Source organism: Erithacus rubecula (genome assembly GCF_903797595.1).
Source record: "Erithacus rubecula genome assembly, chromosome: 20".
NCBI classification, from domain to species: domain Eukaryota; kingdom Metazoa; phylum Chordata; class Aves; order Passeriformes; family Muscicapidae; genus Erithacus; species Erithacus rubecula.
This window is the reverse complement of record NC_136672.1, coordinates 4,790,262-4,849,260: the sequence shown is the minus strand read 5'-3', so window position 1 is coordinate 4,849,260 and position 58,999 is coordinate 4,790,262. Positions and strand designations below refer to the sequence as shown.

At 56.7% G+C, this 58,999-nt stretch overlaps 4 protein-coding genes and 1 long non-coding RNA gene across 9 annotated transcripts; 2 read left to right on the top strand and 3 right to left on the bottom strand.

Annotated features, from left to right (window-relative positions):
- Positions 1-12,297: 12,297 nt before the first annotated feature.
- Positions 12,298-17,382, bottom strand: FOXJ1 (forkhead box J1). The gene is made up of 3 exons (XM_079323443.1): positions 17,267-17,382; positions 16,039-16,580; positions 12,298-13,439 (listed from the first exon to the last, which is right to left on the bottom strand). Exons 2-3 carry the CDS (start codon positions 16,525-16,527, stop codon positions 12,639-12,641), a joined length of 1,290 nt encoding a protein of 429 aa, XP_079179569.1. The 5' UTR covers positions 16,528-16,580; positions 17,267-17,382; the 3' UTR covers positions 12,298-12,638.
- Positions 17,383-17,770: 388 nt separating this feature from the next.
- On the top strand, positions 17,771-19,138 carry LOC306810827. The gene is made up of 2 exons (XR_013776555.1): positions 17,771-17,842; positions 18,740-19,138. It is a non-coding gene; the product is annotated as an uncharacterized lncRNA (long non-coding RNA).
- RNF157 (ring finger protein 157) lies at positions 19,078-42,902 on the bottom strand. 4 transcript variants are annotated; one of them, XM_079323815.1, is made up of 20 exons: positions 42,665-42,902; positions 37,604-37,722; positions 33,707-33,795; positions 33,061-33,207; positions 32,427-32,544; positions 32,263-32,329; positions 32,123-32,166; positions 31,704-31,751; positions 31,382-31,453; positions 30,725-30,884; positions 30,035-30,147; positions 29,512-29,735; positions 29,319-29,427; positions 29,015-29,126; positions 28,405-28,607; positions 28,203-28,268; positions 27,925-27,973; positions 26,411-26,521; positions 21,924-21,964; positions 19,078-21,465 (listed from the first exon to the last, which is right to left on the bottom strand). In XM_079323815.1, exons 1-19 carry the CDS (start codon positions 42,750-42,752, stop codon positions 21,924-21,926), a joined length of 1,980 nt encoding a protein of 659 aa, XP_079179941.1. In that variant the 5' UTR covers positions 42,753-42,902; the 3' UTR covers positions 19,078-21,465. The 4 variants fall into 4 exon arrangements, with proteins under 4 accessions (XP_079179941.1, XP_079179940.1, XP_079179939.1 ...); XM_079323813.1 differs by lacking the exon at positions 21,924-21,964 and adding an exon at positions 25,709-25,804 and having other exon boundaries at positions 19,390-21,465; positions 33,707-33,768; XM_079323816.1 differs by lacking the exon at positions 21,924-21,964 and adding an exon at positions 25,709-25,804 and having other exon boundaries at positions 19,390-21,465; positions 42,665-42,824.
- A 3,339-nt stretch (positions 42,903-46,241) lies between these two features.
- Positions 46,242-51,285, top strand: UBALD2 (UBA like domain containing 2). Its single transcript, XM_079323742.1, has 3 exons — positions 46,242-46,488; positions 47,061-47,123; positions 50,139-51,285. The coding sequence occupies exons 1-3, from the start codon at positions 46,369-46,371 to the stop codon at positions 50,457-50,459; spliced, it is 504 nt and encodes a 167-aa protein (XP_079179868.1). The 5' UTR covers positions 46,242-46,368; the 3' UTR covers positions 50,460-51,285.
- Positions 51,286-52,658: 1,373 nt separating this feature from the next.
- LOC306810640 (uncharacterized protein) lies at positions 52,659-55,998 on the bottom strand. 2 transcript variants are annotated; one of them, XM_079323467.1, is made up of 6 exons: positions 55,911-55,920; positions 55,491-55,817; positions 55,155-55,324; positions 53,989-54,093; positions 53,425-53,536; positions 52,659-53,249 (listed from the first exon to the last, which is right to left on the bottom strand). In XM_079323467.1, exons 2-6 carry the CDS (start codon positions 55,794-55,796, stop codon positions 53,190-53,192), a joined length of 753 nt encoding a protein of 250 aa, XP_079179593.1. In that variant the 5' UTR covers positions 55,797-55,817; positions 55,911-55,920; the 3' UTR covers positions 52,659-53,189. The 2 variants fall into 2 exon arrangements, with proteins under 2 accessions (XP_079179593.1, XP_079179592.1); XM_079323466.1 differs by having other exon boundaries at positions 55,491-55,998.
- Between the last annotated feature and the right edge of the window lie 3,001 nt (positions 55,999-58,999).

Sequence of the window (58,999 nt, the reverse complement as noted above, 5' to 3'; positions counted from 1 at the left end):
GGGGGTATCACACAGTGGGGTATCACACACTGGGGTGTCACACACTGGGGTATCACACACTGGGGTGTCACACACTGGGGTATCACACACTGGGGGAATCACACACTGGGGGTATCACACACTGGGGTGTCACACACTGGGGTATCACACACTGGGGGTATCACACACTGGGGGTTTCACACACTGGGGTATCACACACTGGGGGAATCACACACTGGGGTATCACACACTGGGGTGTCACACACTGGGGTATCACACACTGGGGGTATCACACACTGGGGTATCACACACTGGGGTATCACACACTGGGGGAATCACACACTGGGGTATCACACACTGGGGTGTCACACACTGGGGTATCACACACTGGGGTAATCAATCACACACTGGGGTATCACACACTGGGGTATCACACACTGCGGTATCACACACTGGGGGAATCACACACTGGGGTATCACGCACTGGGGGTATCACACACTGGGGTATCACACACTGGGGGTGTCACACACTGGGGGTTTCACACACTGGGGTATCACACACTGGGGTATCACACACTGGGGTAATCAATCACACACTGGGGGTGTCACACACTGGGGGTATCACACACTGGGGGTTTCACACACTGGGGTTTCACACACTGGGGGTATCACACACTGGGGGTATCACACACTGGGGTATCACACACTGGGGTGTCACACACTGGGGTATCACACACTGGGGGTATCACACACTGGGGGTATCACACACTGGGGTATCGCACACTGGAGTTTCACACAGTGGGGGTATCACACACTGGGGTTTCACACACTGGGGGTTTCACACACTGGGGTATCGCACACTGGAGTTTCACACAGTGGGGGTATCACACACTGGGGTTTCACACACTGGGGGTTTCACACACTGGGGTATCACACAGTGGGGTATCACACACTGGGGTATCACACACTGGGGTGTCACACACTGGGGTATCACACACTGGGGGTATCACACACTGGGGGTATCACACACTGGGGTATCACACACTGGGGGTATCACACACTGGGGGTATCACACACTGGGGGTTTCACACACTGGGGTATCACACACTGGGGGAATCACACACTGGGGTATCACACACTGGGGGTATCACACACTGGGGTATCACACACTGGGGTATCACACACTGGGGGAATCACACACTGGGGTATCACACACTGGGGTGTCACACACTGGGGTATCACACACTGGAGTATCACACACTGGGGTTTCACACACTGGGGTGTCACACACTGGGGTGTCACACACTGGGGTATCACACACTGGGGGTATCACACACTGGGGGTTTCACACACTGGGGTATCACACACTGGAGTTTCACACACTGGGGTATCACACACTGGGGTATCACACACTGGGGTATCACACACTGGGGGTATCACACAGTGGGGTATCACACACTGGAGTTTCACACACTGGGGGTGTCACACACTGGGGGAATCACACACTGGGGTAATCAATCACACAATGGGGTATCACACACTGGGATGTCACACACTGGGGTTTCACACACTGGGGTTTCACACACTGGGGTATCACACACTGGGGGTATCACACACTGGGGGTATCACACACTGGAGTTTCACACAGTGGGGGTATCACATACTGGGGTATCACACACTGGGGGTGTCACACAGTGAGGGTTTCACATACTGGGGGTGTCACACACTGGGGTAATCAATCACACACTGGGGGTGTCACACACTGGGGGTATCACACACTGGGGTATCACACACTGGGGGTGTCACACACTGGGGGTTTCACACACTGGGGTTTCACACACTGGGGGTATCACACACTGGGGTATCGCACACTGGAGTTTCACACAGTGGGGGTATCACACACTGGGGTTTCACACACTGGGGGTTTCACACACTGGGGTTTCACACACTGGGGGTTTCACACACTGGGGTATCACACAGTGGGGTATCACACACTGGGGTATCACACACTGGGGTGTCACACACTGGGGTATCACACACTGGGGGAATCACACACTGGGGTATCACACACTGGGGTATCACACACTGGGGGTATCACACACTGGGGGTTTCACACACTGGGGTATCACACACTGGGGGAATCACACACTGGGGTATCACACACTGGGGGTATCACACACTGGGGTATCACACACTGGGGGTATCACACACTGGGGGTTTCACACACTGGGGTATCACACACTGGGGGAATCACACACTGGGGTATCACACACTGGGGTGTCACACACTGGGGTATCACACACTGGAGTATCACACACTGGGGTTTCACACACTGGGGTGTCACACACTGGGGTGTCACACACTGGGGTGTCACACACTGGGGGTATCACACACTGGGGGTTTCACACACTGGGGGTATCACACACTGGGGGTTTCACACACTGGGGTATCACACACTGGAGTTTCACACACTGGGGTATCACACACTGGGGTATCACACACTGGGGTATCACACACTGGGGGTATCACACAGTGGGGTATCACACACTGGAGTTTCACACACTGGGGGTGTCACACACTGGGGGAATCACACACTGGGGTAATCAATCACACAATGGGGGTATCACACACTGGGGATGTCACACACTGGGGTTTCACACACTGGGGTTTCACACACTGGGGTATCACACACTGGGGGTATCACACACTGGGGTATCGCACACTGGAGTTTCACACAGTGGGGGTATCACATACTGGGGTATCACACACTGGGGGTGTCACACAGTGCGGGTTTCACATACTGGGGGTGTCACACACTGGGGGAATCAATCACACACTGGGGTATCACACACTGGGGTATCACACACTGGGGGTATCACACACTGGGGGTATCACACAGCGGAGTTTCACACACTGGGGGTGTCACACACTGGGGTATCACACACTGGGGGTCTGCATCCCCCAGCCCACCCCAAGCCCAGAGCTGTTTCTCCAGCACCTGCAGGGTCTCCAGCCCCAGCTCCCACTCTCCTGTTCCACTCCAAGGGTCCTGCCACACGCAGGGACCTGTGTGTGCCCATCTGTCTTCCCCTTGTCAAACCACCCCAAGCTCCAGAAAGAAGCTCTTTTTTTTTATTCAACAATGGATTGCACAACCCACCCTGTCCTGCTGCCCATGGATGTGCCCAAGCTCTGGCTCTGTTTCCCTTGTGTGGCCACAACTGCCTGCCTGTGTTTTGTGGGGATGTCTGATAAAGGGAATCTCGAGGGTATAACAGAGAAAATCCCAGTCCAGGCTCAGCACCCAGCGCTTTTCGTGCTTCCACACACTGTACTGGTGTGAATGGGAAATATCTTTCTCCCTGAACAGCAGATCCCTTTCTTTACAGCATTCCTTGCTCTTCCTGCCAGCACCCACCCCTTCATTCAAAGGGCAGCCAGAACCAAAAGGAACCTTCCTTGGGGAGCAGTTGTGTGTGTTTCACCCAATAATACTGTTTATTTCCTGAAAACCTACCAGAAAGGCTCCCTCACCCTTTATGGAGACAGTCCCTTAGGGCAAAGTGGGATAGAAATACCCACCCCACATGCCAGCTGCGTGGGGTGATAAGGAGTGAACAAATGTCTAGAAATAAATGCACAATTGTGTAAAAACTGCTGGTGAGGTGCAGCACCGCATCCAAGAGGAAGCAGCAGGAAAAAAAAAAAAATGAATGCCGGTCAAACGTAAAGAGTCCAAAGCGGTTTTTTGGGTGAAAGGAAAAAGAAAGGGTGTAAATGCTGCAGTTTGAGGGTGTGTTAAAACAAAGCAAAGCACTCTCGGCTGGCGATCCCGCCAGGACACGGCGGGCAGTTTCCCCGCAGCGGGAGCAGCCGGCGGAGCGGCGGCTCCGGGACAATCCCGCTCCCTTCCCGCCGCCGCTCCCGCCCGCGGCACCGCGGGCACCGACACGCTGTCCGCGCCACGGAATCCGCGGGGACACGGCGGGGACAGCCGCGGGGACACAGTGGGGACAGCTGTGGTGACACGGGAGTGACAGCCGTGGGGACACGGCAGTGAGCAGCCGTGGGGACACAGCTGTGACAGCCGTGGTGGCACAGCGGTGACTGCTGTAGGGACACGGCGGTGGCTGCTGTGGGGACACAGCGATGATTGCCGTGGTCACACAGTGGTGACTGTCATGGGCACACAGCAGTGACAGCCGTGGGGACACTGCCGTGGGCACACAGCGGTGACAGCGGTGGGCACACAGCGGTGACAGCCGTGGTCACACAGCGGTGGCAGTCGCGGTGACACAGCCCTGGCCGTGCGGGAATGCTGAGTCACCTTCTGCTTCCCGCTCCGTGAGGCTCAAAGCCTCTTCACCCCAGCGCAGGAGGGTTTCACTGTCAGCACGGGCACAGAAGGTGGAAAAATCCAGCCAATGTGCTTAACCAAGGATCGCACCCTCAGCGCGGTGCTCACCTGGGGGCTGCTGTGGTAATGAGGGAGTTAACGAGTCCTTTTTAGTGCATTTGCTGAACAAAACTGGTTCCAGCGCTCGGAGCCCCGAGGCAGCGGCTCGGTTCGCAGCCGGCGCTTTGGGGTGTGGAGGCTGCGGGGTCCGAGCACGGCTCCGCTCCGTTGTTCAGCAACGGGAGTTTTCACCACCACAGGCATGAGGAAGTGGCACCTGCTGGTGGGGACGTGACAGTCACTTCTCTCCGAGGACAAAGTGTTCAGGGCGTTGGCCACCCAAAATGCCACAGGAAAGAGAACAGAGCCTGATTAGCAGGGGGGGAAACTGAGGCAGAGAAGGGTTTTGCTTTGCCTGTTCAGGGCTTGGCAGCAAATTGCTGGATAGACACAGATGTCCCCCAAATTCCTGTTTCTATTGATTGCCTTTATAGTGGCAAAGGTGATTGCACAAGAGTGTGATCTTAACAAGATTTGGAGAAATTAATAGTAGTTCTTAAAGCAGAGGGTTTCTGTTTGCTGTATTAGGGCTTGGTACTGCCAACCCCACAAACAGTTCCTACATTAAAATATAGTGCCATTTTATAAATAAATTAAAAAACATTTTATTGCTAAAAAAATGAATTATGACTGCTGTTGCTTCCTACTGGTAGGGTGAATCCTGCTCCTGCAACAAAGGATGGTGAGGAGGGGATGCTGGGCATGCAACAGGGCAGCAGCATTCCTGAACCACATGAAACTGCCTGAGGATCCAGTGAGGGCAAAACAAGATTAATGCAGCCAAGAGCCTCCAGAATGGCTTTGCATTTGATGTAGTAGAGGAGAGAGATCAGAGTGTGGAGGAGTCAGGATTAACATAAATTTACAAACCTTCCATTCTGAGCTGCAGGGCTGTCCTGGGCTGTGTTCCCCCATGGTGTGACCCACGAGTACCCCAGGCTGCAGGAACACTTGGGAACACTGTCACTGGTGGTCCCTCCTCCCCAGACAGAGTCTGTTCTGTCTCCCCTCAGGTCAGCTGAACAGAAAAACTCACAAATCTTCAGCCAAATTAATCTTCAGACAGAAAACCAATAGCTCTGAGCTGCCTGACGAGCCCCCAGTTTTCCCTTCCAGGAGGGGTTATAAGCAGGTAGCCCTGGGAAAGGGAGTGAGTGTGCACAGACAGGGTACGGGATGCACCCAGGCACATTCCCTTGGCTGTAACGTGTCCATGAACTTGGAGGGATGAGACAGGAACCAGATCCAGCACAGGGCTTTGCTTCCCTGGTAACGCCTGAGCCCTTCTGACTTCTCTTTGATGCTGACCTGGGTCCAGAGCCCTGCAAAGTGCCACAGGGATGTGCACTGCTCCCGGAAAACCAGCTCCGTGTGGGACAGGGCAGGGCTTGGGCTCCAGCAGCCTCCCAGCCACTTCTGAGCAGGCCATGCCAGCCTTGCTGCTGCAGGGAAAGACGTGGCACAGCTGGGATTGCCCTGAAGCAGCAGGGAAATCCCTCAACAGCCCTCCCTGCTCCTTGCAGGAAGGAGTTCAAGGCAATCAGCCCTTCAAGGCTGGCCCCAGAAGCCCCCCCAAGCCTTCAGCTATCACAGACCCAAGCTGTGCTCTCCCTCCCTCTGGCTTTATTTGCAGAGGGAATTAAGGTCCTGCTGGGAAAACCTCCCCTGTGCTCTGATAACTGCCTGCAGAGCCAGCTCTAAATGGCTTTTTGCAAATGAAAGCTCAGGATTAACAAGGTTCCCCTCATCACTGTTTGCTTAATACTCTGCCAGAGTGAGGGGAGCAGGATAGAGACCCCCTGCTCTGGGCAAGCCCCTCGGGCCACCAAGGAGCTGGCACATATTGGGGACCTGCAAGGTGCCACCCAGCACATGGCAGAGCATCCCTGGAGCAGGAGGTTCCCTGATGGGTTTGGGATGGGTGGATGTGTGTGCATGTAGCAGGGGACTTGGTCCAAGGGACAGGGCAGCTCCAGGGCACTGTGTTTGGTGAGTTGGGGGCTGGGCTGGGGGGTGATGCTCATTTTCTTCCTACAGCACGTTGCTGGGGAAGGAAGGGGGGTGTTTGCCATGTGGGTTGGTGCTGGGCACACATCCCCCACGTGACAGGCATGGGGAGGCCATGCAGGGCTGCCGGAATTCACTCAGGGATGGCAAGGAGCTGCCCAGGGGTCTGCTGAGGGGTACAGGTCCAATGAGCCCCATGCAGAGGGGACTCTCCTCAGTCATCCCTGTCTGCCTGCAGCAGGACAAGGGGCTCCTGCCTCTTTCTGCTTCACTCACAGGGACTGGAGCCACCAAAGCTGCCTGCACAGCTCTGACCTTTGGATGTTTGCACATTCCTGCCTGTTAATGTGTCTCGTAACCAAAAGCTGCCAGGATGCAGCATTACTCCCCCAGCACTTGCCAGGCTGCCCCCTCCCATTCCCCAGCTGAGAATTGGCACTGGCCCCATGCTGGCTGGGAACATGGGCTCCCCAAAAGAGCAAAACCTGCCTCTGGTAGGACTGATGAGCATCCCACCCCTCGACACCAGTGAGCCCCAAATGCTCCCAGAGCTCCTGGGGCAGGCAGCAGTCACCTCTCCCAGCCTGGCATGGGGAAAAGGAGCAGTGCTTGGGAGCAGAGCCGTGCTTCCAGCGGCTGCCAGGCTGGCACTCTGCCTGCCAGCACCGTGCCAGGCCAAATTCTTTGCGATTTCTAGGTCAACACCCGCCTCTCGTAATGCCCTGAGCCCTCCTGCTGCCTGTGCCAGCCTCCAGCCCAGTGAGCCCTGTGCACAGCATAGGAGCATCCCAAAGGATCCACACCTGCCACTGCTCATCCTGGCTGGCCCCATCTGTAACCCCCAAATATTTGGCCCCCATTGCTCCAAACTGGGCCATTCCCCAAATGCCTGGCTCTGCCCACAGCAGCACCCATAGGAGAGCTGTGTTCAGGGAGTGCACAGCCTGCCCTTGTTTCCACCCCTTTTTGTGGGGTTTAAAACCCATCCCAAGGAGTCAGACACCAAAGGAGTGTGTTTGCTTTGGATTTCTAAAGCCATTTTCTCACTGTCATGATGGCAGTGAACAAAACCCCACAATCTCAAGATATGGGATGTCCTAACGCTCCAAACCTGGAAATAAATCACCTGGAAAAACAGCCTTTGTAAAGAAATCCCCGTGGCCCTGCTGGTTGTTTGCAAACTGGCCAAGTTTCGACCTTGGCATGACGTGGTTTCCCAAAGAAGGAGGCGATGCTGGCACAGCTCCAGCAGCTCAGCCCCTGCACTGGGGAGCTGGACGTGCCCCCCATGCCCACAGGGACCCCTTTCCATGGCATGAACAGGGCTGGAGGAGCAGGAGCCCTGTGGGGCTGCAGCCCCCTAGCTGGGCATGCATGGAGGGGGCAGCGAGGCTGAGGATGAGGAGGAGGAGGAAGGGGCAGCCGAGCGTGTCCATGTGCCAGCTCTTACGCAGGGGCTGTTGCATTGTGGCAGCCACAGGACAAGCCTCAGCCTGCCTGGACATTGTGCCAGCTGGGAACAGCCACTGGCAACAGCCACTGACCCATCCCGGGGCTCCCTGGGGCACAGAGGGACCTGGGCACCCCAGGGGACTCTGGCTGGATGTGCTCCCCCACGGCAGAGGCTGCACATCCAAGAACAGGACTGAAATAGGTGCAGACGTGCTCCAAAAGTTTTGCCGAGATCACGGGGGTAAACCCATGTCAGCCCTTCCTCAGTTTCCCCATCTGGGCAGTGTGAGCTCTGCTGGCAGTGCCAGGTCACTGCTGGAGAAGCAGGGCAGGGGCTTTGTCCCCCTCTCTGCTCTCAGAGCCACTGCCCCCTGCACCCCTGCAGAGGTGTTTGCATCCAGCCTGATCCCAGCAAAGCCATCGAGTCCAGCCTGGGGCTCAGCATAGCCTGTCTGGAGTTTGCTGTGGCACCTCCAGCCCATCAGGTGTGAAACACTAAAATATCAGCACCACAGGGCAGGGAGTCCCTGAGCTGTGCCCAAGCCCTGCCTTGTGTGAGTGCCAGGCTGCCCCAATGCCATCCCCATCCCATCCCATCCCATCCCATCCCATCCCATCCCATCCCATCCCATCCCATCCCATCCCATCCCATCCCATCCCATCCCATCCCCACCTGCTGGACCAAGCACATCTCCCTGTCTGAGTGAGGTTCCCAGGAGCTTTCATGTCCACATTAATTCCTGGGTGCATGTTTGGGAACCTGGTTTTTCCCAAACTTTGGAGGTTCATTCATTGCTATGCAAGGCGAGTCCATTCCCTACCCTCCTCCATCCTGTTCCCCCTTCTCCCCCCTCACCACTCCAACCATCCCAGCCTAGGATGTTAAAACAGGCTGAAGTTTTTACCATGAGAGGAGGGAAAAATTTTTAGAAATCTGGGGATGAAGAGAGAACCCATGAGCTGTGACCTCCTCCAAATTCAAGGCACCAAATCCACACAAGGAAAACAAAAGGCAGCGAGATTAGCATTTCCAAACAGAGCAGAGATGGCCCCAATCTTTGAGCTGTTTATTCTAGGGTTGATTTTCAATATTTAGGATGATTAGCAAGTGAAAGCAGGCTGTTGCCAGAATGGCTCCATGCCAGCCCCACACTCAATGGAGGGAAAAGAAAGACACGGCAAGAAAGGGAGAGAAAAGAAGGGCTTATGTGTATATTTTTTTTTTTCTCCTTCTGTGAACGGGAGATTGGTTTGAGGTGTCAATGTTTGCCCATCAGGGAGGGATGATGGATGAGGGGAAGGCTAAGGAAATAGGAGAAATAAATAATAAAGGAATAATTGCCATGTGCTTAATAACCAGCTGGGGAAGGACTTCACTAGGGCAGCTAGCTGAGCTTGCACAGTTTTTGGAGTTTCTGCCCAAACCCTTTTTGGTGTGTGCTGGTGGATGAGATTTTCCCATTTACAATACAATAAATCTTCTATGATGAATATTCTAATTTCCACTAACCAATGTAATACAAGATACAAATCCTGTAGCATTTACATACAGCCTATAAGAATCATTACATTACCATAATGTGTTACACTTTAAACCCTAAAAACTACTCTTTGAACCCCTTCTGCCAAGCTAGCAGGGTCTTCTCTGGCCTTTGGAGCTGCTCTCCAGCAGAAGGCATTGTTCTATTGAGAGGGAATTATTTTCCTGGCCATCCTATTGCCTTCTAGTTATATAGTAACTAAGGTTTGATATCCCAAAGATGGCGTTCACTTCAATCTCACGGTTTCCATTTTCTCAAAATCTTTTGCTAGGCGATCATATTTATAAAGTTTTCCTGTTTCATCCTTCAGCCCCAGCCCTGCTGCCACCAGCAAGCCCGGGCAGGTCCCAGGTCCTGCCCTCGCTGCTGGCAGCCAGCTCAGCCCAGCACAGCCAGCCTTTGTGTCCCGCCCATGGGAAGGGATGCCACCACCCCGAGCAGCTCCTGCACCTCCGAAAAAACACCACCCCCCGCCAAACTACCCCACTGAAAGAAAGGAAAATTCACATCCAAGTCGGTTTGGTTGCTTTCAGCTGCTGAACAAAACAGGGTTGTTTCAGGCCTGGTGTGTGCTTTATATTCACCCTTTCTCACTTTAAACCCCTCCACTGGCTCCAGCAGGCTGGAATATTTTTTCCTGGCAAGGTTGCTTTTTTTCAGTCCCCTGGCAGGGTGGGGATGCTGGAGGCTTCTCTTTTGCAGGGGGTTTGAAAACAGTACTACGTGTTTGTGCCTGGCAAAACAAATTAAGCAAGTGGTCTGAGGGACAGGAGAAGTGCCAGGTTTTGCAGCCCTGAAGTGCCACCAGTACTGGGGTGGGGAAGAAGGGAGCAGCTCTTCCAGTGCTTCCAACAAGGAGCTGAGAGGAGGAGAAGCCAGGACAAGGAATTCCTTAATGCCTTCTGGTATTCGTGGCCCCCAACATCCCAAAGCTGAAAGGAAAGCCCAGAAATGCTGCTAAATCCCCCCTCAGACACATCAAAGCTGTTCCCCCAGGGATAACCCACCTTTTCCCAAGGTCAGCATCCTGCCTTCCCAGCACCAGCACACACAGACCAAGGCAGTAACCTGAGCCCAGGTGATTTTGGGTTGAGAGCAGCTCATTTTGGGTTGGGAGCAGCTGCAGTGGCTGCTGCAGTGCCTGGTGCTGAGGGGATCCAGTAGATCACTGGGGAGCTGGTGGGGGCTGTGTCCTCACAGCAGGAGGGTGGGATATGCAGCAGTGGGTGCAGCCAAAGCACCAGGCTGGAGGAGCCTCAGGCTGCAGAGGGATCTCTGTGCAGCTCCTCTCCCCACCCTGTACCCAAAAGGGCTCTGAAGCCACTTGGGCATCTTGGAGCATCTCCAGGGCTGAGTGGAGACACGGCACAAGCAGAGCCCCAGGAGCTCCCTGCAGGAAGGGCTATTCCCAGGGTTGGAGAAGCTCTCAGGACACCAGGCATGGCCAACCTTGTGAGTGTAACCATTGTCTCACTGAGGGTGGCTTGTGCCTCAGTTTCCCCACAGGGAATTTGCACAGTGCAAGTGGATGAGAGCTCCTGAGTCCTGGGACTGGGTTTACAAGCAGGGCTGGGCAAGGAAAAGGAAACAAGGAGGCAAAAGGGGTTTTTTTCTTCCACTTTTTTTTTTTATTATTATTTTTTAAAATTTGTAAATAACTTTGCATGAAAAAAAAGTTAAATTGCACAAGTATCTCTGTAGTTCTCCAACATAATCCCCAAAGCAGGAAAACAGAAGAGAAACAGCAAGTAAAAAGAAACACTGTCAATACAAACAACTACACAGACCCCAAAGCCCTCCCTAAGTGCTTTTGTAACAAAAACAAAATCTACTTACAATCTTCCATTTCTTTTGCCAAGTCTAAGACACACCACTAAAATTCCAGCTTCTACTTGCTCCTACCTAATGGCTGCTCTACCTCTCACAGCAAAGCAGAGGCAAAGAATCTGGTTCTTGAGAGCTTCAAGTCAAGTTTCAGCAGAGTTTGGTTCTGCAACCAAAATATTTCCAAGTCACCTTGCACCAACCCCACCACACTCTCGCTGCACACTGAGCCAAAGGGCCAAAGCTTCTCTTTGTGTGGATCCCACTCTCTCTCCCTGGATGGGACTTCATTTCCACTGCTGTCCCCAGAGCCTGCTGCATGCACAGTCTTTGGTCTGAGCTCCTCCATCGAGCCTGAATGTGGATTTCTTTCCTCCTCAGTCCCTCCTGGGAGTGTTCAGTGTGGAGTGGCTCCATCACTGCCAGCTCAGGGGTTTTCCTTGCACTCAGAGCCTGATGGAAGAGCTGGAGAAGCAAAGAGCAACAGTTCTGGACCAAAAAAGCAGAGAGGGGCTGTGTCAGTGGGTGAAAGACAGGGTTCATGGTGCTCCAGACCCTTTGGCAACTGCAGCAAGGGTTTTGGGTATAAAAAATACAAAAGATTCTGGGAGCATCCTGGTCCCTGCTGCTCTTCTGCCACAGCCAGTTCCTGGATTCTTCACAAAGCCTCTTGGTGCAGGAGTCCTCTCTTGTGTGGTCTTGTTTTACAGAACAGTGAACACAAAACCTTTAAACAGTGAAAATATAAAGCAACTCTCAAACTGCATTCCCAGTCTTGCCCGCCCCCCTTAAGAAATTCTAGTCCTAAAAAATATAGATTTCTTTGAATATATAATATATAATAGATTATATAAAAACATCTAAAGAGGCACACTTGCTGAGTTTATAAACCTTTTCTTCTTCCCTAGGCACAAGTCAGCTGGGATGTTGAACTCCAGAAGGGACCTGTATTTTCTTACCAGCTAATTATCACACTGTACCTACCAACTGCACTGAGACAGAAAAGGAAAGACAGAGAGAAACAGAGAGACAAAGAGGTGTGAAAATTGCACTTTAGTCTATCAAACCCTAAGCCACCAGGAATCTCTTAGATGGGATTTCACAGGTAATTGCAGCCCTGATGGAAAAGGACCCATCATAATTCACATTTCTTTTTTTTAAAGTAAAATGTAAAAAAATAAGTAGTGTTAACTTTCTTCTCTTGAGAAAACTAGAGACTTCTGAGGTGTCCTTTGGAGACACAGCAGGCAGTTCCTGGGGTGATGGATTTTTTTCCCCTGGTGTTTCTGGGAATAACCTTACACTGAAGCTGGTAAAAATCACCATGGGCATCTCTGGGAAATCTTGTCCCAGCTTGGGGAGAGCATCCTACAAAAGTCTTACAAGAGGCGTGCCAGACTGCTCAGGTTGATGACATCTGCCAGCAAAGAGGCATCGATGTCTTCAAACACCTGGTCAATGTTGACACAGTTGGAGAGGTAATCGCTTGTCCCTTCATCCCAGGGATGCTCCAAGAAAGTGGTGGCCATCAGGGTCTCGTTAAAGTCCAGGCTGTACTGGTTGGATTCGGTGACCACTTGTTCCTGCCCCTGGGGACCCTCCACGTGCTGCCCTTGTCCTGTCCACTCCAGGTCGCAGGTGACGGGGTCGATGGAAGGCGGCAGCTCCATATCCACCAGCGTGGAGAAATCTCCGTTGGGGTTGGTGTTAAAGACAGTTTCCCAGTCAAACACACCTTTGAGCGAGCCCAGCTCAGCCTGCTCCTCCTGGCTGGCCAGGGCCGAGCAGGGAGGCCGGGACGCCTTGGCCGCGGGCAGGGGCGAGGGCAGCTTGCGCTTCTGCGCCGCCTTGGCACCCGCCGGGCCCCAGCTCTGGCCGCTGCCGCGTCCCTCCAGCTCGGGGAGCAGCTGCTGCGAGGCCGCGCCGGGCTCCAGGCTGCGGCCGGAGCTGCCGGGAGAGGCGGCCGGGCTGCCCGGGCGCCGCGGCTCCGGCTGGGCTCTGCCGCACAAACCGGGCTGGATCCGCACCGGGGACAGCCTGCGCTTCTTGTACGTGCCGTACTTGAGCCGGCTGGCGTGGTAGGGGTCCAGCTTCCAAAAACCGCCTTTCCCCGGCTCGTCCTTCTCCCGAGGAACCTTGATGAAGGATTTGTTCAAGGACAGGTTGTGCCGGATGGAGTTCTGGAGCCGAAAGAGAAAGAAACCGAGGGTGAATGCTTGGCTGCTGCCTGGCTGGAGGTTTTCAGCAAGGATCTTTGGGAAAGCCAAGAACTGCCAACAAACATCCAGACATCCCGTGCCCAGCAGAAAGTCACTCAAACCCCTGAGTTTTCCCTCCTGACTCTCCAGCAGTTTTGCTGCCTCCTGTCTCATCCAGCCAAAGGTGGCAGGAGCCAAGGGGCTCAAGCTAGGGCTTGCACCCAATGGGAAGATTTTGGGCAGCTCTCCATGGCTGGAAACTGGGGCTATGGGGCCTTGGATTCTGCAGAGGCTTGAATTGCTCCAGGCATGGAGGAGGTTGGATCCTCCTTCGGGGAGGATCTACACCCGTGTGGCCATGGCCCCTTTACTAGGGGCAGCACATGGCAGCACCGTGGGGGGATGGCAATCAGGGCCCTGCTGGCATCCCCCAGCTCAGCTGTGTCTATTGTTAGTGTGGAGAGGAAAATATTTGGACAAAACATAGGCACCATGCCTTCCCCCAGCCAGGCTGGCACAAGTCAGATGGGAGAACACGGAGAGACATGTGGGCTGTTCCACCCTGTGTGTCCCCAGAGGTGCCTCCTGGCCCAGGGAAGCTCGGTGTGAAATCACTGCATCTTCATCAGCCATTGCTCAAATAAGCTGAGGGAAAAAAAAAAAGATGGGGGGTGGAAGAAAAGGAGGAGTTTCTGCTCCTGTCGAGCTGTTCTGAAACCCTGAATGTGCCTGGAGTGATGTGAATAATCAGAAAGGAAACTCAGTTATTGGGTAAATAACCCAGCATTGGACTCCACAAAGCCAGGACTGTACTAAGAGATTGGATATGGTAGAGGTGGTTTTTTTTTTTAATGTTGCCTGGATATCTTTATGCTTATTCATCCATAATCCGTAGTGCCAAATAGGAAAAACAAGGCTCAATTGCTTAGAGCTGTTGAAAAACATGCGCATGCACACACACACACACACACACACACAAAACCCTCCTCTGGGCTGAAGCTCCTTGGGTTTGTTGGCTCCTCTCCAAAGCACTCAGCTCCCACAGGAATATATCCATCTCCCCCCCAGACTATGGGTGGCATGACCTTTCCAGGCTGTCTTCACGTACGGGAATCGGGATAGGGGATGAGAACACAGCCTCAACAAGAAAGAAAAGAAAAAAAGAGAAAGGAGGGGGGAAAAAAAGTGAGAAGAAACAAAAGATAAAAAAAAAAAGGAAGGAAAAAAAAGAGAAGAAAGAAGAGGCAGGGACATAGATATTCCCCCACACAATCCAGGCTGTGGTAACTCCAATTTTACTGTGTAATGAAATTTTACAAGGATCAGAGACTTGAAAGCTGAATTCTCTGCTGCCCATCTCTCCTCCCCATCCCAAACTTCACTCAGCCCAGGCTGAATTATTACTCAGCCAGTCAACATATTTATCATTCCTGCCTGCAACGGTCCAGGGTACCCCCTGCATCTCTGCAGAGAGGGATTGAAAACCTTCTTTCTTTTTTTAATGAACACATTTAATTAAAAACGTTGTGAATGCCCAGCCATGAAGTGTGCAGGAGAAAGTCAACCTGCTGGCACCCAGCTCCTGCTTCCAAATCACTTCCATATGTCCTCTAAGAGGGGGACCAAGATGGGCCTGGAGGGGAGCAGGAAAGGTTCCCTTCACAATAAGGGGCTTCAAGAGCCACTGGAGACCCACCTGCCTGGAGAGAAGGTGGGCAATGCCTGGGCTTTGCAGTGGGGCTCTCCAGCCCTGCTTGGATGGGCACTGCCATCAGGATTAGTGACACACTGTGGATTTGGGATGGAAATAATCCCAGTGGAGGGATGAGCCCCCCAGGGTCCCCAGCCCTGCCATATCCTAGAAAACCTCACGTGTCAGAGGTTTCCTCATGAGGGCAGCAAGACAAGGTGGCTGGGAAAAGCCCCTGGGCTTCAGGCTGTCCCCAAAGCTGGTGAGCCTAGGGGCTGTCCCCTCCCCACTGGGGACATGCTCATTCTAGCTGGGGACAGCAGCTCGAGTTAACCATCCTTGGGCTTCCCTCTGCAGGTTCCACCAGCTCATCCCAGTGATGGAGCCTCCTTGGCCTGTCCCTGAGACCAAGAGCTCAGTTCTCTGCCCTGCTTGGAAAGCAGCAGCAGCTCTGAACCTCCCCAGAGAGAGAGACTTGTCCAGCAAGTGCATCTCCATCCCTCTCCATGCCAGGGTCACTCAACCTGGAACTTCTCCATGTGTGCTCAACCCTGAGGGACTCAAGAGAGCTCCAGGGATGTAAGGACTGAGGCCTTTGCCTTAAAGCCAAGAGGAATCTCAGGTGCTAGGAGCCCAATGAGTATCTCCCTGCTCCCAAAATGGTCTTGGGCCCTCCCCCAGAATGGCTCCTTCCCTCTGCCCCCACTGTGGCCACGGCATTTATGCCCAGCCAAGTTCTTTCCCATCCCAGCCCTTCCCCACTGGTGGCTGCTGTCACTCTTCTCCCAGAGGGACCCAGCATCCCTGCAGGATCCTGTCTTTCAGGATGGAGTCTGTGGAAAGCCCTGCTCAGCCCTGCAGGGAGAGTGGCCAGGGCTCCACATCTCCTACCTGCCAGGTGGGGTCAGCGTGTCGGAAGTAGCAGAAGTTGTCAGTAATCCACTTGTAGATGGCAGAGAGGGTGATTTTGGGTTTATTGCTGGCTTCCATGGCCATGCAGATGAGGGTGGCGTAGGAGTAGGGCGGCTTGACGTGAGGGTTGGTCTTGTAGTCGATGTCCCCTGCGAGATGGGGGGGCACAGCCAGGTCGTGGTGCGTGGTGGAGGAGGAGACGGGCGTGCAGGGAGTGTGGCGTGTGCCCTTGCAGGCCGGGTCAGCAGCCAGGGGCGAGCACGGGGACTCAAAATCAACCAGGCTGAACAGACTCTCACTCATGCTGTAACAGTCCTGGGGGTCTGAGCCAGAGTATAACTGAGGCAGGCCAGTCTGGGCCACTGTGAAGTCCCTCAGCCACATGAGGTCTGGCAGGCTGTCGTCCAGGTCTTCCTCCTCACACTTCAGCTTGCCCTTGGCTTTCGGCGCTGGGCTCGGCCACGCCATCCTCCCTCTGCTCCCTGCTGCACGTGAAGGGGAGGGAAGGGATGGGGCAGATCCTGCAATAACAACAGGGACAGGGGTGAGGCTCCCCAAGGTGCCTGACAGCCAGGCAGGGCCAGCCCTGGCTGCTCCTGGAGCTGCTGGGTGAGACCCATCCCTGGTGTGTTCCTGTGCAAGGGACCTGCAATACCTGCCCTGAGGGGTTTAGCATCCTTGAACCTGGGGGAAATTCCCTCAAACTCCTACACCTCAGTGTCACCCACTGATCTGCTGTCCAGCAAGCTCTTGCTGAGCGAAGAATTTTTAAAAAAACTCAACAAAAACCCCTCAAACAACCAAAGTCCAGCCCTGCCATCCCACAAAGTGAGGTTGTTTCTTGGGAACCCACACCTCTGGATACCTGGAACTCACAGGACTAAGTCTCAGCATTCCACACCAGAACAAAATACTTTAAAGTTTCTCTTGGTTTGATGCCATTTCTGCTTTTACCTTTCCGTGGTACCCAGAAACAACTCAGGGGTGGGTTGGGGGAACAGGCGGGGTCCCACCCAAGCACACCCTCAGTCAGAGCGAGGCGGCACCTTCAGATTTGGGGGAGTCCTGTGGGGGATGTGGATTCAAACCCGAAATCCCGAGTGTTTGGGCCAGGAGAGGCACAGAACCAGGGCCGCACCCCCGCGCACACCCACTGCAGCTCGGGCCGCGCTGCCCTTCCCGTCCCGACCCCGCCGCACCCCCTTACCCCGTCCGGTGCCACAGGCAGAGTTCACGACAGGGTAAGAAGCTTCTGGAAAAACAGGACAAGGAAGGTAAAAAAAAATTTTAAAAATTCAAAAAAAGAAAAAAAAAAAAAAAAAGAAAAAGAGGTGGGGAAAGAAAAAAGAGGAGGTGAAAGAGAAGCCCCGCGGGCGCCGGTAGCCCTGCGGCCGCTGCCGTGTGCCCGGGCCGGGCCGTGCCCGCCGCGAGCCGCGCCGCCCCGCGCCGGTTAAGTAGCGGCTCCGGGAGGCTTCGCGCGTTGCCGCGGCAACGCCCCGCCCTGTAAACATCCTCCGCGCACGCCATTGGCCCGCGCGTTGCCATGGGGACGGGGGCGGTGCCCGGGGATGCCGGGGGTCCCCGCAGCCCAGCCCCGCAGCCATGAGGAGTTTGGGGTACCCTCTCCGCGGCTTGCAGACTGCTCCCCAGCCCAGCCCGAGATGTTTCTGGGCACCACGGGAAGGTAAAAGCAGAAATGGCATCGAACCGAGAGAAACTTTAAAGTATTTTGTTCTGGTGTGGAATGCTGAGACTTAGTCCTGTGAGTGCCAGGTATCCAGAGGTGTGTGTTCCCAAGAAACTACCTCACTTTGTGGGATGGAAGGGCTGGATTTTGGTTGTTTGAGGGTTTTTTTTGTTGAGGGAGCTGTGAGAAAGCTGGAGAGGGACTTCTGACACGGGCCTGTGATAAGAAAAAGGGAAATGGCTTCAAACCGAAAGAGACTAGGTTTAGATTGGATTATAGGAATAAATTATTGTGAGAGTGGTGGAACAGGTTGCTCAGAGAAGCTGTGGATGCCACATCCCTGGAACTCTTCAAGGGCAGGTTGGATGGGGCTTGCAATAACCTGGGATACTGGAAGGTGTCCTTGCCTGTGGTGTGTAGGGGTTGGAAATGAATGATCTTTAATGTCCCTTCCAACCCAAACCATTTGTGATTCCATAAAAACCTGTGTCCTGCCCCCCCAGGGGGAACCCCAGCCCTGTTCCTCCTACCTGTGCCCCCATCCTATTTCTTGCTCCTGATGCACCCACAGTGATGAAGGCAAAGCTGAAGGGTGGCTGGCAGTCTCCAAAACTAAAGGATGGGGTCTGCCTTTACTTAATTTTTAAAATTACAGACACAGGCTTCTCCAAGAGCTTTAACAGAGGTCAGGAGGGATCCCTTGAAGCATGTGACCGTGTACAAGCCATTCTACCCCAGTGTTCATCCTTGGGTTGGACTCGATGATCTCAGGGGTCTTTTCCTATCTGATTGATTCTGATTTTGACTCTGATTCAGCTGCAAGTTGCTTCAGCCCACCATCATCAGCCCCTTCTACTAAACCCAAATTATAAACCCCTTACAGCCCTCCTGACCTTCAAGACTTCAGCTCCCAGCACACATTTTTTTTCCCACCACTGGAGGGATTTCTCTTGCATGAGCTCCCAGCTCTTTGTTGCTCCTCTTCACCCCTAGGAAAACTTCCCTCTGGGTGTCCTCATCCATCCCACAGTGACACCACCCACACCACTCACCAGGAAGATGCCCCTACCCCAGGCCAGGCTCTTCCTGCAGAGGTTTAGTTTGCACTTGCCCTTTCTCCATCCTGGTGGGACTTAGGATAGTTGGGAATACAGGTTGGAAGGGACCTTGGGAAGTGTTTTAGGACATTTGAATCAGCTGGGCTGTTTTTGAGAGAGTTCCTGGGTGACAGGTGAGTGGGTGCCCCCTGCCAAACAGGGTTTTTACACACCAAATCCCCCAAACCCCAAGTGCCCTGACCCTGCAACCACAGAATGACTCTGGACACTCTGTCGACATAAGATACCCTTTATTAAACATACTCTTAAAATCCAAAACATGCTCAAAGCAAAATCATAAGCAGCAATCTGGTTTCCTTCCTGAAATCCCTGACACATGGCTCACTGGAACAAGGGGACAAGGGGCTGTCACCTTTCACCCCACGCTGCCCTGGCAGCTCCTGCCTGCCCCTTGTCCCTGCTGGGTGGCCGAGGACAGCACTGGTGTGGCCCGTGCCCAAATCCCGTCTCTCCTGTGCCACCCAGAGGATGGATTCTCTGCTCACAGCATCCTCCCGGCTGCTGCCCACGCCTCTGAGCCCGCAGCCACCGCGGGTCTGCGGCCACGCCCTGGGCTCTGCCCGCTCCTGCAGCCTTGGGGACACCGCTCAGAGAAGCCACAGAACCCTCACAGTGGCTGCCAAGCGCTCTTTGCTCTGCTGGCAGCCACAAACACCGTTGCACCGTGTGCAGTGCCAGGCCAGCTGTCCTTGTCCTCTTTGAAGCCATGAGGAAGGTTGGGCTTTGGTAGACGAGGTGTCCCTGGAGCATCAGCCCGATTTTCTCTCCCTTGCCCATGCTGAGGACTTGGGGAAGAGATGGCTGCTGTGATTCTCTCAGCTTAGCAGGATGGTGAGGCTCCAAAGCTCTCCCTGGGTGGTGCTGTGGCTCCCTGGGGCTGGGACACCCAGCCTGTCCCCAAACGGGGCACAAGCATTGTCCCCACCCCTCCAGCCCTCCCTGCTGCTTGCAGCTCCCAGGATGGCATTTTGGAGATGTCACCCCCCACATCAAGCACCCAGCCCTGGGTTCCCAGGGAGGAATTTGAGAGCTATTGAGCTTAGAGGAGATACAGCCAGCCCAAAAGAGAGAGAAGTGGGATGGATGGCTCCAAACCCATCCCTGGCAGGACCCACACTGGGGCCACAGAGCAAGCAGCTACATGGCCTGGCTGGGAGTCAGGCAGAGAAAACACCCCCCAGCTCCCAAAAGAGCTGCATCCCTCTTTAGGAGCCACAGCCATCATCAGCACAGCCCATGCTCTGCTGTGGGGATGGTATTGGGAACCTGCTGCCCACACATGCCCCTCCAGGGACACTGCTTTCAGTGCATGGACAGCTCTGCGCTGAGGTGGCTCTGAAATGCAGCTGTGTCCTGCAAAGAGCAGGTGGCCTTTGCTGCCACAGCCATGTGACCAAACCAGGTGGGGAAAAGGGAGGCTCAGCTTCCCACCCTGGGCTGCCCAAACAGCTCCAGAGCACGCTAGATAGGGATGAGGGGTCTGATGCTCCTCCAGTTTCTGACTGTCTGATTTCTGACTGCCCCTGATGCTCTCTGGAGTGGAGTCTGGCCTCTGCCAGTGGCCCCACCAGGCCCCCAAGGTCTGTGACTTTATCCCTCCTCCTTTACTACCCCTGTGTGTCTGCCCTTGGAGAAAAATCCACTTACGCTGTCAGCCCAATGCTGGCCAGAGGGATGGGGATAGAGATGGGGGGCAGCTCCCACAGCCCCACCCCCCCTTGCTACAAAGTGTTATGGGGAGGGCAGGATGGTTGGGATGGAGGTGACACTTTTGGCACTTGTTCCAGAGAGAGGGCACAGCCCAGAGCCCTGAGCTCACAGCAGGGCGGAAGACAGAGAGGATAAATGATCAATGCTCCAGGGGCTGGTGACCGGGCTGGGGGTGCTACCAGGGCTCCTGCCCAACCCTGCCACCCCACTCCATGCCCCAGAAAAAGCAACAGGAGCCCAGGTGGTGCTCAGGAGGAGAGCAGAGGGAGAGGGAGCTATGAGGGCACCATCACTGCCACCATTATTGGGACATCCCATGGCTTGGGGCCAGCACACCTGGGGGATTCCAGCCCCCCATGAATGTCACCAGCTCATGCACCAAGGATGCCAATCGCAACACTCATCCTTGAGCCCACACCCCTGAACATCATCCTCCCATTGTCCCCACCCACCCACATCCCAAAACCCCCTTGGTGAGGTGACCCTGTCCCATGTGCTCCACACACTGGAGGAGAGGAGCCTGGGGGTGTAAGATGACTGGGGAGGGGAGTGGGGGCAGGAGGGGACCCCAGCCCATCCTCATTAGGGCTGGAGAATGGGAAGGTGCTGATGGGGGGCTCCAAAGTGACATGGCTTTCAGCCCCCATGGAAAAGTCAAGGTTACCATCTTTTCTTTTGAGAATCAGTCCTGGTACAGCCAAGGGGTGGTGGTGACGATGCCCAGCGTGCCCAGACCAGGGTCCCTCTGGGTGGGCAGGGGGTCGGTGCCCCCTCCCAGGCTGAGCCCTCACACGGGCAGGGTGGCTGCTGCCTGCTCCAGGTCCTGGGGGCCAGGGGGGCAGAGGGGCCAGGTCTGCTGCAGCCCCACGTTGTTGTTGGCTGCCTCTGGGCCTGGGGGGAGAAAATGGGGGTTAGGGACTCCCAGAGCCCACTGGTGCACTTGGTTTGTTTTTCCATGGGGGATGCAATTTACTCTCCCAAAGTAACACCCACCTCCCCAGCCCCCCATGTTTTGGGGGTTTTGGCTGCAGTGAGGGCTGGGGGGTACCTGCACTTACCTCTCCAGGCTGGGGGAGCCCCTTACACCCCCAGCTTCTCAGGAGTGCTGAGGCCCAAACGGGAAGCACAGTGTGACCATCACTGGGTTTAAATACCCCAGATGAAGGGGCTGCCTGTGCCCCCTCTGCCAGCGAGATGCAGGTGCCCTGTGGGGCTGCAGGTCAGGCACAAAGGGATGTCCCCTGGCCTGGGCAGTGAGGGGGCCACCAACAACAGGTGACAAGGCAGTGCCAACCCCCCAGGGGACGGGGCACGAGGCGGGTGCAGCCCTGGGGGTCTCATGGTCTCACCTATTCCTCAATGTTAATGGGGCAGGAGTCCGGCACGGCGGCTGCGTGGCAGGAGAGACCAGAAGGCACATGGTGAAGGAGGGACAGAGGACATGGGGACATGGGGACATGCACACGAGCGAGCAAACGGGGGGCCAGGGGGGCCTGGGGATCTCCCTGCCTCTGATGGGGCTGGGAGGGGCTGGGAGCTGTCACTGGGCACGGGGTGAGGGGTCCCCATGCATGGAGCCCCCCGGGGTGTCGTGCCAAAGGGAACCCAGGGTGGACATGCTGGTGGTGTGGGGGCAGCTGGGTCCCTGCATGCCTCCTCTCTGGCTGCAGGCAGTTCAGGCAGCAGCACCCTCCAGCTGGGGCAGGGTGATGGCAGAGCTCAGCCCATAGCTTGTGTCCCACCACCAAACCCATCAGAGGCTGCGTGGTGCCCTTAGGAAGGGGGTGCACCCCTAAGGCAGCTTGGCTGCAGCCTCCAGCGAGGTTAAGCCCTGTGTCCAGGCAGCTCTGAGCCAGAGGGACTGTGTGAGGGCATGCCAAGGCCAAGGGCAGAGGCTTTCTCAGAGGGAGAGCAACAAAATCCTGCTGCCTGCTGATTTATGGGAGGTGACAGCTGCCATTTCGACTGGCTTTTCATGGCGAGCTCAGGCTGGAGAGCAAGGCATGTTAAATCTGCAGATCCCAGAGGGAATGGATAATTAAACAGGACCACATGTACGTGCACACGGAAATCCCATTAAGAGCTTGATATTGCCAAAGTCACTGCAGTGCTGCAGTGCAGAGCCCAGCTCTGCCCAGTGCACTCAGTGTGAGGAGCAGGGCTGGGGCAGCAGAACGTGGTCTGGCCCTGGAGCAGGGTACCAGCCCTGTGCCCACCCACCTCCTGCCCCTTGTGCTGCTGGAGGGGTCTGCCCTGCTGTCAGCAGCTGGCAGATCTGTCCTGGGCAGCTCCCAAATCCCATCCTGGTGAAACCCAGCCAGCTCACCCAGCCCCCTGCTCACAGCTCTGAGCATCTGTGGCATTAAATCAGCAAGAGCCCTCAGGGGATTTCAGGTTTTCTACAGCAGCTCCCCAGCCCCTCCACCTCGGTGCCAGCCTTTCTGGCAGATGCCTTTCCCCAGTTTCTCTTTCCAAAGCTGTTTTTACAGCCCTGCTCCCAGCAGAGGCTGTGGCCAGAGGATGCTCTGAACCCTGGGGACAGACCCTGCAACCTGTGCTCTGCAGGATCCACACAAGGACATAGTTTCAGTTAAATTTCGTGCCTTAAAATCCCTGGGATAGGGTCTTTTTCCCTCTAGACTGAAATCTGCAGAGATTTCAAAAGAAGCTTTGAGGAACCACGTCCTGTGCCTTTGTCCATTACAGAGAGGACAAAAATGTCATCATCAAATGTCACCAGCTTGGAGACTCCAGAGGCACTCCTAGATGTAGACTCTTGAACACCACAGAGCTCAAGGGCCAGGATGCAACTGCCTTCCCTACAATCAGTGAATGGGGTTCTCATGAACTGAGTACAAGCCCTGAGAAATTTTATGAATGATACAGCCAAAACAAAACCACAAATTATGGAACATGCCCAATCTATCTCACCATGAGCCTAAAAGACTGTAAATTCAAAGACACAACACTGATCTTAACTCCTTATGACATAGAAGCTGACTGGACCCTTGAGGTTTTAAGGGTGCCCACCATAACCTCCACAACTGCTCCAAAAACTTCTCCAAAACTTATAAAATCAACTCTGGACATTTCAAGGTCAAATTGGTTGAACAACAAACATAGTTTAATCCTAGTCCTTAAAGAGATGCAGACCCATGTTTCTGCTATCAAACCAAAATGTTCATCTTTTACCTCTGCTGGAGGTTTTCCTGGCTAAACCAGAGGCTGTTACCTCACACATCTCACTGATATATTGGGAACTGCAACAGGAATATTGAACAATATCAGTCTTGAAACTCTGACTGATCAACTTGGTGCAACCATCAATAATTTGAACACTACATATCAACCCTTAAGGTCTTTCTTATCTGCTCTTGGAAACACACAGTGATCAGCTTCAAATATCAAAAATGTCCAAATGCTGATGATCAACTGGCTGATGGTCTGGGAATTGCTCAAAGCAGTGTCTTCAGCACTCAGCTGTAGCCCAGCTCAGTTGTGGCTACACTCTACCAGTGCTGGGATAATCACTGAATGGGAAAAGGAACTTTCATTCATTGAAATTTGAAAGGGCATTTCAATCTTGGTGATCTTTAATTTTCTTATGTCCCCATCACTAGTAAGGTCACAGCTTTTGTCTTAGCAGTACACTGTGCTTCTGCATGTACCAAACATTAAACCCTTGTGGTATTAGATCCACTGCAACACTGAGCATGGACTTTAAGAACAATCATACACAAGCATGGCAAACCACTGATGTAGATGGTTGTGTGGTGAGAGAATGACAGGGGTCTGTATGTGACAGTAATATTTTGATTGCCTAAGCTGTGTGTTTGGACACAGAACTGTGTCTATCATTTCGAAATGTCTCCTGATAATGACCCTGAATCCATCCCAGTATCCATAGGATAAGGGTGTGGGTGTCTAAGAAACTCTTGTGACAATTTAACAGTGGGTGACACAAAGATACAGCTTCGTAACAGCTTGAATCAATGCATTTGTAACTTCACCTATAGAGCAAGTTGTGACTTCAGCTACTCCCTACCAAAAACTGTGCACCAAAACTATGTTAGATGTGTTATATGACACTTTGTCTCCATCCCCTACTGGGATGGACTTTACTCTGGTTTAAAACTGCTGGAACATCCTGATCTACACAAACTGGTACAACTCAAAAGGCAGGTCAGAAAACAATGATCACTGTCCATTATTATATATCCTACAGCAGGTGGAAAGGGATGGAGAACATCATGTCTGCCATTCCCAGGGGACCATGGACAGCCCCAAAACCCCCACTCTGCACCTCCTCTGCCCCTGGTCCCAGCACGAGGGGCAGCCCTCTGCTTTTCACAGATGCTGGGGCTGGACCACCCCTCTCATGCAGCAGAGCTGGTGCTGGGGGCTGAGCTGCTGGACACATGGGCAGGTGTGCTGGCCAAAGGATGGAGAGGGACCAGCTCCTGCTCCAGCCCAGGCAGGGGACAGGACCAGTGCACACCTCCCAGCAGAGCAGGAATTTGACCCTGTGCCAGAGCCATCTGGGCTGCAAAGCTCCCTCTTCCCCATCCTCCCTCAGCACAACCAAAAGGATGCAGTCAAGGATGGCTTTGGCCACTGCCACAGCCAAGGGATGCTTTGCAGGCCCTCCAGCAAAGCAGAGGTGCTGCTGGGACACCCCCAGCTCCCTCCCCAGCCCCCAGGCCAGCAGGACTCAGCCAGCTGCTGACAGAGGGTGATGGAGGGGACACAGGGCTTTTGTGGCAGGTGCCTGTTCCTCCCCAAGAGCTTCAGCCGTGTTTCTCCAGCACAGAAACCAGCAGGAACAGGCAAGGCAGCAGGAGAGGAGGCTTTCCCAAAGGAGCAGGGGAAAATATTTTCCCTCCTTCCAGTGGGTTTCACCCACTCTCTTGGCTCTCCAGCACCTGCTGCAGGTCTGGTGCCTGCCACAAAGTCAGCTGAAGGGGCAAGGCAGGGGCAGAGTTGCTTCCAGCTTGTCCACAAATGTATTGACAGAGACCCCATGGAAGGTGCTTTGGCTTTTTGCCTCCTTTCCCCACACACAGGCTGAGGAAGCAGAGCCTGCAGGGCTGGGCAGGGTCCCACAGGGGCCAGGGGTGTTCAATACATTTGTCACCTTTGGGCAACTCTGGGCAGGGAAGGGGCACAAGCGTGGGTGGAGAAAACCGTGTTGGCACAGAGCGAACATGAACTTTCACACAGACGGAGGAGCCTGGGGGAGAGGAAGAAAAACAAGGGATGGAGAGAGGCTGGGAGGAAAGAAAAGTGGAAGGAGGGTGAGGGAGAAAGCATGGAGAAATGGGAAAGATGGATGAAGGTTGGGGATCTATAAAAAGATGACAGGCACACCCCATCTCCCTGGCCTTGGAGGAAGAGGAGGACAAGGCAGGGAGCTCCTGCTGCAGAGCTGGGCTGCCCGTGGATCACATCCTTACACAAAAAACTGCTGTGCCCACCACAAGCCTGCACCAGGCTACAGCTGTGCCACACAACCACCTTCTCCTAAGGAGGATTGGTGCCTCCTGGGGTGCCAGCAGCCCCCTGGCCAAGGGACAGAGAATCCCAGCAAAGCAAATCTGGGACATCCCAGTGTGGACAGGCCACCCTGACCTATGGTGGTGATGTGTCTGGTGCTCAGCCCCACAGAGGGAAGGGTGAAGGGTGCAGTGAGCACAGCCTGGCAGGGGTGGTAGTGGCCAGGATGGTGGGAATGATGGTGATGGGACAGGAGGGATGGATGCAAAGGGCTGGGGGGATGCAGGGAAGAGTGGAACTGTCCCCCCCACCCCAAGTTCATGTTCAGCAGGTGGCCACTCACCAGGTAAGCAGGCCTCAGAGCACAGTTTATTGTCCAGCGCTTTCACGTGTGCGATGCCCACGTCATTGTTATTGTCACACCTCAGACCGAGGAAAGCGCCTGTCCTCGGGCCTGGAAGGGAGTTAAGGCAGTTACAACGTCGCCTTTTCAGCCCTGGGGGGGTGGGATTTCTGGGGCTTTTCCTCTCCCTTCCCCAGCCTCTTTCAAAACAAAAAAAGTGGCACAGAAACGCTGCATGTGGGTGGGAGCAGTGAAGAGTGGACAATAACACCTGGGCTGCTCCTGCCGCATCCCAACAGCCACGATGCTCCACGGGCACGCACAGGAACCTGCCCAGGGCTCAGCACACCTTCCCTCTGGCACAGCCAGCCTCTGGTGGCACCATCACCTCCTGCAGGAGCCCCTCCAGCACCAGCAGTGCAGTGAGAGCTGCGTGGGTGCCAGGAGGAGGCGGTAGCTGGATGCGAGGGGCAAAAGAAGCCGTAGCCAAGCTTTTGCAGGGGGATGGAGGCTTTTGGGGGTGAGGGAGGGAACTCTGCTTCTTAGCATTGCTTCTGCAAGAGATCAGCCCCCAGGTTCTTACCTGCATCCATCAGATGCAGGTGATTAAACCTCGGGAGGTTCCCAAACATGCCAGCAGCCCTGCTGAAAGCAGGTGCAGGACTGTGTCCTGAGGAGAAAGGCCATCCTGCTCCCAGAGTTGTTGGGATGCCCATGGATGTCCACCACAGCCTCTGGTTGTTCCTATTTGTTACACTTGAATCTCCCCATCAGCACAAGCCTCTCTGCAGGTCAGAGGCCATGATATGGGGATGAGTGTTCCATGGGTGTTCCTGCTTTCCAGCTTGGCTGAGCATCCAGGTTGGATGGGGAAACAGTTTTGTCATATTTTTGCTAAAAAGAGACTTTGAAATGTGGGAGGGGGCACAGCATGGGCCTCCCTATTGCCCAAAAGCAATCCAGGGCAGTTGGTGGCCAATGGCATGGAGGTGACCACCTCTCTCCTTGGCTGGCTGAGCTCAAGGGAGGAGGTGAGACAAGCCCTCAACATGTGTGTGTTGACATTGAGGACAGGCCAAAGAAAGTGAGGAAAGCATCCCAGAGGGAACAGCTCTGCAGCCCCTTCCTATGGGAATCAGCCCAGACACTGATTTCTACAAGGGAGAGTTTCAGAGATTTGAGAAAAGACCTTGATGAGGGAAAAACACACAGAGAGAAGCCTCTTTTCTATTTGGCTCATTGGAAGAACCATTGGATCCTGCACATCAACCACTGCCTGCTGCATGTCCCACTCTGAGCTCTCTGGGGTCCCTGGGGCTGACTGGCTCCCCACCCACTGCTGTCCAGCCCCCATGGGTGTCCCCCTGTGACAGATGTTCCCTGACTCCAGTGCCTGCAGAGTCCCCCAGGGCTCTCCCTGATGGCAGCAGGGAGCTGGGGACAGCACAGCACCCCCCACTCGTGGTGACAGTGAGCTGGAAGCGAGGGGACAACAACAACCCAGGGCCTTTTACCATCTTCCTGTGTGGGAGAGGCGTCCTCATCCTCCAGCACATCGTTTCCCTGTGGCACAGGTGAGAGGCAGTGTGTTAGCCCAGGGCTGTTCCCAGGTCCCTTGGGGGAACATCCCTGGGGATTCCATGGATCAGGGCTGTCAGTGAGGCACAGCCCCACTGCCCCTTCCCCAGCCCAGCCCTGGGGGAACGTGGCACAGCTCCATGGGCACAGCTGGCATCCCCCCACGGTGCTGGGTGACACCCCAGCCCCAGTTCTGGTGGCTGCTCATGGTTACCTCGGCATCGCGCTCCTCGGCAGAAATGCTGACAAAATTTAGATCCGGCGACTCCACAGGTGTTGACTGTGGGAGGAAGGTGGGAAAGATGGAAGGAAAACAATAATAAAAAATAAATCTGGTGCCAGTGGTTTTGGAGGAGGAGTTGCACCCCATGGGAAGCTGTCCAGCCTGGGCTCCACCAGCAGCCCCCAGTCCCTACCTCTCCATCAGAGGCCGTGGCGCTGGCGGCCGCGGGCGAGGGGAGCACGTCCCCCTCCTCCTCCTCCTCCTCTTCCTCCTCCGTGCCAGGGGCAATGTAGGAGCCAGACATGGAGGACACGGTGTCGGTGCTGAGCTGGGAGTGCTGGCTCTGGGAGGAGGCCATGGACATCACAGACTGAGCCAGGCTGCTGCTGACGGGCTCTGGGGGAGAGCGGGGGCTGAGGGGGCCGCCGGACCCCCCACCCTCTGGTGGGACACGTGGCACAGCACCCACTGATGGAAAAGGGGATAAGGAGGAGGAGTGGGGTGCAGAGGAAGGGATGGCTGCATGCCAAGCAGATGTGAGGGGTGTAAAGCTGCCAGCAGCAGGTCCCCAGGGCTCACAGTCCCTCATTTCTGGGTCTATAGGGTGACAAAGCAGGCATGATTGGTGCCCCTGTGATCCCCATCAAGGCAGAGGTGACACCCTGGGGCTCCACCCAATGTCCACAGCAGGGTAAGAAGGGGCCATGCCGCCCCTCTTTGCATCCCCCCACAGTGTGACAGTCCTGAGGTCACAATGCCACTCTCCTGCCTTGCCAGTGCCTCTGAACCCCTCCAGGCTGTACCTTCTGGGGACGAGATGGTGGAGGACAGGGGGGTTCCAGTGCATGAGGACTGGTCAATGGCTCCTGATGATGACAGGGTGAAGTTTTCACTCTCTGGCGTTGCACCACATTCCTGGAAGAAGAGCCCACGGGAAGATGGGATGGGGGATATTCAGCATGGACAGCCTATCTCCTCCAGGCATCCTTATGGATGGAGGCAGAGCCAGGAGGAGCAATCCCAGCCAGTTCTGTGGTTCCAAACCTCCCCCAAACCTGCTGTCTCAGTGCCTCAACTCTTTACCAGCAGGTTTTGGACAGTGCTCACCTCCTCATGCCGGGCTGGGGATCTCCTCCTGGACACCCTCATCTCTGACTCAGTGCATGACTTCTCATCCTCCTCTTCGGGCAGGATAGAGGAGTTCTGTGAGATGGACCTGGCCAAAGGGGCACAGCAGAGAGTTTCACCCCTTCCCCCAGCCCCCCGAGCACCCCAGCCCCCTGAGCACCCCAGCACTCACTTGGAGATGCTCTTCTTCAGCTTGAGCCCCGCGGGGCCGCAGTCGGGCAGGCGCTCGAGGGGTGACAGTGCCCTCAGGGGGGGCAGGGGGCCGTCACTGTAGGAGGGGAGGGTCCCCAGGGCGGGGGGCTCCCCCAGCGGCCGCAGGGGCGACGGCGTCAGCGGCCCATTGAGAGCCTCCAGCAGCGACACCACCTCGTACCCTGGGGGGATGTGCTCCGAGGACTGCACACAGGGGACAGGGATGAGCATCTCCTCACTCCCAGCTGATCCCCTCACTCAGTGGGATCAAGATACCCCAGCAAGGAGCTCGAACCTAGACAACGGCTACCCTGCCAAAAGCCTTCTCTCTTTTTTTTTTTAAATATTAACCCTGCGTTTTTTGCAAGATGAACTTGCAATAAATATAAAAAATAAACAACAACAACAAAATAAACAAACCCTGTTCTTCAGAGACACATAGATCCCCAAACCTCCCCACCCTGGTGGGAGGGTCAGGGTCCCACCCTCAGGCAGGCACTGACCGAGTGCTCCTCAGAGTCGGAGGTCTGCGAGGCGATGATGGGGTTGAAGCTGGTGGGTGACAGTGGGCCCAGCTTTTTCCTCATGGCTCGGATTTGAAGCAAGGCTCGGAAAGCTGTGACAGCAGGGAAAAAAGGGAGGGGTGAAAACCAGGCATTGAAAGGAGACCTGTCAAAAAATGACACCCCATTTCCCAAGAGGAGCATCCCCAGTGGGGCTAGAGGGAGTGCAGGGTTTGAATGTGGGAGATGCCAGCCCATTCCTAAAGATGCCAGCCCACTTCTAGAGATGCCAGCCCACTCCTAGAGATGCCAGCCCATTTCTAGAGTTCTCAGCCTATTTCTAGAGCTCCCAGCTCATTCCTAGAGACCCCAGCCCATTCCCAAAGATGCCAGCCCACTCCTAGGGATCCCACACTACTCCTAGCGATCCTAGTGCATTCCTAGAGATTTCAGTGCATTCCTAGAGATACCAGCCCATTCCCACAGACGCCAGCCCACTCCTAGAGATGCCAGCCCACTCCTAGAGATCCTAGTGCATTCCTAGAGATCCCAGCCCACTCCCAGAGATCCCAGCCCACTCCCAGAGCTCCCAGCCCTTTCCCAGAGCTCCCAGCCCCCCCCAGAGCTCCCAGCCCCCCCAGCTCCCCCCCATTCCCCATCCCCCAGCCCCAGCCCCAGCCCCCAGCTCACGCAGGCGGCAGATGGGGCAGTTGTTGGCCTGGTAGCGCAGGGTGTCGGCGCAGGTGTTGCAGAGGCAGAGGTGGCGGCAGGGCAGGATCAGCGTGTCCCGCACGTCCGACAGGCACACCACGCACTCGGCGCTGTTATCGCTCACCTCGTCCTCGGCCACCTGCCCCAGCGACAGCAGCAGCTGCTCGGGGGTCCCCAGCACACGTGGCACCAGGGTGGGTGCTCTAAAATACTGGCTGGGCGCTCAGAGAGAGCTCTGCCTGTGTCCCTGGGCTGCCTGCTCTTGAAATGCCCCCCTGGGATCTCATTCCTCTCCTCCGGGAGGTTGGGAGATGAGGCCAAAGGAAGCAGAGCCTGAACTTTCAACCCAGTTTTTACATGCTGAAGCAGAGCATAAGGCACATCCCATGCCTTGAGCCTCATGCTGCCAATCTAAGTCATCACCCTTCCCCCAAGGGACCACAAAGGATGGGGAGGAAAAGCTCAATCCTTCAGTTTTGTGCCTCCAGCAGCTTTGATGCCAACATGAAGTGTCCCCAGCCATGACCAGCTCTGTGCTGTGCTGCAAACTCCTGCCCTGAGCATGTTTCAGTGGCCAGAGCTGTGCTAGGGGAAGGAAGAAGGGGTGAGGGAGGACCCTGGGATGCAGGCACACACCTTGGAGTCCTGTGTGTTGTACTTGTTCTCGATGCCGTAGATCTCCTGCAGGAGGTAGCTCACACCATCCACCTGCAATGCCATGGGCAAGGGGTAAGGAGCACAGAGTGCCCAGAGCCACTGTGGCTCCCAGCCCCCTGCTTGGGCCAGCCCTCCTCCCCCAACATCCAGGAGTTCTCTTTGCATTGATAACTTCAAAATTGCACTCCATGGGAGGGCAGGGACAAGGCTGGGAGAGGCTTGGGGCTTTTGGGGCTCCCCAAAACTCCTCAGTGCCTTCCCTGCAGGGACACCTGCAGCTCAGGGACACCCCAACACTCACCACTTGCTTCTGCTTGAGTGGCTTCACACAGAAGGTGCCATCACTGTGCTGGAGAGAGGAAAGAGCACATGGGTGGGCACCCCTGGGCTGCTGTGCCAGAGCACCCACCCACCCTGTGGCTGTCACTGCTCCCTCCCTGCTCCCAACAAGCCCATTTTGCAGGAACTCTGGCTTTTCCTGACAGCCCAGCACCAGGTAGTAGCTGTGGGAGATCACACACATTGCAAAGCTGTGGGAGGAAGGAAGATGGAGTTGAGCCCAAATGCCCTAGAAGTGGGTGCTTCAAATGATTGTCCCAGGATTTGAAGAGCAGCCCAAAACATCCCCAGCCCAGCAGCACCATCCTGATTCCCAGGGATTCTCCAGGCTCTTACGACTGGTGGGTGATGGAGGCAGGATGGCCCCAGCTTGGCACTTACCTTCTCAAAGGTGGCCAGCAGCACGTGGCAGTGCCCATTGTGCTCTGCAAGACACAAAGAAAAGCAGAAGGCTCTGCCCAGCTGGCATCACAATGCCAGCAAACTGGGAAAGGCCATCCCAGCAAAGAACCCCCTCTCACCCTCTCCTTCATCCACTACTGCCTGCACCACCATGGGATAAACCTCACGGTCCAGGTCAAAGCCCAGCTGGAGAGAGAGACAGGGGAGGCTTGGTGAGATGGAACAGTGCTGAGCCTTCATCCCTCCCCCTTCCCAATGGGATGATGGGGCTGGGGGCACCCACCTCCTCCTCGCTCCACTCGGAGGGGTCGATGGTGTGGGAGGGCACACAGAACTGCTGGCACACCCCCCGCTTGTAGTGCACTGTCTCCGACTGCAGGCTGTTGTCCCTGGGGGTGTAGCTGTCCCGTGGAGAGAGGACAGGGTCAGCAGTGTCCCCACACTCCTCCTGCTCTCCCCAGAGCACAGAGATGCCAGGAAAATGGGAGGGGGGGTGTGTGTGTTCACTCCCCTCCCAGATGCCTCTTGGAGCTGAGGTAAGAAGCTCTAAAAAAGGCTAAAATAATCTACAGGGTAAAGTAAACACAGCATAGGAGGGGACAAGGACAACAGAGCCAACCTGGAGGGGTCTGGGAGGGAAATTATTTCCCCCAGCCTCAGTTCTGACTGGAAAGGAAAAAGAAGGAGAAGGATGTGACAGGAAAGGAGGTGGCAGGGGTTGGCAAAGACATGGTGATGGCACCTGGGGGAAACAAGGAGTCCCCTCCAATCCCAGCACCACCCTCAGCTGACTCCTGTCCTGAAGAAGAAAGATGCTCAGGGGGGAGGCTCCACATCCATCAGCCAGGGACACACACCAGGCCTGGGGGGCATGGGCCAAGCTGGGGGGTGGCACGGGCCTGGCTGGGGCCCCTCACCTCGCCACCCCATTGTGAAACTCCTCAGTTGCCTGGTAGTAGATGGTAATGGCCACGCGGGCGTCCGTGTCGAAGGTGAACTCCACGTTGTAGTGCACCTTGGCTTTGCTCACTTCTTCCCCCGGGGTCTTCACCTCCTCTGAGCACCTGGGGAGCACAGAGGGTCCAGGACACGGGCCTTGGGGTGCTGCAGGACTAATTCCCTCGGCAGCAGAAGGGGCTGCTGCCCTCCTTCAGGGGACACTGGGGTACAGCAGGAGTGCCTGGCACGCCCAAGGTCACGCCTGCAGGCTGGGAAGTGCTGCAGACAGATTTCAGCCCTAATCCCAAACCTCAGTCCTTCTGCAATCCCCAGCCTCCCTCCAGCAAAGCCTTTGGAAAGGGGGGGGAGGAAGAAGAAGCAAAGCACTTCAAAGGCAGAGCTAAGCTCCTTTAATCCTGCAGCACTGCCTGTGCTGGCATGCGGGAAGCAGGAGGGGAAGGGCGCGTATGGAGAGCAGCTCATCCCTCCATCCCTCCTTCCATCAATCCATCCATCCATCCATCCTGGAATGAGAGCAGCCCCATGCCCAGCACCCCGGGGCACCCAGCACAGCCAGCAGGACCCTCCCTGCCCAGGGCTCAGGGCCTGGGTGCCCAGACTCACTTGACCAGGCGCAGGGTGTCCTTGCGGATGTTGATTAAGCTCCTGAGGGTCTTCACGGGTTCCTGAGGAGGTGGAGCAGCGTAAGGGAACTAGGATGAGAGAGACACTGGTGAAGGCACACACACACAGGGGGCTGTGGTGGCTGTGGGCCCCCCAGTGACCCAAACCCAACACCTACAGAGGGAATTGGGGTGGCCTGGGCATCCTGATGGGTGCTGCAGCTCCTGCTGGCATTTGGGTAGCAGGCAGCACAATGACAGGGACATCCCTCCACAAACAGCAAGCCCAGGACAGCAGGGACAGTTTCACAGGGGAGGGGATACACAGAGGGGCTGCTCCTCGTCCCTTTGGCTGGAGACACAAGGCAGGTGGCTACTGATGGATTTTTTTGCTGCTGGATGAAGCTGGGGAGAGAGAGGCTGAAGCTCCCTCCCTGCCCACCAGCTGGGAACAAACAGGCACAAGAATCCCCGTTTCCTCCCCGTGGTGGATGGGATTTGGGTGGTGGGATCCCTGCCAGCCCTGTGCCCAGAGCAGAGAGCCAGCAGGGTGTCTGGGCAGGAGCAGGCAGGAAGCAGCATCCCTCCTCCAATGTGATATTGTCCTTCCCAGTCCTTTCTGTCCACCTGACAGGGGCTACAGGGCTCCCTGGGCAGAGGGGACATGGTGGCACCCAGGGGACACAGCAGTCACCCAAAGGAGACAGGGCAGTAGGGAAGTGATCCATACAGGACCCATCTGCCCCCTCTCCATCTCCCAGGCAGGTTTAGCTGCAGAAGGGATCAGCCCTGATTAAGGCCCAGCTCACTGGCAAGCTGCCACCATGTGCCAGGGGACAGCCAGAGCCAGGAGGGTGTCAGGTGCCATCAGGGATGGCAGATGGTCAAAGAGCCTCAACTGCTGCCCCTGCAGAGGGAATAGTGTCCCATTGTCCCTCACCAAGGCACCCACTGCACCCCAAGGGGACAAGACTGAATTGCAGACTTGGGGATGTCCTGCAGGGAGCCAAATGCCCGTTTCCCATGTCCCTGGTGCTCTCACAGAGGACAACCATCCTCACCTAACCTGTCCTCAAAGCCATCATCACCTTTCCTGTCCCCAAAGCCCTGCAGAGCAGGATGGATGGGTTTGGGGGACCCGTGCTGGGCTCAGAGGACAGGATGGGACAGGCAGCTGGCAGAACCCCTCAGAGCAGGCACAGCTCTGATCCCACCACTTCAGTGATGCCACTGAAGGCAGATTAAAGCCTAGGCTGGACACAGTGAGGCTGATGGCACCAGAGGCTTTGGAGATGAATGCCCAGCACTGTGAAACTGCATCTCACTGCTCTCGTCCTCTCCTGGGGGAAAAGGGCAGCAGAGTCATTAAACTGCTGTTAACGAACTTTTTTATGAGTCACTAAACGTGCACCTGCAGAATCCAGCATCTGCAGAGTCACCCACTGCAGCTGGAGGGGAGACAGTGAGAACACGCTCCAGGCTGAAGCTGAGCCATGTCATGACATGCTGTGCCATGTCGTGATACATCCCCTGTTATTCAAACTAGTGCAGTCATCCAAAATTGCTCATTTACACCTCACCCAGTCAAATCATACCCAAGCCAGCCCTGGCAGGGAAAGCACCCATGGGTGCACCCCCCTCTGCTGCAGCAGCCAGGGGTGGGTGACAGGGGAGGGAAAGGACAGCCAGGTCCCCTGGGTGCCACCCACGGGGCCGTTGGGCCTGGCAGGATGGGGAAGTGCCACAGGCAAATTCTGTGCTGCAGAAACCACTTCAGGCTCTTTCACTCCCACGTGTGAAAAGCACTTTTTGGGGGTGGTAGGATTATTATTTTTTTTTTATTAAATTTTACAAGCCAGATTTTGCACATCAGAAAGGGGCTATTCAGAGGATGTTCTGCATCTCCTCACTTTAAATCAAGCTGAAACATAACAGAAATACGGGTAACGGTTGTGGTGAAGTTAAGAATGCCATCCACGTGCCTATAGCAACATTTGGTGCAGGCTACCTTCTGTTAAATTGAAGTAAAAACCACCCTGAAAAGTCTGTCTTTGGGTTTTTCTACAAGCAAACCCCAGCAGCTTTGCGTGGGCAGGGAAACCCAGTGGCACATTTCAACAGTTCCTGGCTTCCCCTGTGCTCTCTGAGTGCCTCCAGCAACTTCTCTGCTCCTCAGCCCCTGCATGGTAGCAGCTACTTCAACCTGCAACGCCCTTCCCAGCCCCTTGGGAACCTGTTCCCAGCTGGAAAATCCAGATTATCATGTATCCATGGAGGGGGAACCTGCACAGCCTCTGGCTGCCCTGCACATCCCTGTGGCAGCAAGGCTGTTCATAGCTCAGACAAAGTGCTCTGCTCACAGAGGACTTGGGACACCATTCTTCCAGGATCTCCTGGCCCTTGATCCCCAAAAAACCAACAATTAATCCCCCAGTGGCTGTCTTTATTGTTTCCAGCCCTACCAGGGCTCTCACAGAAGGCCAGAAAGCAAAAGTATCACAGCCAAGAAGCATCAGGACAGGACCTGGAGGCAGCTTCAGAGAGGCCCAAGTGTTGCCTGGACACAGGCTTGGACCAGAACCAACACAGATCCTCCCCAGCTCCTCCCTGAGCCCCCAAAACTGGCCTGACCCAAAAGTCCAGCCCCAGAGCTTGTCCTGCTCCCCAGGGAGGTGGGACCTTGGTCACAGCTCTGAGCCCAGAGCCACTGGTAATTAAACTAGAGCAGGACAATTTAGCTCGTGATGCTATATTAATTCTCTCTGCTGTTTCCAAGCTGTTCCTTTGCCTTCCCTGCTGCTCTGCTGCCAGGGCTGCTGACATGGGAACTGCTCACTGGGCAGTTTAGAGGCTTTTACTGTAATCAAGAGGATTTCTCAACACTAGCTTATGGAAGAGGCCCTGAGTGCTGACTTCTCATTTTCTGGGGAAGCACAGAGGATGGAGAGAAAGGCAGAGAAAGGCACTGCCTTTGCCCACCCAGTGTTCATGTGCTTTGTGAGTGCTCCTGACCCTGGCTCTGCCAGGATCCCTGCTCTGGCACAGCCCAGGGCTGGACACTTCTCTGCTGAAGGACCACATGATGCTGCCAAAACACTACCAAAGCCAATTCCAAGGAGGAAACAGGAGCCTTGCTGGCAGCAGGCAACATGTGTAAGCTGGGCCAAAGCACCAGGCAAGTTTATCTCAACTTAACAGAAAAGCTTTGGTGACTTTTAAGTCCTCACCCTGAATCTTTTGAATACTTCACCATCCAAATTCCTCCAGCCAGTGCTGGTGAGTTGTACCACTGCTGAGAGGCACCTGGATGAGAGAGGGACATCACTCCCAGGCTGAACCCCTGCTCTCATTTCCTCCTTTTCCAAAGGCAGCAAGCACAAAAACCATCTCCAGGAGCTGTGTGGGGTGTAGGGAGCTCTCCTTCCAGCCAGGTTCCCTTGTGCCCTGGGAGCAGTTGGAGCAGGCAGCACCCAGCACTGCAAAACCTATCCATGCCCCAACCTACCTCTGCCTTTTGGACATTTATTTTATTTCTTGCTAGAGCTTGTGGACTAATTTCATCTGCCCCTGTCCAAGCTGCTCTACTACCCTAAACCACACCAGCACCTCTGTGTTATGCCCCCCACCATATGCCCTCCTGTCTGGGATACGGCTGCTGCATGAGATGGGGAAGGCAAGAGAAAATGCAGCTCTTGGAGACAGAATGAGAAAGAAGCTGGATTAAATCAGCCCAGCTCCCCTTCACCGTTAGTCCTGGATGGAGGAGAGGCTGCAGCAGGACCCAGCCCTTGTATGAGCCATGGAGAATGCACTCAGCCCGCTCCAGGAGGGGACAGGCAGCAGCCCTGTCCCGCACAGCCCATCACACAGAGCCGAGCCCGGTGCCGCCGGTACCCACCACCACGGGCCGGTTCCCCAGGAAGTTGAGGTCGCTGTTCTCGCCGAACAGGTACCCCTCGGGGTGCGTGGAGTCGAACTTCTCCCCGCCCATGATGAAGTGGTTGGCAAAGTAACTCCCTGAAACGAGAACAGAGCGAGGCTGAGCGGAGCGGGAGGAGCGATGGAGCGGCGCGGAGCCGCCGCATCGATGGCTCGGAGGTGGCTTTGTCCCCAGGGTCACCTTGCTGGGAGCCTTTCTGGTTGAGCTCACACGCTGAGAGCCCCCAGGCAGTGGGAGGCTGCCAAGAAACCCCAATCCCTGCCTGCTCTCCCCTCCCCAGCATCCCACCGGAGCCGGGATGGGGAGAGGCTGGTGCAGGGGTCCCTGGGATTTAACTGTGTCTGCTCCCCTTTTCCTGTCTGGGAAATCCCTGTAAGCCCCAGAATGGCCTGAGCCACCCAAGGTCACCCTGACCTTCAGCAGGAGCAGAGGGATGCTGGTCTGTGAGGAGGAGGAGGAGGAGGAGGAGGAGGAGGAGACGGCTCCTGGGGCAGCAGAGCAGAGCTAATTCTGGCCATAAGCACCGGCTCGTTCCCCGAGGGGGCAGGAGAGGCAGGGGCACAGCCTGACCTGCCAGAGAGCCCTGCGAGCCCCGGGAGCCAGGCTGGCTCCCACATCCCCAGGGATGCTGCCGGGAAGGGCAGCAGGGACCTGCCACGCACCCCCAAAACGGGCAGGGCTGCTCCTGCCCAGAGCCTGATGTCACAGACCTCGTGTGCCACCCAGGGCAGCGTGTCCTCAGCCAGACACTGCCCACGCTGGCTGCAGCTGCCACCAGGAAGGTGGGCAAAGCACAGCTGAACTGAGTTCAGTCCGTTCTCAGCCTGCAGCCTTCCCTAGGAAGGGCTCACTGTGGGAGGCAGGATTTTGGGGGCTTGTAGACCCTCCAGGAGGTGAGCACCTGCCCTGCAGAGTGCTTCACATTGCCCTGATGAGCGCTGGGCAATCATCAGGGTCTGTCCCTTCTTCCCTCACAGAGCAAAAACACCAGAATGTCCTGGCCCCGAGCTGGGAGCAGCCCCCAGGTCAGGCACTTCACTAAAGGAGAATTTCCTCCCAGCTCCAAGGAGCCAGTTGCTGCCTGCTCCTTGTCCATGAGATCTGGGCTGTGTGGGGAAAGTATTTGTGGTACAGGAACTGACCAGGCAGGAGGGTTGGACTTGAGGTGGGAAATAAGGGAAAGGTGGACAGGGATGGGGCAGGGGCAAGGGGTGAGCAGAAGCACCAGGAGTCAGTCAGACATGGACACAGTCACAGGGACAGGGTTTAGCTTACAAAAACCCCAACCAGCACAGATCCATCTGCACCCTCTGGGGAATACCCCAAAACCAAACATTTGGGGACCACAGATAAAGGAGATTAAGCCTGGGCTGCAGCTCTGCTTGTGGGTATTGAAGTCAGAGCTTGAAATCAGCTTCTAACAGAGGCAGGGACTGTCCAGGGCCGGATCAGGCTTTAATACTGCACTAAAACCCAAAATGGAGCCCAAAGCCCAAGGGGAGGAGTAGGAGGATTTAACTGTGGGCCAGGAGGGATGATGGGGTCCCAGAGCTCTGCCCCAGGCTCTGTGGTGCAGGGATGCCTGGATGCAGTGAGCCTGTTAGCAAACGTCGACCATCAATTATTGATGCCTGCTGCTTTCAGGTCCCATTTTCCACGTACATAATTTATAGGCAGCTCGCCTGGAAGGACTTGGCCACGTGGAAAAAAAAGCCCCAAGAGCAAAGTGCCTTCAGAGCTGCCTGTAACAGAACAGTCAGGGGAGAATGGGGCCATGCAGAGCTTCTCCTGACACCAACTTGGAGCAAGAGCAGGAGATGGCAAAAAAATTACATTTAAACATGGAGAAAAGCCACCCCAGCACTGAGAAAAAGCTGGAAAATGAAGCACAGGCTCTCTGTGATTGGCCCAGCCACAGTTTAGTGTGTGCTGGGGGCTTCCACAGGATGGGCAGAGGAGGTGAGGACCATGCTGCCATCACCCAGTCTCCCTGCCAGAGGCTGGGAGCATCCCTGGGTGCTGCAGGCTCCCAGAACATCCCCCAGAGGCTTCAACTCCCTCTTGACAACAGGCAGAACCAGCTCTGTGCTCCCTCCCAGCAAAGATCCTCCTTGCTGCTAAACAAGAGGCTTGAGTCATGCCAGGCTTTTCCAGGGGAGCACAGAAAAGCCTGGCAGAGGGGGTCAGTGACTCCCTGGACATGGCTGGGGGGCAGAGCAGGGAAGCTCCTTCCAGCACAGCCACCTTATTATGAGCTGATTGCAAATCCAACGCCCACTCCTGGGGAAGAAGAGCCTGTCAAGGACAGCCACATCTCAGGAAGGGCTGCCACAGCTGCTGGAAAGGAGGAATAAACCCAAATTGCCTGAGGCTCCTAGCAAAAAAAAAAAAGTCTTTGTGTCATGCACATCTGCTGGGACACAGGACACATCTGCACCAGCTGTCAGCTCCTTTCCCCATGAGTGCCAGTGATGCCACCTTGTTCAGGCAGCAGGGAAGGGTGAGAACCCTCGTGTGTGCTGTGCCTGTGGTTCTGGTGTGCAGTGACACGTCCTGCACTGTGCCCCAAATCATCATTGCCCTGCTGGGCTCTGGTACTGCAGCCTCTGGCTCTCCAAAGCTGCAAAACCAGAAAAGCTCATTCCCAGCTCATCCACACACTCCTGGTGAGGGAAGCCCCAGGTTTGCACAGCCTGTGGTCAGCCCAGATGGGTGACCATGACCCAGTGCTGGCACAGGGACACCCTGTGGCCACGGGTGCCAGCACAGGGTGCTGTGATGGGCTGGTTAAAGGCTCTGGGTGCTTCTGCCCCTGGGCAGCCCATTATTTAATTCTGTGCTCTGAAGTGGGCAGCCAGAGCCATTGGCAGCTGGGGCTGATGCCAAACCCTCTCCTCACTGCTGTGCCAGCCCTCGCCTGCTGTGGCTCTGCCACCACCTGGGCTTGTGCCCCCAGGGCTGGGGGTGTCACTGCTGGATTAATCCCTGTGCTCCTGCACCCAGCCAGGGCCCTGCTCACAGCCCCGTGTGCCCCAGGGGAGCTCGGTGCTGACCTCAGCTGGGCACAGGGGCTGAAAGCTGGAGACTTGCCCCAAAACCCATCCCAGTAGCCCAGCAGTGGGCTCCATCTGCAGCCCCTGCTGGCTCACCCTCCCAGTGGCAGCCATTGAAGTAAATCTCAGCCTTTGTTTCAAAAAGTATGGTTTAACTAACCCCATTGACACCCTGTCTGGAGGGGATGGGACCCCCAGGACGGGGAGATGCTAAACTGGGACAAGACACAGCTGCCCTATTCCCATGGTCCATCCTGAGAGAGCCTGCAGCCCAACAGCCAGAGCCACATCCACAGAGAGAGGGAAATGCCCCAGGGTCCCATGAGATTCCCCTCCAGGACCACATTTCCAAAGCCAGAGGCTGTTTGAGGGAAGTGCTGCTGCCACAGAGGAATCGGCTCCGCTGCCCGGCACGTCCTCCCCCGGCAGCGCTGAAGGCAAATCCCACCCGGATTAAAGGCAAACCAGCCATAATCTGCCAGGGCCACCAGCCTGTCCTTGTCCCAGTGCAGATGGCTGTGTCACCTGGGCACCTCCTGCCCCTCTCCTGGCAGCACCAGCACCATCCCCCCCAGCTCAGCCCAGAACCCAGCAGTGGGGCCAGACCTGCTGAGCACAGCCAGGAGCTTTGGGCTCTCCCTTTTGCTGGAGCTAAGCATCAGCCTGGTGACCTCTGCCAGCTGAAATGAGTTTGGAAGTGCTGGGTGCACTTGCACCCTCCACCCCTTTGTATCCAGATATTTCAAGAGCCCCTAAATAAGATGGGGTCCCAAGGGAAAAACTTGCAATGCATGGAGACACCGTCCCTACAAAGAGCAATGCCCTGGATGGGCTGGTCCAGCCTCACCTGGCATCAAAGTGACAGAAGCCTTGAAACCCTGTGAAAAGGAGAGCTGGGGGAGCCCTGCAGGAGGCCAGGCTGTCAAAGATCAGCCATCTCCAGCCAGCTGTGCAACCTATTTTAGATCAAAATTTTTTTTTAAAAAAAAAGGCAAGCACAGCTTTTCAGGACATGAGCAGAGCTTGTATTGGCTGTAATTCTTGCTAAGGAGGTCTTTAGTTGTAATTAGCGAGTAATTTATCACAGCGCTAACGATCCGAGCGTTTACTTTATCCTATTAACTACCAAAATAGTTACCTATTAATAATATTTAGTGCTGCACGGATCCTGTGCAATCTCCTCACATGCACGCACGGTGCTCCGGGGCATCACTCACCGCTGCCGGTATTTTTGCGGCTCTGAAGCGCTGCCCACCCAAGGGCTGGACCCCATCACCCCTCCCTGCCCAGCGTGCCCCCCTCGGACACCCGCTCGGCCCAGCCCTTGCAGGGAAAAGTGAGGCTCAGAGGGGAGGGACGGATTTCCCAAGGTCACGGACAAGGTTTGAGACAGGGCCGGATTGGGGAGCGGGAGATGCATCATCACCAGCGAGCCTCGAGGCAGGGAGAGGAGCCAGCAAGGGAAAGGCTCCCCACGGCAGGGGCTGGGGTGCTACAATGGAGCAGAGCCCTGGGAAGGAGGGATCCCCTCCAATCCCTCCCACCCCAGCCTTCCTCATCCTCCCGGGAATTTAAACTCGGGATTTTCCCGAGCAGCCAGCATCCGAGTAACCGGCTATAAAAAGCGCCTCCGGAGCCCGGTGCCGCAGACCGCGGCTACAGAAATAATTTTAACAGTAATGTCATTAAAGTCGCGTCAACTCAGCCAAGTTTGGGAAGCGGGGTGTACTGACAAAGGAGCGCCCGGAGAGGGGTGACCCCGATCCCTCCCGCGCCGCACTCACGCAGGATATCCCGCACCAGACCCAGATTTTTAGGGTGATCTCCCTGTGCGACAGCGTTTGCTTTGCGGTGCGCAGAGTCACCCCCGCCCGGAGCAAGGTCGTGCCCGGTGCCCACCCGACTCGCTCCCCTCGTTCCCTCCCCAGCGGCGGCACCGGGACGCGAGACCCCCCCGGGGGCTCACCGGATTTCGGGGGATATCTGTAGACGGAATTAGCGGGGATATCCACTTCCTCCACCCCTGCGTTCTGCCGGCTGGTCAGAGCCCCCATGGCCGGGCCGTGCTCAGCGGGCGGGGGGCGGCGGGGATTCCTCCCGCCCGGGACCGGGACGGGGGCCGGGAGCGGGGCTGGCGGCGGCCCCCGCCCGCAGCATCCTCCGCTCCGCTCCGCTCTGCGCCGCGCCCGGCGCCGCCTCCGCGGCACCGCGGGGCTGCGACACTCGGGGCGGGGCTGCCATCGCCCGGCCCGCCCCGGCTCGGTCCGGCTCGGCCGTGCGGCGAGGGGACGAGATGCTGCCGCTGCCTCTCCGCATCACTGTGCCCCGGTGTCCCCCACCCACCCAGCAGGGTCCTCTCTCGGGTGCCACTTACCTGTCCCCGCGCCCACAGTGCCACCCACCCGCCATTCCCCGTGTCACCCAGTAGCCTCCAGTGCCGCTCAGTGGCCCTCCTGGCCATCATCTGCCACCCTAAATCAATCCCCAGTGACTTTTGGCCAACATCCTTGCCCCCAGCCCCACCAGCTGGGTGGCACCGAGCAGCAATTCCAGTTCAGGAACCCCCAGGGGCAGGCTGGGCATGGTCCCTCTGTCTCTGTACCCCCTGCAGCCGGCATGTCCCCTGGGAGAAGGACAAGCACCCCACTTTTCCCGACAGGTTGTGGGGGAAGGATTTTGTGCAGCTGTTGGCACAGGGACTGATCCCCTCCAGCAGCATTTCAGGGGTGCACAGCTCTGGGGAGGGGCCAGGTTAAAGCCCCCCTCCCGTGCAATCTCCATCATCCCCATCCTGCCCTCCCAGCTCCTCTCCACACCACCAGCAGCCTCTGGAGGCAGGGAGCTGCCTGTCCGCTCCAGTGCGCCCCAACAGATTCCCCCAGTTCCCCCAGCGTCAAATTATTGGGAAGCACTGGTCACCTACTCATTTTCCACTTGGAGCCAAAGAGGAAGGATGGACCCTTTGATCGCTCACTTAAACCCGCTGCTGATTAATTAGTCCAGCAGCGCCAGTTAGTGGAGCATCACATGATTTTGATTTGAGTTGATAACACGAGTGCTATAAATATCAAACGGGAGATGTGCAGGGAGGCGGATCAGCTGCTCTGATGTCCTCGGCTGCTCAGTGGTGACGAGCAAAGGCCATCCCTGGGGCTTCCCCCATTTATCCCCTCCCTGCAGATGGACACATGGATCCCTCTCCCAACTACTTCCTACCCACACAGCCCCAAAGGCAGCTGAGAAAAGCCAAACCAAACAGCAGCCCAGGGTGGCTTTGTACCCTGTTTGTCAGCCTGCCACTGTCACACCAGGACCCACATTCCCAGCAGTGACACCATGTCTATGCTGCTGGATGCCACACCTGGGCTGGGTGCCAGCAGGAGCACTGGCTGAAGAGGAAGATTTAGACTCCATGATCTCAAAGGTCTTTTCCAACCCAAATGGTTCTCGGAGAAGCTGAGGGCAACATCCACACCGGAGTCTGCTCCAGCTCTCAGTGCTGGTGCCTAGCTGGGAGCTCCGAGACCCCAGGAATTGATTCCTCTCACCCCAACACACATTTTTGGGGATCCTGCTCTACACGTGGGTAATTTAAAAATCTAGCACAGCCCAGCATCACTGAGCTGCCAGCCCTGCTCCCCTGCCTCACTCCAGCCAGCACCGACAGCAGGAAACTGGGAGAGGGAGCCAGCGCATTTCATTACCAGCACACAGCAGACTGCAGGGTTTTAGTGCAGATAATAATTCAAAGTTCTCCCCGTGCAGATCCATAACCCGGCAGTCATTACACGCAGAGCTGCTGCCTGCATGCACGGCTCGTGGTTTTTTTCCCAGCGATTACTGCAGCAGAGGGTTTTGTAGGACAGTGCCGCAGTGGAGCGCTGGCAGGAGCTGGGCGACGATACAGCTCCCAGGGCAGGGTCTCTCCCAGTCCTACCCTGCCACAGATCCCAGCACACAGAAAGCCAGGAGAAACCCCAGCAGCTCTGACCCCGGGGGGAGAATCCAGAGGAAATGCAATGTTTAACTCCAAAATGCACGTGGTGCTGGGCAAGATGCAAGTCTGAAGCTCGTGCTGCCTGGCTGTGGGATTTGGGATGTGTGTTTGACACAGAGTCATGGTAGAGCACAGCAGTTAATGTTTTAACAGGAAGTTGTGCAGCTCACCCACAGCAGAAAACGTCCGTCTGTACATCCAGTCCACTCCCAGTTCTCCCAGCAGCCACTGGCACAAACTGTGTTTTGCTCCAAGAAGACAAAGCTACCAAAATCTTACTGGGCAAGCAGGACCCTCCATACCCATCCCAGATGAATCCCAGGGATGGGATCCCCTAGAATATCCTGGGAGGATATCCAGCCTGGGTAGCCACACACTGGTATCGCTGGACCTCACCTCCCTGGGACCACCAGGACTTTGCAGAAGCCCCACTGAGGCCCTCACTGCTCTGGGCACCCAGCTGCAGCTTCAAGTTTCCATTGCTGTGCCTCCTCATTCCCTCTCCCCTGGCCAGCTGGTCACCACTGCCACATCCAAACCTCCAATGGCTCTTCCTAGATCAACCTATTTTCACACCACGCATTTGCAAAGCTCCTTCTTCATTTATTTGGGATTTAAATGCCAATTTTCCCTTTTCAATCAGAACACTACAAGGCAGGAATCGCACAATCCCCAAATGCAGGGAAAGCACACTAGGGAGGAGCTCACCCTTGCAGGCTGAGACTGGACTCAGAGTCATCGGGATTTTAACTATTAACAAAAAATCCTACCCCATTCCCGCTCAAACTGGGAGTTGTCCTGAACCCCGTAGCCTTTACACGGGAGGGGCATGGGGATGAAGAGGATGGGTCCCTGCTCCTGCCCCTGGCATCGGGTTAGGGTCCCACTCCCAGGGTGAACGGATCTCAGATGGGAGGGCGGCGCTGGGAGAGCTTTGCTGGGGGAGTCAAAACAAGGGTTATAAGGGGGAACCCCCGGAGGGGGCAACAGGGACCCCAGGAAAGAGGAGATGGGGGGCTGGGAGGGCTCTGCTGAAGGAAGAGAGGAGCCTTGCAAAGGGAATAAAGGAGCCTGGCTGGGGGAAACGGGGCAGGGGGTCAAGGTGCAGCCTCCGCGGGAGGGGTGTCCCCAACAAGGGCACCCAGAGAAGGGTGGAGGCCCCTCTCTATGACCCCCCAACAATGAACCCCCTCTCCATGGCCCCATCTCAATGAGTCTCCTTAACGGAACCCGCAATACCCTCAATAGCGCCCCATTTACAGCTGCGCTCAATGACCGCCCCCCAAGCCGAGCCCCTCTCAATGAGCCCCTCCCGCTCCTCCTCAATGAACCTCCTCAATGGGCGTGACGTCACCAACGCCTCACGATGAAATCCCCACGCAGCCAATCAACGCCCGGCTCTCCCTTCTCCCTTCCGCCCGGCCCCGTCTCCACCAACTCCGGCCAATCGCGGCGCCGCCTGCAGCCAAAACACAGGCGCGGGCCAATGGGGAGGCGCCGGGGCAGCTGGAAGGTTCGAAGCCGGCGGTGGGCGGGGCGCGGGGCGCAACGGCAGCCAATCAGCGCGCGGGGGCGGGGCCGCGGTGCCCCCCGGCTCCCCCGGTGAAGCGCGGCGGGCGCGGCGGGCGCGGGGCGCTCCGGTCGGTGCGGGCCGGGGCCGGGACCGGCCCGCCATGTCCGTCAACATGGAAGAGCTACGGCACCAGGTGATGATCAACCAGTTCGTGCTGGCGGCGGGCTGCGCCGCCGACCAGGCCAAGCAGCTGCTGCAGGCGGCACACTGGCAGTTCGAGGTACGGGACGGGCCGCCGGCGGCACGGTCGGGATAACCCGCGCGCGAACCGGGGCGCCGCAGATGGCGATCCGCACGCCCGCCTGCCCGCAGAGCCGCGGGGCGGAAGGCGGTGCGGGTGGGTGGGGGCGGGCCTGTGCGGCCCCGGCCCACCGACACGCGTGGCCGGGTTTTGGGGGGTCCTGCCCGACCCCCCGGCACCCGCACCGGGCCGGGGGGGGGGCAGTCGGCCCCGGGCGCCGCCGGCTCTATTTATACCCGGGCCGTAACCCGAGCTGCGGCCCGGGCCCCGGCCCCTCCCTCGGGCTGCGATCTGGGGGTGCCGCTGGGGGAGCTGGGGGTCCCCTGGGGTTTGAGGGTCCCCTGGCTGGGCAGCCCCTGAGCGAGCAGGGGGCGCGATCTGCGGTGGGTCGGGTGAAGGGCAGCCCGTAGGCCTGGCGGGGCTGGGGGCACCCCCGGCTGCCCCCCGGGGCGGTCCCAGGGGTGGGGACCCTGCGGGGTGAGCGTTGGGGGGCCGTGTTTGCCTCCCCCTTTGTCTGGGGTGCGCTGGAGCTGACAGCTTGTCCCCCACAGACAGCCCTCAGCGCCTTCTTCCAGGAGACCAACATTCCCAGCAGCCACCACCCCCCCCAGATGGTAAGTGGGACCCCGGCCCCTTCCTCACCCCTGCACCACCCCATCCCCTCCCCATCGCCCCCAACCCCAAAACCACCATTAGACCCTTCGCAGCACCAGCCAACCCCCCATACCCCCCCACCCCTACAAGTACCACCTGCCCCCTCCCCCCCCCGACCAGCCCCCCCTCCCCAAGCCCCCCGAGGGGTGCAGCCCCCAGCCCTGGGAGCTGTCAGCTCCCTGCCAGCCATATTGCTGGGCGCCCGCAGGAACACGCAGCCGGAGAATGTAAACACGAGCTAAAATGTCTGCCAGGAAATAGTTTGTGTCGGCGAGCATCGCGCTGCAACTTGGGCTCCCCGGGCCGGGGGCCACGGCCGGGCCCCCCTTTCCCCCCACGCCACTTGACCTTGGCCGAGGGCACATCCCCTTGGCCGAAGGGAGGAAGTTGTTCCCCTCCGGGTGTTTTGTTTTGTGTTTCTAGGGGGGTTTTCTTTCTTGTTTTCCCTTCCCCCCCCATCCTCCAGTGTTGAGGGAACTGAACGGTGCCGCGCGGGGGGAAGGAGCCGATCTGGGTTAAACCGAATTTTCCCCCTTTTCTCCTTCCATGGGGATCGCCAGCCTGGCATTGCCGGCAGCAAACGCTCTTGTTTCCCTCGGAGAAAGTCGTTTTTGTCATCCAGCTCGCAGTAAAACCCCCTTCATTGCAGTTCCTCCCCACCCCGCTCGTTTCCCTGCTGCCCCGGGCAGTTTGCAGAGGGTCTTCCCATGGAAGAGCCGCGTTCCTGGAGGGAGCAGGTAGATCCAGGCCTTGCTGTTTGCACCCCAAAAGCTTCATCGGGGCAATTCCTGCCGGGATGCAGAGCAGGGCTGGGGGAACCATCCCAGCCCCATCCCTGCACAGGGACCCACCCCGACCATGGCAGGCACCCCCTTCCCTCCCCCCCAGCACGGAGGGTCTGGAGCCACTCGGTTCTCCCCCTCCCCAACAACGTTTTCATGACACCGTGTGCTCCACATGTTGTCAAAATACCTTTTACCTTCTCCCCAGATACTCCTATTTGGGGGATTTTTGTGTAGTGTTTCCCTCCCGCTCCCCAGCATCCTGATTTGTGGAGCTTGAAATGCCCCACAGGGCTCGGGGCAGGTGTGAGATGAGGAGTTTTGTGCTTGCAGTTTCTATTTCTTTTTCAAGCGTCAGGGAACAAAGCTGCAAGCGTGGCTGTGGTTTGATGGGTGGGGATTCGTCCCTGTCACCCCCACACCATGGGGGGCTCCCCAAACTCCTGCAGATTCCAGCCTGTGGGGCCAGGACTCACCAGAGCTGTTTGTGGTGACCGACCCTCTGACAGCCAAGATGTGTTGGAGGAGGAGGAAGGCAATGATTGCAGGGAAATTATTTTTTTTAAATAAATATTTCGAATTAATCTGGCAAATATCACCCCAGAAGCTCAGATCTGTGTCCATCATCAATCCAGGGCTGGCTGTTGTGGTGGTGGGTTTTTTCCAAAACAGAGCAAATTTAAGGTTTTTAGGGTTTTTTGGTTTGTTGTTTTTCTTTGGTTTTGGTTTTTTTTTTCAACAAGTATCTTTTCAGATACTGCCACATGTATAGGTTAATTTAAAAAGCAAAAGCTGGGTTTGCACCACTTCACGCTGAGCTCTGAAATGAGTTCTGTGGAGGAATATCCCTGGTTGACTACAAACTTGTTCAGTGCCAGCCAGGCTGTAACTGCATTTTTGGGGTTCCCCAGCTCCACAGGCTGATGGGAGCCAGCTGCTACTTCTCTCAGGTTTGGGGAGCACCCCAACTTCAGGGGTCTGGGCCCCCCACAAGGGTTTGGCTGCTGCTCCTTTGATCACTAAGGGTGGCTGGGATGGGGATGAGGAGGAACCTGTGAGAGGGATTTAGGTGTTGGCCTGTGCTGGGGAGCAGCAGGGGCTGCTGAGCACCAGGCAGGGGCAAATCCTGGGGTAAATCCCAGGAAGGGGCAGATCAAGCAGCTATTCCCCACCAGAACATCTCAATCCCTCATTGCTAAAGGCAGCAGACACTGTCCAAGCCCCTTAACTCTGCTCAAAGTCCCCACAAGGAGCTGTGGCTCCAGAAGGGCAAGAGGGATTTAGGATGGATTTAACCTAGAGGGGTGAAGTCTCCCTGTGCATGGAGCCCCCTGTCCAGGCATCCCCCTGCCCACAGGCCCTTCCCTGTGTGTGCAGCCTTATAGGGAATTTGTATGCACACCCCACTCCCCCTTTTAGCACCTCTCCAGTTCTCAGTTCAGCAAGTTGTTTGCTGATTTGGGTCCCTGTACCAGTCCCTGAGCCTCAGTGCTGGGCTGGGTCCTCCTTGGTGGATTTTTCCTCTGCTGGAAAAAGGAACGGATCCATCACTGTCCTGGTGCTAAATTTAGCTGAGTACCAAGAAGGCAGGGGCTGTACCAGGAACTGGGGGGGCCCTGCTTGCATTCTGCTTGCTCTGCCATAATGGGGTGTAAGGGGAAGAGGGTGAGGAAACTGGATGAAAGGGGGTCCAGGTAGGACCCCAGCACCCTCCCTACCCACCATGCTGGACCCCTTTGTGTCAAACCTGCCTCATCCATGGGCTTTGAGCATCTGGGATGGTCCAAAACATCCTTCCCAAATTTGCTGGAGCCTTTCTCAGGCACCCCACACCTTTAGGGGGGAGCCACGCAGACCCTTGGGGCCACACCAGCCCTGGGATCTACCAGGATCCTCAGCAATGGGTCTGGCTGTTGTGGGTGGGTTGGGACCCCCAAAACCCCCTGTGCCTGAGCTGGGTGGGTTGGCACACCCATACCCCCCTGGTGCCTGAGCTGGGTGGATTGGGACCCCCACACCCCCATGTCTGAGCTGGGTGGGTTGGCACCCCCACAGCCCCTGCCCTGCTGGGTGGGTTGGCACCCCCACCCCCTGCCCTGCTGGGTGGGTTGGCACCCCCACCCCCTGCCCTGCTGGGTGGGTTGGCACCCCCACCCCCTGCCCTGCTGACAGCCCGTTCTCTGTGCCCTGCAGATGTGCACCCCCAGCAACACGCCGGCCACGCCGCCCAACTTCCCGGACGCGCTGGCCATGTTCTCCAAGCTGCGCACCTCGGAGAGCCTGCAGAGCAGCAACAGCCCCATCCCCTCCATGGCCTGCTCCCCCCCGGGCAGCTTCAGCCCCTTCTGGGCCTCCTCGCCCCCCAGCCACCAGCCCGCCTGGCTGCCCCCCTCCTCGCCCACCACCCACGGCCTCCACCACCACCTGCACCACCCGCAGCCCTCCTGGCCCCCCACCCCCCCGCCCCCCGCCCCCCCACAGAAAGCCGTGGCCACCATGGATGGTCAGAGATAAGGCTGGGGCTGGTGGAGGGCTGGGGGGTCAGGGGGGGCCGGGCCGGGGCGTTGGGAGCAGGGGCTCGCCGAGAAACGCACTGGAATCATTTTCTAGGTTTTATTATTATTTTTAAGGGGGGGAGCACATGCTGCCATGGAGGGCACTGACCCATGAGAGCCTCTGGCTGCTCTCTACTCCCCTCCCCATTTTTTTTAAAAATATATAACTATAATATATAAATATATCTAATGTATATAAATCCAGAGAGAAGGTGTAGCAGTGTGGAGGCAGCTGCTGGGTGTCTGGGGGGTTTTCCCTACGGCTCTAACCTCACCCAGCCTCTCTACATCAGGGCAGGAGAGGGAAGGGGAGGACAGGAATAACCTGAATGAATGGATGGAGGTGTTGGCACCCCAGATCATGGCCACACAGACACAGAGCCACGGACACCCTCCCCAGCTCTGGCTTCCCTGGGCGCTTGTTGCAGTGCCCAGAGCAAATGCAGCTCTCTGGCTCCCGAAATTCAGCCTGGCTTCTTGCACAGACCCCCCCTGGACTTGCCCCCAACCCTGTCCTCCCTCCCTCAGCACCCCCAGGGCCTGGGGGTTTGTCAAAGTGATGTCCCCCTGTCCCTGTGACCGCCCTATGTGGCGCTTCCCCAGGCAGAGGGGAGCTGGGGGTTTTTTAGTTTTCAAATCAATGTTGCTTAAAAAAAACGAACAGAAAAACAAACAAAAAAAAAAAAAAAAAAAAAAAAAAAAGACCCAGCAAAAAACAGGTTGAAGGTTTTTTATTAATTTAAAAAATAATAAAAATTTAAAAAAAAATCACTTTTTTAACACCAGCTATCCCTGCCTTTTCTCTCTTCTGGGTGGGTGTAGCTGAAAATGAAGGTGACTCCTGTGTGAGGCAGCATCACCACTGGGGATTTGAGTCCATGCTCTGCCTCCACAAGCCACCACTGCTGTCCTCAAAGAGGAGGGGTCAGAGGGAAGGGAAGACCCAGGGCCATGGGGGTGCTGTGCTAGTACAGAGAGGAGCCCCCTGTGCCCGGGGGTGCAGCTGACACCCCTGTCTGTCCCCTCACAAAATCTCACAGCTTGCAAAAACCCTCCAGCCCCATCACCCACCCAGCAATGAGCCCCTCCAGGCCTCAGCACTGTGGGGACACTGGGGGAGGGGATGATGTCCCCCTCTGCAGAAGGGTCACCTGGTCACTGTGTTCACACAACAAACACCTGGGGTAAAACCCCCAAAGTGGGAACACAGCAGCTCTGGGAATGCCAGGAAAGACAGGGAAGCTCAAGGCAATCCAAACTTCCTGTAGGCATGGGGAGGTCCTTGGGATGGTACAAACTCCAAGGAGAAAAGGCAAAAAAAATCCCCCTTCTGGGATTACTTACCTGCTCCAAAAATCACCCCAGGCTGGGGGTGTGTTCAGGGGGTACAAGGGGTGGGGTGTTTATAGGGTGCATCCTGGGGACAGGGGGCTGGTGAGCACCAAAGAGGTGACCCCAGCTGGGCCATGTCCTGCAAACTGGTCCCAAAAATGTTTGTTTTTAAGCCACTGAACCCCAGCAGAGTGCAGGATGGTTCTTTGTTGGCTCTGTTCTGGTGCCCAGTGGTTTGCTCAGTGTTCCCAGTTATCTTAAAGGAGGTGGCACTGGGGGGATCCCAGACCCTGCTGTGTCCACCTCAGTACCCTCAAAGTGGTTTTGAGCACCTGGTTTTCCCCTGAAAAACCAAACCCAGCAGGGAGAACATTCCAGGGGGAACTCACTGGGAACTAAGATGTCTGTGGAGTACAGTGGAGCAGACAGGGATGGAGGATGGGGTCGGGAAAGGTACAGGGACATCCACCAGGAGGGCAGGGCAGCCCCCAGGGGATGTCCCCCATAAGCTCTGGGTCACCCCAGGTTCCTCTGGGATTCCCCTCAGCGTTTCTCACCCTCCCACTCACTGAGAGGTGCCACCAGCTCTGTGTCCCCCCAGGAAGTGTCACTGCCTGTGCACACAGCCATGTGTCCCCAGCTGTGGCACCCCTCGGTCCCCCGGTGCTGCTCCCTGCCCTGTATCCCCCCTCCTGACACAGCTTGTGTTCAGTCTCAGCACCCACTGGGGCTTCCTCCCATCCACAGTGAGGGGTGGGTGGCACAGGGGCCTGGGGAGAAGCAGCCCCAAGCCTTGGGGGTGGCACAAGGGAAAGGAAGGGACGTGTCACTCTCCAGGGGTTGTGGTGCATTGGGTGGAGGTGGGGAGCAGAGGGATTTGTGCCTTCAATCAGTGATAGTGCTTCCAAGAAGGATGAGGGGGTGACAGAGGGGGTCTCTTCACCTGGAGATGGGGAAGGCAGCTCAGTGAATGCTCATCCCAGGGGTAAGTGACAGCAAACCAGTGGCTTGGGGTGGGATTTGCTTTTGGCATCAGACTCTGTTCTGCTGCTGCCCTTCCCACTGATACCTCCATTTTCTTCTCCAGCAACAAATGAGCTGCTCCTGCTGCTGTCCCAGACCCTTTGGGGGCCACAGGCTCCCCTGGCAGGGCACAAGTGGGGCTGGTGGGGGCCAGGGGTGCAGGACACCAGGGGGCTGACACAGGCCCTGGGAGGGGGTTCACAGGGGCTGCTCTCAGATGAGGGATGCTGCCAGCCTTTCCTTGTGCTCGAAGAGAAGATCCTGCTCCACTCAGGAGGCAGAGCTGCTCATCTCCCTTTATTTCTGCAGGCTGGAGTTGGTGCTCAGGCCAGCCCTAGGGGGTCCGGCCCCGGTACAAGAGTCCATCCTTGCCCATCAGCTCACACACACCAGGCTGGGGAGGAGGAGATGGGCTGGCTGCCACACTGGGCTGCATTCAGCATCCCCAAGCCATCCTCTCCCCCCAGCTCCTCCTGGACAAACTGAGGCATAGATCCTCCCCCAGATGCTCAGCATCACCCTCTCAGCTTGGTGCCTGCTGTCTGTATCCCCACCTTGCCCATCCCTACCTTGTTGGGGTCTGGCAGGAGGGGCTCCATGGGCTGCACGGGATAGGTGGTGGTGTGTTTGCCCCCAGAGTACAGCGGTGATCTGCGGGAATAGCCTGGGGGTGCCAGGTCCCTGGGGGACAGGACACAGGGCTGCTCAGTGCCCAGCTCTGTGGCACCCTCTGCTTCACCCTGCTATGCCAGGGAGGGGTCAGGGGGTGCTCCCCCTCCTCCAGCTGCTGCAGAAGCCCTACAGGATCTGCCCTTTCCTCACAGCCCCAAGAGCTGCCCATGGCCATGACAGGTCCTAGTGCCCATTGCAGGGGACACCAGGAGGCAGGAGCAGGGCTCTCCCAGCTCCAGCACTTGATTTTTGGGAACTCCTTTCAGGGGAGGCAAGAAGTCCCCACCAAACCTGAGTTCGGGGCTCGACAGGACAGCACAGAGAACCGTAAAACCCTCTGACCTGAGGCAAGCCCAGCTGACCCTTTGCAGCCCCTCTCTGCCCAGACACCTCCAGCCCTTCCCCCCCAGCCAGCAGGAGCTGTCCTTGCTGGGCCCCAGGGATGGGTCCCCATTCCCTACCTGCGCCTTGGTACCGGAACACAGGGGTGCCGCTGGAAAGCGCGGGGCAGCTGCCCAGAGAAGCTGGGGGACTGTGGCAGCGAGGATGTCACCATCTGAGGGTGTCTGGGGAGGGTGACAAGGGCCACAGATGGGTGACAGGGGCCAGAAGAGCCAGCCCTGACACTGCAGGGCACTGCCAGCACCCATCTGCTGCTGTCCCACCCCCTGTGCACTGGTGCTGGTGCCACTCTGGCCAGACAACTGCACAAGTGGGTCACAAGGTGAGTACTTGGAAGAGAGCACCTTTAGGAGCATCCTAAAACAGGGAGAAAAGTGCTGAGCAGGCTCCTGGGAGACACAGCCCTGACTATGCAGGCAGAGCCAAGTGCTGGGCACGGCACTGCAGGGAGTTCTGGCATTTTCAGGGGAATTGTGGGGTGCTGAGCATGGATTCTCTACCACCACCACAGCACAGTCCAACCCACTGGCTGGCTACAAAACTAAGGAGGTGCCATGGGAGAAATGGGTTATTTGTGGAGTCCTACCTGGGAAAAAGCTCCAGCTCGTGTTAGACAATGATGAATACACAGAGGTAAGCTCCCAAAACCCACTGCTGTGGGAATTTCTCCCAGGGGCATCCCAGTCCCAATGGGAACGGGTGGCAAGGTCAAAGTAGGGGGGTTCCTGTATCCCTTGCTGGGCTGGGATGCTCCCAGCCTGGGACATACTGGTCCCACTGGTGCCTCCAAAATGTGGTGGCTGCTTGTGACTGCCCAGGACACACAGGGATGGGAGGCTCCCACACCTGCCATCCCAACCTGCCCTCACACCTGAGTCCTTGCTAGGTCAGCACCCAGGACTCCCCTGTGCTCTCCTAGGAGGACAGGTCATGACCTGGCTCTGGCACTGCATGTCCCAGCCCTGCCAGGGGACAAGCCACTGTCCCCCACCCTTGCCACAAAAGCATTTGCACCTACAGTCCAGCTTCAGCTGGGAATGGCTCCATCCTGGAGCTGCCTCCTCTGCATGCCTCCTTGGACGCCAGTGGGAGGAAATCATAAGCAGCATCCCCACAGTTCCATCAGTGGAAAATTGGATCCAATGCCAGGGCACCACACGGGCCCAGCTGGAGGGAACAGGACCAGTGCTGTCCCCAAAGCCATTGCTGTCCCTATGGCACTCACCTGCTAGTCCCAGCCACACTCTTGTCTGGGATCCAGAGTTTCTGGGATCCTGGGGGGCCTCGCATTGGCTGCCCCCGCTGGACTGGGATGTGGGTGGCAGGGGCTCCTGGATGCATTCCTGAGGCAGTGAAACCACTATCCAAACCTTTTTTCTGAACGCCAGGAGGAGCCTGAGCAAGCAGAGCAGTGTTTCAGCCCCAGCTCTTGCCCCCAAAACTCCACCCCTTTCCCTCAAGCCACTGTGAGCTTGGTCTAAGGGCAGCAAGATGGGGGTGCAGCACTCAAAGGAGGGGGTGTCTCGGGGGGAGCACCCAGGGGGCTGGGAAGAGCCTCTACCTTGAAGAAGCTTGTCTTGCTCTCTCCATCCTTGATCTCTCCCATACTGGTCATCTCAGGGGAACCATCCAGGAGGCTGGGAAAAGCCTCTACCTTAGACATGCTCATCTTGATCTTTTCATCCATGTCTCTATCCATGATCTCTCCCACATCAATCATCCCAGGAGGAACATCCAGGTCGCTGGGAAGAGTGTCTGCCTTAGATACCCTTATCTTCATCTCTTCATCCATGATCTCTCCCACACCAATCATCTCAGGACGAACATCCAGGTCACTGGGAAGAGTCTCTGCCTTGGAAGTACTCATCTTGACCTCTCCATCCTTGATCTGTCCCATGTCATCCTGTCCTGTGTCACCTAACTGCACCTTTCGTCTCACCTTCTGCTGTCCCCCATTCCGTCCCATGTCACTCTGTCCCACGTCCTGTCCTGTGTCCGCTCCCATGCCCCTCCGTTCCGTGTCAGTCCGTCCCACGTCACTCTGTCCCACATCCTTCTGTCCCGTGTCCCGTCCCGTGTCCTGTCTCGTGTCATTTGCCTCAGAGACCGGCTGGCCGCTCGCATTTGGCTCCAGCAAACCCTTCCCTCTGCTGGATGTCTTGCCCTTGGGGGGCAGGGGGCTGACGGGCCGCGTGTCCCCGAGCCGTGACACGGATCTATCCACCAGGGTAACTGGAACAAGAGATCAGAGGGTCCTCAGGGTCAGGGCTGGGGAAACAGCCAGCAGCCTGCAGCCCCCTGTGCCCTCCCACCCTGCCAGTCCCTCCCCAGCTGGGGCCAGAGGTACTTTCATTGCCGATGACAATCAGGTCTTCGTCATCCAACAGCCGTGACTGGGCAGAGAGAGTATCCATGTCCCGAGAGCCTTTTTTGGGCTGGAGCATTTCGGTCATGGAAGACTGGGAAGAAGAAGATGGACTGACTACCACACCAGGCTGCATTCAGCATCCCCAAGCCAGCCTCCCAACCCAGCTCTTCCTGGGGAAACTGAGGCATGGATCCCCTCTGGATGCTCAGCATCATCCTCCCACCCTCAGTTTCCTCTCAGCATCTCCTCTTGAGGCTGAACATTCTCAGCTATGTCAGCCTTTCTCCAGCACAGAGCTGCTCCATCCCCAGATCATCTCTCCACAGGGCCCCTCCAGGAGCTCCGTGTCTGTCTCATCCCACAACTGGGCACTGCTCCAGGGGAGGCCTCGCCGGGGCTGAGCAGAGGGGCAGCTTCACTCCCTGACCTGCTGCAAATGCTCCTCCTAACGCTCCCCGGGACACCAGAGCCCTTCTGTCCCTCGGGCACGGTGCTGGTCACGGGCAGCTCATTGTCCACCAGGAGCCAGAGCTGCTTCCCCACAGAGCTGCTTTTCCAGCGCTCAGTCCCTGTGCTGTGCTGGGGCTGTTCCTCCGCAGGTGAAGGGCCCCGCACTCGCCTTTGTCACCTTCAAAATGTTCCTCCCCAGCCAGTTCAGCCCTTTGGGCACCTCCATGACCCTGGTTTTAGCAGCCAGCCCAGGGGATCAGCAAACACCCAACTGATGCCACCTAATACAGTGCAAGGCATTCTTCCCTCCAGCAATGGGATTCAGTATCCCAGCCTGCCCCATAGCATCCCTCTGCTGTCCCCCAGTCCTAGCAACCATTCCAGAGAGACCTGGAGGGCAGGGAGCCATGGTCCTGCCTGATGCTGAGCAAGGAGGGGCTGTGCTGGGATGTCAATGTAGCCAGGCCCCAGGAAGGTACCAGCTCCTGCTGTTTCACCCATCACCCTGAGCATGGCTCTTTTCTGAGCAGAAAACAAGCTGGGAGCAGTTAGGCCAGCTGAGGAGCTGCCCTGGCTCAGCCTATGCCAGGTCCTGCTCCCTGGATGGTGGGATGCAGAGGGGAGTCCTGAGCAACCTTGGCAGAGGTCTCAGGGTGCTCAGTGGCTGAAAGTGCAGAGGGCTGTGACCCTGCTCCACTGTCAGACCTCAGCCCCCTCTTCCTTCTCCTCCTCCTCCTTTCCTGCCCACCAGGAAGTCCTCCAGCACATCCCAGCACACTATGTTTCTAACCTCCTCTGGGGCTGAGGAGAGCACCAGCCTATTTTACAGCCTTTTTTTTTTTTTTCGGAAAGGAAGGCATCAGAGCCATCCATGTAACTGGGGGCAGGATGGGATCCAGAGGGATGTTGACCCCCACCCCCCCCACCCCACATTCTGGGGACCATGCCCTGATGTGATGGCCTGGAGCAGGCCCTGGGTGTGCTCAAGGACATACCACCATCTGGCTACGGAGCTCATCCATGTTCTAGAAGGTGCCGTGGAGTATGGCGAGGACAGGGACAGGAGCCACAACACAGGAGAAGGTTTGAAAAGGAACATTTGAAAATTAATTTGGACACCAGACAGAGGGCTATGCCAAAGTGGCTGTGGCTGTATTTCACAGGTGGACCTTTGTCTCCCCACCTTCCCAGGACCCAGGTTACTTTTTTTTCTGATGGCTGTTCAGTTCACAAATGCCCCAGCAGCCCTGAGAGAGGCAGTGACCTCTACCACCAGCCTGATCTGTGGGCAGTCGTGCCCTTCTGCCCTCCCTGGGACAGTGCTGGCAAAAGGAAAATGGGGGGCTCCAGGTGGGTTGGGATGAGCCCTTCACGCAACACCCCACAATTCCCCTGAACACCCCAGGACACCCTTCTCACTCCTCCCTCCTGGTGCCCTCCATGCTGGGAGCCTGCAAGGGCTGTAGGGCAGGGGTGGCAGGGCAGCACAGTGAGGGGCAGCTCACCGTGGCAAACTCCTCCTGCATCCTCTGCATGTCGTCCACCATGCGGGACTGCTCCACCTTCATCTCAGTCACCTCCTGACGGAGGTCCTGGCACAGAAGCCTGGCCTAGAGAGGGGGTGCTGGGGTGAGCCCAGGTCCTTTGCACCCACTGCATGAGCTGGGGGCAGTCCAGGGCCTTCAGCACATCCTCAGCAGCAGCAACATGAGGACATTCAGACTCCAGAGAAGGGGGTGGCTTGGGGGGAGCACCCAGGGCTGGGAAGAGCCTGTACCTCAGTGATTTCCTTTTCATTGGCTTCCACTCTCCTCAGTAACTCCTCGAGGAAAGCAGCAGAGAAAGGGCTTCTCTCAGACCCCTCCAGTGGCTCCCCGTTCCTCTGGACTGCCAGATCCCGCAGGCCCAGGTGCAAAAGCATCCCATTCAGGAGGTTGTACAGTTGCTCAAAGTCAACAGGTCCAGCTTTTGATGAGCCAAGGGCAATCTCCAGAATCTGGCCCAGAGTGATTGATGCCATTGCTGCTGACCTAACCAAAAGCACAGAACTGCCATGAACAGGAGCCTCTTGTGCTATTGCTCCAGAGAGGAGCAGGTAGGGTAGGAGGTGGTAAGAGGTGGCAGCAGGTGGTAGGAGGAGGCAGAGGAAGAAGAGGTGCACAGCCAGCAGACTCCTTCTTCGGTCTCCTCCTTGTTCTGGAGCCTGTGTCACTTGTGCCCTCTTTACAGTGTCCCCCTGTCCTGGCTAAGAG

What these genes read in the sequence shown, in the direction of transcription:
- FOXJ1 (XM_079323443.1), bottom strand. Translation starts at nt 16,527, where the DNA reads ATGGCGTGGCCGAGCCCAGCGCCGAAAGCCAAGGGCAAGCTGAAGTGT. An exon ending in ACGCTGACCCCACCTGGCAG is followed by an intron (nt 13,440 to 16,038) that starts GTAGGAGATGTG and finishes TTTCGGCTCCAG; the next exon opens with AACTCCATCCGGCACAACCT.
- RNF157 (XM_079323816.1), bottom strand. Translation starts at nt 42,752, where the DNA reads ATGGGGGCTCTGACCAGCCGGCAGAACGCAGGGGTGGAGGAAGTGGAT. An exon ending in CCCCAGCCCGGCATGAGGAG is followed by an intron (nt 29,127 to 29,318) that starts GTGAGCACTGTC and finishes CTCTTCTTCCAG; the next exon opens with GAATGTGGTGCAACGCCAGA. An exon ending in CCACGGCCTCTGATGGAGAG is followed by an intron (nt 28,269 to 28,404) that starts GTAGGGACTGGG and finishes TTCCTCCCACAG; the next exon opens with TCAACACCTGTGGAGTCGCC.
- UBALD2 (XM_079323742.1), top strand. Translation starts at nt 46,369, where the DNA reads ATGTCCGTCAACATGGAAGAGCTACGGCACCAGGTGATGATCAACCAG. An exon ending in CGGCACACTGGCAGTTCGAG is followed by an intron (nt 46,489 to 47,060) that starts GTACGGGACGGG and finishes TGTCCCCCACAG; the next exon opens with ACAGCCCTCAGCGCCTTCTT. An exon ending in GCCACCACCCCCCCCAGATG is followed by an intron (nt 47,124 to 50,138) that starts GTAAGTGGGACC and finishes TGTGCCCTGCAG; the next exon opens with ATGTGCACCCCCAGCAACAC.
- LOC306810640 (XM_079323466.1), bottom strand. Translation starts at nt 55,934, where the DNA reads ATGGGAGCGGACACAGGACAGGACGTGGGACAGAGTGACATGGGACGG. An exon ending in GCAAGACAAGCTTCTTCAAG is followed by an intron (nt 55,325 to 55,490) that starts GTAGAGGCTCTT and finishes CTGCTTGCTCAG; the next exon opens with GCTCCTCCTGGCGTTCAGAA. An exon ending in TCCTGCCAGACCCCAACAAG is followed by an intron (nt 53,250 to 53,424) that starts GTAGGGATGGGC and finishes CCTCCTCCCCAG; the next exon opens with CCTGGTGTGTGTGAGCTGAT.